Source organism: Silene latifolia, chromosome Y (genome assembly GCF_048544455.1).
Source record: "Silene latifolia isolate original U9 population chromosome Y, ASM4854445v1, whole genome shotgun sequence".
Taxonomy (NCBI): Eukaryota; Viridiplantae; Streptophyta; class Magnoliopsida; order Caryophyllales; family Caryophyllaceae; genus Silene; species Silene latifolia.
The window spans coordinates 223,145,935-223,218,023 of record NC_133538.1 but is presented as its reverse complement, the minus strand read 5'-3'; positions in this window follow the sequence as shown (position 1 = coordinate 223,218,023).

The window sequence follows — 72,089 nt, the reverse complement described above, 5'->3', positions numbered from 1 at the left end:
TCAATTTGGTAATTCCGTCAAATTACCAAGTTTTATGTTTCCTAATTCTTTTCGGGTTCGCTTTTCGACACAAAGTCAACATTTTCGCCAAACGAGCACACTTACCCAATTTATTTTATTTTGTTTTTTACGGGAATCATTTCACTCCTCGTTTTCAATACATTTCACACTTAGACACTTTTTAAATTTTCTTTTTTTGGGGGTAGCCCTCCCTATTGTCCGGTCATTTTGCTCATTTCTGGGCATTTTTTGTCATTTTACACAGCTATATATTTCTTTTAATTTTCTTTTTTTGGGGGTAGCCCTCCCTAATGTCCGGTCATTTTTACTCATTTCTGCGTAATGTCGCGCATTTTTTGTGTCACTTTTGGACATCTTTCTCATTTTGACATTTTCGCTCATTTGTGGGCACCTTTTTTTTCCTTTCTTCATTTTTGCACCAATTTAGGCCACCTATATGCTATATGTTTTACGTGTCAATTCTATGTAAATTTCGGCAGCATGACGACACAAACCGTCATCTACCAAACCTGTTCTTTTAAGAGAACCTGCAGGAACAGAAAACAACCAGCAGCAAAGGCACTCAGGACATTATATACACAACCAAAAGAAGGTATATACATCAAACCGGGGGCTCTCGCCCAAAACAGAGTCCGAAAGTCCAAATTAAAGTCTGAAATATACAAAATGTATACAAGACAACAACAAAAGAAGGGCAGCTACTCCTGGTCGCCACTCAACTTATCCACGGTCGCTTTAAGGTAAGCGATCTCAGCGTCTCTGGCCTCGAGCTCCCTCAACAAACCAGCCATCACCTTCTGGGACTCCGCCAGCACCCACTCCAGGTCACGCTCTCCCTGCATACAAATGAAGAAATGCCTCATTTCAATCATTTCAAAAACGCAAGAAATTGCAGCAAATTCAAAAATGAAATAAAGGGAATTAGAGGTTCATACCTGTCGTCCTCGGCCACCTACGAGTACCTCGATGGCTGTAGCCCGCAGTCATTTGGCCACCCTCCATAACGCCACGTACCGAGATGGTGCCACCTGCATTCAAATTTAAAGAAGGTTCAAAAAGATAGAAAATGCATTCCTATGCAATAAAACAAAAAGACAGCCAAAGATGGAGGCTTACCCTCCTCACTATGTGCTGCCACTCCTCCAAACCAGCATCGGTCACCTCCTCGCCAAAGTCGTGGAGCTCTGAGATCGTCGTCATGCCCACTGCATCAGTGTACTCGAGCACCTCTGGGTAAGATGGGGGCTCGACGCCTGCCACCTCGATCTCCTACAAGAATCAAATGGCTCTTTATTTGACGATCGTTCGTCATTTGTCAAATCTGGTTCAAAAACAAGGAAAAGGTAAAGTACTTACCACGATCGGCCAGTACGCCAATCTCCGGTGAACGAACTCGGAGTACTCCTCGCCAGGAAGAAGGAAGGCGTTGCCACTAGTGTCTGCCAAGTCGGCCTCACTATGAACCTCAGAAGGCTCCCTAAACATCGTCCGTGGAGGATCGATGGGAACGTGAAGGTGTCACGAGAGCACTGCCGAGTCAAGCGCTCGCCCAGGTACCACACAAGTCCCATGGACGTCCTCAGCAACAGTCGACTTGAGCTCCTAGACTAAGGACCTTGGCCACGAAAGCTGGAGCGTCAGGGTAGTCCTCCCAAGGTCTAGGCACCCACTAAAATAAGGAGACAAAAGGTCATTCCTATGATCGACTCTAAGCGATAGGATGGGGGATCATTCCTATGATCACTTCTAAATGAAAGATAGAAAAAGAAAAGTAATCAAGTAAGGATCAAAGGTACTTACGTCCTCCAACTTCAAAGCATTCACGCCCCTCCGGAAAACGTCGAAAGAAGAGCGTTGGCTCTTCCTACGGCACACCACCCAGTCTCTCAAGACGGGGTACGCCCTCGGCTCAGGCTCCGTCCTCTTGGGCGCGAATCTGGGAAAGTAGGAGTACACCCACGCCTGCAGACAAAATAATCATTTATTTTTCTATAATAATAATCTTTCATAATTTGAATGAAATAAAAAATGAAGAAATAATGATCTTTCAATAAATGCAAAATAAAGGTTCATACCTCCAACAAGAGTCCAGGACCGACAGTAGCAGGAGAAGTCCCCTTCTCCATCAGCTCTGGACGTACTATGGCTCTCAAGTAACGAGTGAGGACCGCAAAGCCAGGAGTAACCCAGTCCCGCCGACCCAGGCTACTCAAGTCAGAAAGGAAGGGAAGGAGCTTCGTCGACAGCCTCTCCCCCTGGTCTCCGAGGTAATCGAAGACAAGAACAACCACAGCCATAGACGAGCCCTCTGCTCCGCAGTGCAAGGAAGAGGAGGCACCATCCTCCCATCCATCCTCACCCTCGCCGGTGTCCTACTCGCGAAGTAGTCCCTGACGTAAGAACTCGGCACCAACCCGGGAACACTAGCAGCACCTACCGCCAGGTTCCAGCCGATCAACCTCCTCGCCTCGTCCAAGTCTACTCTCATGGCCGTCAACGGCCACACCAAAGTCTCATCTCCACACGGCAGACCCGAGATTATGTCGTAGTCCTCCAAAGTGACCCCGACCTCTCCAAAAGGCATATGGAAAGTCGAGGTCGTGTCCCAGTACCGATCAAGGAAGGCTCAAATCAGGCAAAGGTTAGCTCGAATCTTCCTTTCCTTAATCGCCCTCCAAGCTCCGACCAAGGCCTCGATGGCTCCCACCTCGATGATGGCCTTCTCCTCCTTCGTCAGTCTTTCGAAAGCCTCCATCATCGTCATGTAGATGGAAAAGGACCTCATGTTCCCGGCATCCTGTATCAATTAAAAACAAAAGCTATCTTTAGCATATAACAAATGAGAAATGAAACGGCAAACAAATAGGAAAGGTAACGGGAAATGACAAGTTCGAAACTTACCAAACTCCTCGCCGTCCTGTAAGACAGGTGGCTCTCTGCCGCCCAAATGATATGTCTACCATCCCATTTCTCGGCCCACTCGGGTGCACCCACCAGCTGGCGACCACCTCGCCCCACGTTGGCCCTCCTCGGGACCTCCTCGGCCTCCTCCTCAAGCATCTCCTCCCGTCTCTCGTCACCAACGAGAGCAATAGAAGGATCGAAGTCCACATCCATGGGGGCCCTCCTCGACGTAGAAGGCACGTCACCTGCAAAATCAAGGTAGACAAGGTCGTGTCAAGCCATGACAAGCCTATTCAAGCACGTTTCAAGCATGTTTAAGCCTTAAAAGGGGGATTTTCGGCCATCTTTGGCCTTTTCTTCCAAAACCCGACCACACATGTGAAGGGTTGGGGTAATTCAAGTCTAAGTTCAAGCCTAGTTGCGGGTTTGAGTCGAAATTTCGGCAGCATTTCGCTATAATAGCAATTATGCCCTTAAAAGTGTCCTGAAAGAGTTGTCACAAATCAAAAATTTGACATGATATAAAGTTTACCCATTATACAAGGGTTCCAAAACACCAAGTTTCATCAAAAATAGACAATTCTAAGGTCATTTTCCAAGCAATTTTCGAAACAGTTGAGAAACCGTCTCATTTTTCGCCAAATGCTCAATACTTGACGAAAATGCGAAAAGAATACATGGTTATGTTCCTAATATTGCCAATTACCCATTTCTAATGCCAATTTTATCAAACAAATCCATTAGAGGCAAAACCCCCAATTTTTCGACATTAAAGGGGGAGGAAACCCTAATTTTCGGGCCTAATTCAATCAAAAACGCAAATTCAAAGCAAGGATAAGATACATACCTCGATTAGTCAGGATTTATGGCATGAATTGATCAAGTTTTATAACGGATTTTGGTTGGAATTTGACAGAATTTGAGAAGGTTTTGTGTTTTGAAATTATGAAATAAACACACGGTTTATCGTGTTTTTACTCAGACAGGGACAAGCCCAGGAAACGACGCAGCACTTGCTGTGCCCTTTCCAAATAACGCAGCTCTTGCTGCGCCTATTCTCCAGCACGTTTCCAGCTCAAAATTCAAAAATTCGTTATAAGTTTTTTATTTATAGACCCAAATTTTGTGCGCCTCTTCTCCAACATCTTATATCATATACTTGGTTCTCTTGGGCGCTCTTTTTGTCCAGACCTGCATTTTGACAGACTCCGAAACCGTCACATGTTTTTATCTTTCCAGCAAGGATCCTTTGGATACAGTTCATGGGCTCGTCCTATTATTACCAGGATTTTGCTCGCAACAACTTAGCGAATTTTACCAGTGTTTTAAAACACGCCCTTGTCGATACATTTATGTCCCGAGCGAGAGTTCATTATAGCCGATATACTATACTTCTCGAGAAGCAGAGTTTGTTTGGAAACAGACATAAGCAGATTCCCCCAGAAGTGTTTCAACATAGACAGAGTCTTCCGTATATCCAGTGCAGCATTATTTTGCAGTATTGTTCGAGTCTTCTAGTGTAGCAGTCTTTTGCAGTGTTGCTCAAATTGTTATGTCAAGTGTAGCGATATTCTGCGGTATCGCTCGAGTCTTCATCTTCCCCAGTGCAGCACTAATTTGCAGTATTACTCGCTCAAGATTGCTTTCATGATGATCAAGATGTTTCTGGTCATCGATATATGTATTTCTCCAGCGATATTTTGCAGTGTTCCTGTCGACAATCAAGACTTTATATGTTCCCCAACGAGAGTTTGCTCAAAAACAGAGACATGCAGGTTCTAAGGTATGATTTCTTCTTATGGATGGCGAGCTTACTTACGTAGTCTAATGGACTTTAAACGACCCTCCCCGATAGTCGACAGACTCTAAAATGTTCCCGACGACAGGTCCTTGGTTCAATCCCTTTGAGCCGCCTCGCGTCGCATAGTCGTCAGGTTGTAATCTTTGATCGACCTCATGGCTATACTTTAACTTTCGCCTTGTCCAAGCCTCAGTCAAAGTGGGGGCTCTGTAGATACCTTATTTCTACACCTCCCGCCAACCACCAGTGATGATTGGGCCACATGTTTGGTACGCGGAACGATTTATGATAGTTCGTAAGTTTATCGTCAAGTGATAGCTCAAATACTTGTGTTTACCCTCTGGTTGTCATCTATGCGCCTATACGGTCGTTTTGATAGTAATTAGAGTTCATTTGGAGTCTGGGTCAGAAATCGCTTCATTTTCTAAGAAACCGTTTAAAATGCCAAGTCGGAACGCTCTAGAATATTCCTGATATTTATTCGATAAATTAAATTTTATATCTTTTGGTAAAATATATCCCGTATATCATATTTTCAGGAATAAGAAAGTATAGATCTACCGCAATTCCATAATAGAAACGCGAAAATCTTTCTTCCGCAGGTGGAAACCTCTGGGGAAATGATGCAGCAGGTTCTCCGTCTCTTGGAAGGATCGCGGCAGCTGCTGCGCCTCTTCTCCAGCCTGTTTTCGCTGTTACAGAATTTTTCCGTTATTTCTTTCCAAAGTTTGAGTCATTCCAAAGCTCTTCACATTGTTTAGTATAAATAAAGACCTCCGGTCTTCATATTTTTCACGCGAGTGTCCGCCTTTCTCTTCTCCCTTTGCATTCTAGACCGTTCACTAAGCTTTCGATGCCTACATGCTTGATTAATCGAGCACGTAAGCTCAGATCTTTCTGAGTTCCAGTCACGTTGCACGACTGACCAATTTGACCACTACACATCAATCAATCAATTAATCTAAAATCCTCCAACGAGGGCACTTTCTACATACATTCGAGTCAAGTAATCACTAACGTTAACTTAGTTAATCTCGTTTCCTCAAACATGTAAGTCTGAGGGTGTTAAATCCCATCTTTTTATTGTATTTTTATTTTTGTATTAATTAATGTAAGATTCACGTCAAATATACATTTAAAACCGACTTTAAAGACCTTTATTACTAACTGTTTTTACGAAACAGCAGTTACCAGACGTCGAGAATAAACGCAGCAGCAGCTGCGCCTCTTCGAAGGGTCGCTGCACCTGCTGCGCCTCTTCCAGAGGCTGCCGCTACTCCTACTCTTCTTCTTCTTTCTCGGGTTTCTGTTGGTTTGGTCTTTTTTTGTCTTATTTTCCTTATTTTCTTCCATTCCTTTGTATATAAACCATGTTTTGATCACTCCTTTCAATTTCAACGTTCTATTTTCGACTTAAATCCCTTATAAATCGATATTTGCGGTTTTTCGTCACTAAATTAAACTCGGATCTTAGAGACTCGATTTGTCCATATCAAGTCTCTGGAATTCGTTCTTTGTATATATTTCCATTGTTTATTTTCAGTATATCAATTTCTTTTAAAGCTTGTTCCTTTTGTGTTTCCGATATCGTAAATAAATTTAATTCGTTTTTTTACTCGTTTTAATTCTTTTAATTCATGTTTATCGCTTTCATGAAGATGTCAGTATGTAATTAATATGTTAAATCACTTTCACTCGAGTTTAATATCGATAATCAATCGTAAAACATACCAAAGAACATTAACTACCCGCGGTTCTGACTTCACAGCCAGAACTGAACTCAAGAACAGACGCAGGAATAGCTGCGCCTCTTCTAAGGGACGCAGCAGGTGTTGCACCTGTTCTGAGATGATCTTTGTCCCTGAACTTTCCATTCTCGCTTTGACGTAGCTTTAATTAGGTATTAATTAACTACTAATTGTAATATCATCTCTAATCTAACCTATTTTGTCGCTTTAATTTCCAAATTTTATTTTATTTTCTTCAAATTTCCGTTTCGAGTGTATTTTTGACATAAATCAGTTAAATCATTGTAATTCTTTGTAATTTTAATTATTGTTATTTATTTATCGCTATTTATTTATCGTTTATTGTATGATTTATTTACTTGTTCCTAATATGTAATTAAATCAAATTCCCACGTCGATATAATTGAGTGCTAATTACGTGTTCATCGACATAGTTTAATTCACATGCTAGGATTAATCTATTGTATGTTGCATTGCATGCATATAATCGACGACATATCAACTATGAACGATTTCCCTAATCATTAGTAGAGGCCGCTATCGAGGCGGGCGGGATTAGGTGTTTGATTAAAGAGCTTCCTAATACGTACCCTCACCCCTTACTCCAGATCTCTGTGAACATCCGTGTTCATTGGCATCCACGAGAGTCATTCTAGACATAGAATGCTAAGGGTAACGAGTTCTTAGTGTTCATGTCACTACTTTGTCTCTTGCCATAGCAGGAGGTATTCGAACGGTTCCAATTTCCCATAAAAATTGGTAGCGATTCCACAAATGCAACTCTTACCCCAAACGCCTCTACGCGGAAGCGCTTGAAATAAACGTGCATTTGTAGAGTCGCCACCAATTTTTATGGGAAATTGGAACCGTTCCAATACCTCGTGCCATGTCAAGACACAAAGTAGTGACATGAACACTAAGCACTCGTTACCCTTAGCATTCTATGTCTAGAATGACTCTCGTGGATGCCAATGAACACGGATGTTCACAGAGATCTGGAGTAAGGGGCGAGGGTACGTATTAGGAAGTCCTTATACTAAACACCTAATCCCGCCCGCCTCGATAGCGGCCTCTACTAATGATTAGGGAAATCGTTCATAGTTAATATGTCGTCGATTATATACATGCAATGCGACAAACAATAGATTAATCCTAACATGTGAGATTAAACTATGTCGTTTAACACGTAATTTAGTAATTAATTATGTCGAAGTTGGAATTTATATTAATTACATGTGAAAAAGCTAGATAAAAGAACAAAATATAATTTATAACTGAATGTACATCATATAAATGCCAAGACGGGATTTAGGAAAGAATTAAAAGAGAATAAAATTTAAAAGAAAAGGAAATAAATAGAAAAAGGAAATAAATAAGAAAAGGAAGTTTGAAGAAATAAGGAAATAAAAGAAAAGGAAAATTGGAAAATAAGGAAAATAAGGAAAATGAGGAAAACTGGAAAATAAGGAAATTAATTAAAACTGACAAAAATAAATTAAAAGATTTGAAATATAGCTAAATAGGTGATAATACGAATAATAGTCGATTAATATATGCACTACGTCAAAACGGGAATGAGTTCAGGGGCAGAAGCCAGCCTAGAACAGGCGTAGCAATGGGTGTGTCCTCTGGAAGAGGCGCATCACCCACTGCGTTTGTTCCGGGATGGGTTCTGACTGTGAAAGTCAGATTCTGTTGATTGTTACGGTTGAGTGATTATAAAAAAATTGATTTTACTGATGGAAGGTGTCGTCGTGACTCCCAATCAAACACATTTATATTCTCAACAAACAACTAGTTAGTGGTTAAGTCGAGGTCGATCCACGGGACGGTGTGCTTTGTGTTCTAAGTCTATCTATCTCAATTTATGCTAGTGTCACAATTGATTTGGGTTTGTAGATGCGTTCTAAACTAATGCAAGAAACAAAGTAAAACAAGCAATAAATGTGTAGACAAATAATAAAGGATACTAGGATGTCATGGGATCATAAAGGATTCATGGGAGTTGATCGTACAAACATGTTCTCAATTATATAGCAAGAACTTATTGTTGTGATGGGATCGAGTTGGTTTATAAGCTTACAATCCCTAAGAAGGTTTAGGTCCCGGAGCCGAATCAATTAGATTGTACAACACCTACAAGTCAGCTTAGTCCTTCCTATTCAATTCTATGCATGGTATAATGAGACTCAGGTTGGTGTATAAGCTTACAAGTCTCATTGAAAAGGTAGGTGATGGGTAAAAAATTCAAGGATTCATAGGCTCGCATTTCATCAAACATAATGTTTGGGCTAAAAATAGCATAATAGAAAAGGCCCATTTGATAAGATAAAGATTACAAAAGAAGTGGTAAGGAGAAAGGGAGTCCGCGGTCAGGAAAAGGGGAGATGTGCTTGAGAAGGATCAAGAGCCCATCATAGAAGGTGCCCGCGTTAAGGAAAGGAGTGTTAGGGAGAAGTTAGGGAGAAGTCAGGGAGAAGTTAGGGAGATTGGGGAGAATTGGTAAAAGAGTTCGGGTTAGGAAAGAAGTCCTTATGGAAATAATATTCCCTTTCCATATTCGAGGTAGGACATGTCTAGGGTTCTTACCCTATAAATAGCCAAGGAAGCAAATCAAAGAGGACATCCAAGACAACTCATTCAACACATCCGTATTCATTCATACAAACAATAATCAAGATCATATCTCAGCAAATAATATACGCTCATTCTGGATCTTGCAGGCCTGACGCCTAGGGCCAGCAGGATTAGCTACGCATCACAATTGTAATCATCCTCTAATTCATATAGTGCAATACTTGGCAGGGTACCGCCCCTCCCGTGGTTGTTCCCACATTGGGTTTTCCGCGTCACCAAAATCTTACGTGTCAATTTACATTACGTACCTTATTTTTTTCCGTTTACTTATTGACATACAAATCATCATAGAATCGACCAACGAATATAGACTACATTGACCCTAATTAATCGATTTGGGTAAAAATACCTAAACAGTTTGGCGCCCACCGTGGTCGGGGGGCATTGTGGTCGTCAATCGTTGATATTCTAGATATACAATGGAAAAGCAAGTATCTGAAGCCATGCCAGGGAGCAGGCAGCCATCGCTACCACCATCGTCTACCCAAAGTCCAACATCGACAGTGGCCACGCAGGCTCCCGGACACACCCCAAGAATCATGCCGACAACAAAAGCCTCTCTACCTCCCGGGACCCACTGTTGTCTCGGCCCCTGACCGGATCGGACAAAGGAACATCAAGCTCGGGCGTCACTCCGCCGCCAGGTCCCACGCAAATCCGCTCGCCGGCGTGGAAAATCTTCGAAAGCTATGGAAAACATGAGAGAAGACCAAAGGAGAGCGGATGCCGAGGTAAGAAGGAGAGACAGAGAGCTCGGGCACAAATTGATCTCCTAAAGCGGCAATCCAAAGACTCCGGCGAACAGGGACGGTGAAGGAAGATTTCCTTTGGTAGATCGACACAAGAAGCGACGAAACGTGGCGGATACCAAATGAAATAATTACAAGATTGGATTTGGCTACGACACCGTCGGATGGAAGGATAACCCCACGAGGGTTAGGATACCTTACACCGAGATAGCCGGAAGCCGACCAGTGCGTAGGGATACAAACAGGGTGGCCTCCCGTCGGCGATCTGCGGAATCGATCGACACACATAGCGGGATCCGAGTCATACCGGCAAGTGAACCGCGCGGCGAGGGACAATCGTTGCCACAACCCCCGGCAAAACTTAACTCGAGAATCATTAAGAGCCGGATCGGGAGGAATTATGCGAGACGGTGACAAAGCGGACCCAGTTCGACCAATATAACTAATCGGCGGGACTTGGAACTAAAGGAGATCTTTGAGCGGGGGTTCCGGGGCTACCACCCCCACTCGAGAAAGTCGTTCTAGAACGTTATGCCGACTCACCATTCGTGGACACCATATCCATCACAGCCATGCCAAAGGGATTCACAAACCCAAATATGCCTCTCTTCGACGGCACGGTGAGACGCCTTTGATCATATCGGCCAAGTATAAACGAGAAAATGATGACGGTAATAGCCATAGGACAAGTTAAGGAAGCTGCATGTGCAAAGGATTCGGGTCCACCCTAACGGGGCCGAAGCACTTCGATGGTTTGTAAGCACGCCCAACAATGTCGATATCTATATTTCTTTGAACGGTAAACGCATTTACTCAACGATTCGCAAGCGAAAAGCCACGAAGCATGTAGGAGACACATGCGAGAATCGTCCGGGGGCGGGGAGAGAGCATTGGAGAATACAATACCGATTTAACAATAAGAAGGTAGCGATGCGAGAATGTGATATCTCAACAAACAGAGAAGCCTTGAAGAGGCCTCCATCACGACTCTGACCTATACAAGCAGCTGACTATGCATCCTTGCCATAGTTTCGAAGCAGTGCAGGAGAAAGCAGCTGCCGCGATCAGACTGGAGGAAGATATCCTAGCCAGAGCCAGCTTACAGAGCGCACCAAGTATTTCTAGTACTTCAGCCGTGGAGAAATCAGGAAGAAAGCAAACCACCAACAAGAAGGACGAGAGATACAGACCATATGGGAGGGGAGTCAACATAATCGAGGAAAACCAGCTACTCCCCACCCTGGCAGATTATGGATTCACTACAGGTATCTGAGGAATCTTGAAGGCGCTCAGAGAGATGGGAGATGGAGTCAGGTGGCCCAACCCACCAGTAGGAGAGCAAGCTTGGAGAAAGGATAGCAAGAAGAAGTGTGAATTCCATCTTGATATTGGACACAACACTGAGGATTGCTACACATTGAGAAGAGAGATCAAGCGCCTGTACGAACAAGGAAAGCTGAGCCACCTGTTACCACGTGGGGGCAAGCAGCAGGATAAGGTAGGTTCCGCCAAGCCGGCAGACCCACCCACATGCACTAAAATTATAAACGTGATAACAGGCGGCTCAGACTTAAGCGGCCTGACATACTCAGCAGCCAAGAGACATGCCACCGAGACCAAAGGAGACAGGCCAGCCAACTCTTGTAGAATTTCTCACAGCGACCTGCCAGCAGTAAGCTTTGATGAAGGAGATACATACGATGAACGAGAACACCATGATGCACTTATTATCACCTTGTCAATGGCCAATTGCACAGTAAGAAAGGTCTTGGTAGATACAGGAAGCTCGGTCAACTTAATCATGCTGAAAACCATAGAGAACATGGGATTCAGCGAGAAGGATTTACAAAAGAAGATTATCCCGCTAGTAGGCTTCAGCGGAGAAACAGCCAGCTCGCTAGGTCAGATAATCATCCCCACCTATGTTGGTGGAGTCAACAAGCAAGTCAGGTACCTGGTTATAGATGGCCCCTGTACTTACAACGTCATCCTAGGAAGACCATGACTGCACCAGATGAAAGCAGTCCCTTCAACATATCACCAGTGCATAAAGTTCCCCACCCCATGGGGAGTAGAAACGATAAGAGGAGATCAGGAGGAAGCTAGAGGCTGCTACAAGAAGGCACTCAAGTGCACTGTCCGCCCTCCCGTATAGCAATTACGACGACCTATCCGGGACGAATACATCGAGCCCCCGGCGAGAAGAGCCGGATCGGTTAACTGGACAAGCTGCACCCAGAGAGAACCGTGCTCATTGGAGCAGGATGTACAGGAAGCTTACGACAACAGTTAGTCAAGTTCTTACAAGATAACATGGAGTGCCTTGCATGGTCACACGATGATATGATAGGCATAGATCCATCCATCATAACACACAAGCTTAGCATGGACCCAAAGTGTAAACCCATCCAGCAGAGAAGGAGAAAGTTTGCAGCAGAGAAAAATAAGGTAATCAACCAGGAAGTAGACAGCCTGCTGGCAGCAAAGAAGATAAGAGAAGTGAAATACCCAGAATGGTTGTCTAATGTAGTGGTGGTGCCTGAAAAGAATGGGAAGTGGAGAGTATATGTGGACTTCACTGATCTCAACAAAGCATGTCCTAAAGATCCATTCCCGCTGCCTCATATTGATGCAATGGTAGATGCAACAGCTGGACACGAGATGCTAACATTTCTGGATGCATGGAGTGGATACAATAAGATCAAGATGGATCCTGCAGACCAAAGCTGTCCGAAAGAGGAATATATTGCTACAACGTCATGCCGTTCGGCCTAAAGAACGCAGGCTCTACATATCAAAGGTTGGTTAACCGCATGTTCAAAGAGCAAATAGGAAGAACCATGGAGGTGTACATTGATGACATGGTGGTGAAATCAGAAAAAGCCAAAGATCATATGCGGCATCTGGCATAAACATTCAGCACCCTCAGGGAATACAAGATGAAATTAAACCCATCTAAATGAACCTTCAGGGTATCTTCTGGCAAATTCTTGGGCTATATTGTAACTCGAGAGAGGAATAGAAGCCGGCATCGAGCGGATCAAAGTCATCTTACGGTTGGAATCACCCGAGAAACCTAAGGATGTTCAAAGATTAGCTGGAAAGGTAGCAGCCCTGAACAGGTTCATTTCAAGATCTTCGACAAATGCGGGCTATTTTACGACGTGCTAAGGAAAAGCCGAAAGTTTGAGTGGACCGGCCGAACACGAGCAAGCCTTCGAGAGACTGAAGCACTATCTCAGCAGACCCGCCACCTTGTCAAAACCAAAGCCAGGTGAACCATTATTCCTATACCTAGCTGTCACGAAGTAGCGATGAGTCTTTCTCTGGTCGTCGAGAGCAAGAAAAGGAGCGAGAAGCCGGTGTACTACGTAAGCAAGTCTCTGCTGCCGGCAGAGACCAGGTACACATCTCTTGAAAAGTTAGTACTAGCATTGGTAGTAGCATCTCGCAAACTGCGTCCCTATTTTGAGCCACACAACATACATGTTGTGACAAACTACCCGCTAAAAGCTATCATGAGGAGGCCTGAGCTATCAGGAAGAATGTCTAAATGGTCCAGTACACCTCGGTGGATACGACATCCAATACGACCCTAGAACAAAGAATCAAATCGCAGCACTTTGGCCGACTTCGTGTCGGACTTCGGTCCGGCCATCCAGAATCGCGATATCGAGATCCTCACTTTAGAAGGAAGCAAGCGACACGAAGTCGCGGATGCACATATCGACGGAGCCTCCAACCAAAGGGGGGCAGGTGTAGGATTAATTTTGCGATCACCACAGGGAGATCTAATAGTGCAAGCTGTAAGATGTGAATTCAAGGCAACCAACAATGAAACAAAATACGAGGCCTTGATATTGGGAATGAAGCTAGCACTAGAGTCAGGGGTCAGACACCTGCTCATATCCAGTGACTCCCTGTTAATAGTCAACCACGTGAATGATGAGTTTATAGCCAGAGATTCGAAGATGATAGCATACCTAAAAGTAGCAAAGCAATTAAAACAAAAATTCGAATCTTTCGAGCTTAAACAGGTCCCCAGAGATCAGAACGTGGAAGCAGACGCCCTAGCAACCCTGGGGGCAACATTCAAGCCAACGGAGCTATCCTGCATTCCAATAGCACATATGCTGGAACCCTCTATCCAGAAGGAAGACGGAATAGACAGGGGTGAACTGGAGGATCCACAAAGCGAAAAGGAAATCCAAGCGATTCTGAGAGGAAGGTGAGAGCTCTCGGTCAAACGGCGGGCGCGACCGGGTAGCCGATCCAAAGACGACGACGCGCACACCTTACCTAGGCTGGCTGCGCCATAACAAGCTACCAGATGATAAGAAGGAAGTAAGAGCTTTTAGAATAAAGGCCTCCGATTCATACTTATTGATGATATATTATTCGAAAATCGCTAAGAGCCCCTACCTACGGTGCCTGGACAAGGAAGAAGCGCAGATTGTGTTACATGCTCTCCACGATGGCGAATGTGGAAACCATGCGGGGGCGAGTCGCAAATAAAGCACTCAGACACGGATATTATTGGCCTTCAATGAAAGAAGATGCAGCAGAGTATGCACGAAAATATGATGCCTGCCAGCGCTCAGCGCCCATGATCCACCAGCCAGCGGAGCCTCTGCACCTTATCATCTCTCCTTGGCCATTCATGGCATGGGGCATGGACATAGTAGGCCCCCCACCACGGGCCACAGGAAATGCAACCTGGATGCTAGCAATGACAGTTACTTCTCCAAGTGGATAGAGCGCGAAGCATTCACGGAGGTAAAAGACAAACAAGTCATTTCATTCATAAAACGAAACATCGTTTGCAGATTTGGTATCCCATCATAAATCATATGTGACAATGGCTCACAATTCATCTCCAACGATACCGAGGGATACTGTGCCGGGTGGAATATCACCTTAAAAAAGTCAGCACCTAGGACTCCAAAGTCCAATGGACAAGCTGAATCCAGCCATAAAATTATTATGGACAATCTGAGAAGGATGTTACAGGAGTTAGGAGGAAAGTGGGCAGATGAGTTGCCACTAGTGTTATGGTCTGACAGAACGACGCCAAAGGTAGCAACAGGTCAAACACCCTTCAGCCTGGTGTTTGGCGCAGAAGCGGTCATTCCATCAGAAGTTCTAATTCCCACTCACAAGTATGAAAATATGACGAGGGAACTTAATAATGCAGAGATGACCAGAAGCCTGGACACAATTGACGAGCTGCGAGCAAGCGCAAAAATCCGTCTGGCTGCCTACAAACAGTCAGTGGCCAGGAGTTACAACAAGAATGTGAAAGTCGGGCTCCTGGAGGTAGGAGACCTGTTCTCCGAGAGGTGTTTCAAAACACCAAAAATCGAAAAGGTGCAAATTCGCCTACAAATGGGAAGGACCATACCGGGTAGAAGGAGTTGTTGGCCATGGCGCATCTGATCGATGACTATGGACGGTCAAATCATACAACTCACATGGAACATACTTCACCCGAAGAGATATTACTTTTAATAATAAGTAGACTCCGACTTTTCGAATAATGTACTATGAGAAGCCAAATCATTTTTAAAGATAAAATAAAAATCCGGTAGTAGGCATACTGCCGGTTTCACTCTTATTTCTGGTATCTTTAAGTTATTTTTGAAACTTTAAACTACTATTGGATGGTGTGGTCCGGCGGCGTCACGGGACCACAATTGTTCAGTACCCCATGAGATGGCGACAGGTACTTCACATCATTTTAATAGATTTTCTTATTTTTAGGCTTCTCTAAGCACATCATTTTGAATTCTCGGTATCTATGGTACTTTGAAAGGATGTCTAGCAGATCACAACGCCAACACGGGGTGACAAGGCACACGGCACTCCAACATGCCCAACCTATTTTCTCCACAAGGAGCACTCTCACCAAAGGCGGGGTGTGGAACATACAAAAGGGAGCTGGCCGACAAAATGAATACGCTTATCCGGCTACCCCCGATACCACCCCCGGACGTAGCTCGCACTAATCGCACTTAATCGGGCCCCAAGATGCATGCAAAAACGAACATGGAACGTAGGGATATCTGCGCTACCAGAATCCTGCAGCGTCTCCATCTGGTCCTAGAATGACGATAAACTTGCCTCAATGACGCCCCTATTGGCATTAAACGAGATGAACACACCTTGCGTCATGAACAAGGTTAAGTAGTCCAAAAATCAAGCATACGCCTAAATCGACCATTCGGGTGACACGGCTAACTAGCTTGTGCAGGTCGGTCTTTTTTCAGGGGGTCTAAATCAGCCTCCTAGGTTGACATGGCCACTCCTCCTTACATTGCGGCATACACCTAAATCAGCCATCAGGCTGACACGACAGCTAGCTGAGTCATAACGTTATCCTTTTCAAGGTGACAGGACTCGCCTAAATCAGTCAAACAGACTGACAAGGCATAAACTTCCTAAAAACAGGGAAGATAAACAACAAACACACGATATGTAAGCTAAAACCTTGCCAAACTATGACAAGGGGCATTTCAAAATATGGCCAAAATGCGGTCCCAAGTTTAAACCGCCACCCTGGCGGAGCAAACACAAGAACAAGTTTAAAACTTACAAAGTCTGCCACCTCTGGGCCAGACTACCAAAAAAGTTTATCAAAACATAAAAATTTAATTATCGGTCACATTAATGACCTCCACCTCTGGCATCCCCTCTGCCTGCTGACCTCTCATTTCAGATACCGCTTCAGCCTGAGCATCCTCAGCCGCCATAGCTCCCTGAGCTCCGCCAGCAAAGATCCCGGGACATTCCAAAGATCACCCCAAAGAACTGCTCGGCCAACGCGGAGAATTTACCTCACCAACCTCGGGCATCGATACTCGGATCGGGTTGAGCGGGGTAGAGCATCTCCAGCTGCTTCTCCTCTTCCTCTATGGTCTGCTGGGTGGGAGCCTCCTCAAGGGCAGCACGCATCCCACTGATCTTTCCCCGCCAGGTAGCATATGCAACAACATTGGTGGCCAGGGAAATCAGCTCACTAATCTTCTCATCAGAGCGCTTGAGGGAGTCAGAAAAAGTGCTGCACACGGCCTGGGTTCGAGCCAGCTGATCAGCCCCCTCCTTCAACTTTTTCTTGGTGACAACAAGCTCAGCCTTCAGCTCCACCACACTCTCCTTCAGATCAACCCGCTGCTGTGCCAGATTCGCGACAGTCTCCTTCAGCTCCTGATTCTTGTCACTGGTAGCACGGCTGGTCGTCTGCACTATGTTGATCATCTTCCTATTGTAGAGTGCAGACTGGAGGGTCTGGGAAAGAGCAAATCAAGAGTCAGCAAGGAAATCGGGAGGCAAAATCCGAGTAAACAGACAAACAGGCGGGTAGAAAGTGAAGAATATTTACCATGAAGGCATTGTGCACGTCGTTTTCAGCCATCTCCTCTGGGGTAAACTCCGAAAATGTTTCCTCAACAGGAGGAAAGAGCAGCTGATCGATCTTCGGCAAGTAGGGCACCTTGTCCACGTTCCCAAAGCCTTCTGGGAAATGAGCAATGATGCCCCCACTAGACGAAGCACGAGGACTGGCAGGGGGAGTAGGCGGATGGCGAGAACGGATTAACCTCCAGGGGCACGCGTGCAGCCGAACTGGAAACTGGGGGAGGAGTCTGAGAAGAGGCAGCCGGAGCACTCCTCTTAGAGGCAGAGGCCACATCAGGGCTGGCAGAGGGTCTCTTTCTTTTAGCACTTTGGAGGATGAGTTCCAGTTGATCGACTTTTGAACCTTCAAGCACGCATAGCCTCAGGCGACAGAATGCTTAAAACGTCCGCAAAAACGGCATGCAAACGAAAGTGGTTACAGAAACGTTACCAGAAGACATACTGTGGGCTGATTGAGGAGGATTGGAGGAATAAGCAGGTGAAAAACCAGGAAGCAGGTCTGGGATCTTTCTCTCAGACTCAGAAGTGCTGAACAGCTTGCTCCAAGCAGGGATCTTGGCGCCGATACGGGTGAGGTCATAGGGGCCTGCACGAAGGTGATGAAGTAAGCTAGTAAGCAGCGAGATAAAACAAATCAGGTAACAGGAAAGCTACTTACTCGAAGTCAGAACCTATTTCTCGAAAATATAATCGGCAGGAGGCTGGATGGAGTCCTTCCTCACGTAGAAGAAGTCCTCAAACCATTTCTCATCGCGAGATTTTGATACGTGTTTGAAGGGAGCCTCTCCACGGCCCCGGAAGGAGAATTGACCCCTGCCCAGGGACCTGATGTTGTACATATGGGCCAGATTGCCCAAGGTGACAGATTTGCCAGTACTCTGACCAGTGGCCAGAGAATAGAGAAGAACTCTCCAAATGGCGGCAGAGATTTGTGCCATGGCGAAATTGTTGGTGAAGATAAAATCTTGAATGAGTTTAGGGAAAGGGAAACGGAGGCCATATCTAAACGGATATAAGTAGAAGCAAACCCACCCTAGATGGAGGGCGTCAGCTTTCTGTCCTGGTTCAGGGATGGCGATATCCACCCCATCACCAAGCCCAACCAGGTTCTTGATCGTCGGAATGTCGGCCGGAGTTAGGACGGGGTCACAATCATGTGGGTGTTTGAAAAGTCCCCGAGAAGGGAAAGTAGGGTCAAGATTACGGTCGGAGGGTGTAGGGGTTGACGAAGGCTGCCGAGTTTTACCCATGATGGAGAGAGAAAATGAAGATTAAAAGGAGAGAAGAAGGTGGATTACCTGGTGATGGAGACAGGGAGGGGAAACAGTGAAGCCGGTGGAGAATAAAGGGGAAGGAAGATGGAGGGTTTAAGAGAGATGAGTTTTTGGAATAATTTGATGTGGTTAATGAGAGTGAAGAGGGACGTTGGAGTTATAAAGAGGAGAGAGGGAGTTGGGTGCGGAGAAAGAGGAGTAGGGCGGCTGGAAATGATGCATGGGAAGAAGAGAAAAGACGGCGTAGGGTTTAGCATTTGGTTACGTAAATTCCTTGCTCGATACTTGAAAGCGTACTTCGCAAGAAATTTGGGGCAAACTGTTTGGGCTAAAAATAGCATAATAGAAAAGGCCCATTTGATAAGATAAAGATTACAAAAGAAGTGGTAAGGAGAAAGGGAGTCCGCGGTCAGGAAAAGGGGAGATGTGCTTGAGAAGGATCAAGAGCCCGTCATAGAAGGTGCCCGCGTTAAGGAAAGGAGTGTTAGGGAGAAGTTAGGGAGAAGTCAGGGAGAAGTTAGGGAGATTGGGGAGAATTGGTAAAAGAGTTCAGGTTAGGAAAGAAGTCCTTATGGAAATAATATTCCCTTTCCATATTCGAGGTAGGACATATCTAGGGTTCTAACTCTATAAATAGCCAAGGAAGCAAATCAAAGAGGACATCCAAGACAACTCATTCAACACATCCGTATTCATTCATACAAACAATAATCAAGATCATATCTCGGCAAATAATATACGCTCATTCTGGATCTTGCAGGCCTGACGCCTAGGGCCAGCAGGATTAGCTACGCATCACAATTGTAATCATCCTCCAATTCATATAGTGCAATACTTGGCAGGGTACCGCCCCTCCCGCGGTTGTTCCCACATTGGGTTTTCCGCGTCACCAAAATCTTACGTGTCAATTTACATTACGTACTTTATTTTTTTCCGTTTACTTATTGACATACAAATCATCATAGAATCGACCAACGAATATAGACTACATTGACCCTAATTAATCGATTTGGGTAAAAATACCTAAACACATAACATGTGCATGAGTTGAAATCACAACAAGTAAGCAATTTAATTATGAAACATATTAGTTTAAGCATGGATCATTCCCCATGTTTGTTTCCCTTAATTACCCATTAATCCTAGCTAAAGGACTACTCACTCATTATCATGGGAAACATGTCATTAATGGTGTCAATCATCACAACAAGTATAAACATAATAAGAAGATGAGGAAATCAAAAATAAAGAGTAAAGAGTAAAGAGATTATACCAAACTTGAGATGATCCAAATAATAAAGCAAAGAATAAAAGAAGAGAACTTGATTGATTGATGAAGAGTTGTCAATTCTCCAATAATAACCCAATAATCTTCAATTACCCAATAATAATAAACTTGAACAATAATTAAGGAAAGATTAATGTGGAATGATTGCGATTAATCTATTCTAATCTACTTCTAATCTAATCTAAGATGGTTTTCTATTATGGGCACCTCTTGTTGTCCTCTTGAATATTACAAATGGAGTATATATAGTAGTACATTATTAGGTTAAGTAAGGATAGATTAGTAAATAACAATGCTAAGTTTTAAAGTGGAGAAATGCAAGTCTTGCGAGGAGATGAGCATATCACGTCGCTAGTGCTACTGCAATCCGCTCGGACCAGGAGAGGAGACGCTCGGATCAGGAGAGGAGAATCCGCTCTTCTCTTGCACGGGACGCTGGGATCATGCTATGCCAGTCCGCTCGTCTTGTGCCTAAGCCGCTCGGATTATTGCACAGTGTGATCCTTTTGTTTCACGGTCTTTAATCTTTGCATACTCCTTATTCTTGCTTTGTCGGTCGTCGTTCTTGCCTCCTCTTCATACTAGCCCATCTAAGGTTGTCAACATCCTTCCAAACGAGCACGGGAGACGGGAATTCCGCCTCATTGTCCTCTTTCCTACAAGTCATACAAAATGCACTAGGAAAGCAAAGTAGAAAAGATTTGACAGATATAATGGCCACGAAATATTATAATAGTATGCGAAATAGGCTCAATTAGGGGACTAAATGTGCGCAATTAAGAGTCACATCAAACATACCCAAACCGAACTTTTACTCGTTGATGTGACTCATACTTAAGCATATTTAGTCCCCGAATTAGCCTCGTTCCTATGCTTTTTAGTGCATAATTGGGTCATTTACTATCTTTAGTTTCCCGTTTTACATATTCTTTGAGGTTTTGTTCCCTTGGTAGGAAAGGAGTACAAACCTTGCATTTTCATGGCAAAATGGAGCTAAATTGATCAAATTCAATGACCAAGCATCAAAGGGAAGACGATACTAGAAGGCCTATGTGGATAGTAATGTAGATTGGGCAATGATGAAAGGATCCTTGCATCCCCAATAAGATCCCCGAGGATTGTTGAGGAAAGAAGAAAAGAAAAGTGCTAACTCAGGATCCGACCGTCTCCCTACCCACCAATCCGAGCGTCCCGATGCCAAGACGCTTGTCTTGAGGCCAACAAATCCGAGCGTCTCTCCCCTGATCCGCTCGGATTCCCTTGCAGAACCCACCGTGCATATTGCCTAGACGCTCGGGATGAGCAGATCTCCTGGAGACTACCAAAACGGAGATGAGCATCTCCTTGGAGAGGAGCACTTCCTCAACTTTTCTTAAGGGTCTTAATAGTCATTAAGCCCTTAGTAACCCTAATCCTTGTACCTAATCTCTAGTATAAATACCCCATTGTACTATCTAGATTAGCATGTCATCTTAATAGGATCTTAATCTCATCTTAATCAAGTCTCAATACTCTCTTAATCTTGTAATCAATTCCTAATTTAGCATTAATACAAATCTCATTTCTTAATCTTTCCTTAATTTCTCTATTGTTCATCATTTATTTTGGGTAATTAGAAGATTATTTGGGTTTAATTGGAGGATTGTCAACCTTCCATCAATCATCAAGTACTTCTATTATTCTTTGCTTTATTATTTGGAATCATCTTTATAGGTATAATTCTCTCTTAATTCCTTTTTAATTATTGTTAATCATCTTCATTTGTTCATCATGTTTTGCCTTGCTAGTACGATTGACAACCTTGTTAGCATGTTAAACTTGATAATGAGTGAGTAGTTTCCTTAACTAGGGTTAATGGGGAATTAGGGGAAACCAACATGGGGATTAATTCATGCTTAATTTAATATGTTTTCATAATTAATTTTCTTGCTTGTTGCGATTCCAACTTATGCACATGTTATGTTTGATGAAATGCGAGCCTATGAATCCTTGCATTTTTTACCCATCACTTACCTTTTCACTGACACTTGTAAGACATAAACCAACTCGAGTCTCATTAGACCATGCATATAATTGGATAGGGAGGATTAAGTCGACTTGTTGGTGTTGTACAATCTAATCGATTCGGCTCCGGGACCCAAACCTTCTTACGGATTGTAAGACATAAACCAACTCGATCCCATCACAACAATAAGTGCTTGCATCTAGTAGAGAACATGTTTGTATGATCAAATCCCATGAATCCCCTATGAACCCATGACACCGTAGTGATTTTAATCAATTGTTTACAACTCATTTTAATCATCGTCCTTGTTTTCATTGCTTTGCTTTTTATATTGTTAATTAGTTTAGTTGGTCTCCTACCTCAACCCAAATTGTGATACCCTTAGACACAACCCATTGCAATCGAAAATCCTACATCAATACCCTTTCGTTGGGATCCGACCTTTGCTTACCTCTTTACTAAGAGTAGAGTAGTTTGTGAAGTTATAAATATTGTTTTGGTCTAGGTAACTTTTGACGACAAGTAACAAAACCAAATCCGACCACTCGTCTCGAGTAAAGAGGTGACTAAAACTAGACCTTTATTTAAGCTATCCTAATAATATAACCGATGTGAGACAATTAGCGGGTCTCACTCCGCCCCTTCAACTCACAACAAGAAAACCATGAGGTAGGATGTCTTCTTGCAAGGCAAGGTGGGGCTTGCCAAAACGGCGATACATCCAAACATTAAGCACACAAAACAAGTAATGGATGCATCTACAAATATGAATAGCCACTTTCCTCATCTAAGTGGCGGAAATTATCTACAAGGGAAGCAATCTAAGGGTACACACTCCATCATAGATATGGTTTCTTCAAACTACTAACCCTAGAAGGATACCAATAAATCACCTCCAAGTTGTGTCAAGCTAGGGTACGTTTGTCCTCAATTGTTAAATGCTTTTGTTAAGAGTAGGCTCCTTATGGTGTTAGAAACACTGTAGGATCGCGGAATTCCCCTTCTTGCCTAGACAAGAAGAAGGGTCGTCCCCTCTCTACCATACACAAAAGTGGATTCGATGGATAAAGGGATCATTTGTATTTGAGTTTCATATGGGAGTTTGCTTTTGCTGTTGTTTCCCCTCAATTTCTTGTGGCGTTTGACATTTGAGAACACTTTCTTTTTGCCATTTCTTTTAATGTTTGGCGTTTCAATACTTGACAACTTTTAGCTTTTTGCATTTCTTTTGAACATTTTCAAAGCTACCCCATTTGTAGTGAGGGTGCTTATGTTTGAAGCATAGGAGTTTTTATTTTTGTTACCCCTCCTTTTTTTTTTTTTTGGTGAAAATGTGAATCTCATTAAAATCAAATAAAGCACACCATACACTTACCATAAGTTCAACATGAAAAAACTAGCTACTAATCTAGTACATTTTGTAGCCAAGCCTTACATTTAACACTCCCCTTAGCAAATTCACCTTTGTTCACTCGTATTTTAATCAATTGTTGCACTCCTTTCACAACTTGTCGAGGTTGAGTAATGTAGTTCTCCAATCTGCATTTGTTCCTACAATTCCATATACTATATATGAGCCCAGAAATGGCAGCCATTACCACCTGTTTCTTCATCAAAGAACGACACCTCCATCGAATAATCCAATCCATAACATTGCCTTGCCATTGAACTTGTAACCAATTCTGCAAGTGTAGCACACACTGCATACTGAACACGCATTCAAAGAACAAATGACTGTGGGTTTCCAACTGCACACCACACAAATAGCACACACCAAAGCGATGACAAGACACCAAACTTGTGCAATCTATCTTGCGTTAAAAACCGTTGTTGAACATAAATCCATGTACTAAAATTATGCTTAGGCAAGCATACTCTATTCCAAACCATAGGCACCCAATCCTTCTTGGAACAAGGACCAAGTAACCACTGATACCCCTTCTGAATAGTGTAGCTCCCATCCCATCCTCCATTCAAAAAACCAGGTTTAAGAATGTCCTTCACCTTGCAAATCTGTCTCCATACCCGGCTAGAATTCTGAGTTGGGTTATACATCCACCAGTCCTTATGCTTTATATAGATGTGATGCACCCATTGAACCCATAGACTCTCCTTCTTGCTATGGATCCACCACGCATACTTGCCTATCAACGCAGCATTCCACAGATGGCAATTAATGATACCTAACCCACCTTGCTCCTTAGGTAAACAGCAAGTCTCCCAAGCAACAGGGGGAGAGTGCTTATACTCAGCATGTCCTGCCCAAAGATAGTTCCTGAAAATGCATTCTACCTTGTGGATAACACCTTTTGGTAACAAAAAAATCCTAGCCCAATATGCATGCATCTGGGTGAGAACTGCCTTCACCAATACCAACCTCCCTGCATAGCTAAGATGTTTAGCTCCCCAACCTCTAATTCGTGCTACAATTTTGTCCACAAACCTGTTACAATCAGCTACACTCAGTCTTTTGGATGAGATTGGGACACCCAAATATCTAAATGGGAACTGCCCCATCTTAAAACCAGCAAGCCTGACCAGATGTGCAGCTAGATTATCATCAATACCATTCAAATACATGTCTGACTTGGCCCTGTTCATGCACAGACCAGATGCTTCAGAGAATGTCAGGAAAGCTCTCAATATGATAGTAATGGAAGCTGTATCAGCTCTGCAAAACAAAGAAAAGATCATCTGCAAAAGCTAGATGACTGAGCTTCATTCCCCTACAAAGGGAGTGATATCTGAAATCAGGTTTCTCAGTGACAACCCTGAGAATCCTGGAGAAATACTCTAAACACAGCGTGAACAGCAAAGGAGACATAGGGTCCCCTTGCCTCAAACCCCGTTTCCCCTGGAAATATCCAAAGTGTGACCCATTCAAAGAAATGGTGAAGGACGTTGTAGTAACACACACCATAATCCATTGTATCATCTGTTCAGGGAACTCAAGAGCAACCAGCATATCCTTAATAAAGGCCCATTCAATAGAATCATAGGCCTTTTTGAGATCAATTTTAAGCAATGCCCTAGGTGTACAAGATTTCCTCCCATAAAGCCTTACCAAATCCTGACATATAAGGATATTGTCAACAATTTCCCTATCCTTAATGAAGGCACTCTGATTCATACTAACAATATCCATCAACACTCCAGTTAACCTTGTACAAATGATTTTTGAGATGCACTTGTAAATGACATTGCAGCAAGCAATAGGTCGAAAATCATGGACTGAGTTGGGGCAATCCACCTTGGGAATGAGTGTAAGCACAGTAGCATTCACTTGCTGCAACAATCTGTCGCCATCTGAAGAATTCTTTAACAGATCAATCATATCAACTCCAATGATATCATACGCATCTCTGAAAAAACCAAATGAGAATAGCCATCGGGGCCGGGAGCCTTCTCCACAGGAATAGAGAAGAGTGCTGCCCTAATTTCATCATCAGTTACCTGCTTAACCATCCCTCTAGCATGCTCATCAGTCACAACACTGCCCTTCTTAACAACAGCAGGACACACTGTGACAACTGCAGTAGAGCTACCTAGCAAGTCCTGATAGTACTCAACAAATGCTTGCTCAATGGTAGCAATCTCAGTACACATCACCCCATGCATATCATTAATCTTTAGGACTTTATTCTGGGCACGTCTGGCTTTAATGGTACTATGAAAGTACCTGGTGTTATCATCTGCTAGGTTAACCCACTGAACTTTAGCTTTTTGGGCAAGGAACAGAATCCTGGCATCATCAAGCTTTTTGTAGGAATCAGCAGCCACCCTCTCCTCTGCTTGAAGCTGCACATTCCTGGGATCATTGTGCAACTGTTTCTGAATGCTTTCCAACAACAACTTAGCAACCATGGCAGAACTCTCAATATCCCCATAACTCCCATTATTCAGTTTCTTTAAGGGATGCTTCAGATACTTAAGTTTTTTGACCAACTGAAACATGTAACACCCTTTGACAGGTTGTTTCCAAGTCTCCATGACAATGTTCTTAAACTCAGCATGCTTCCCCCACATATTAAAATACTTAAAAGGACCTTTCCTTCTCTCAATATCCTCCCCTAGCTCAATCAAGCAAGGGCTATGATCATAAAGCCCCTCAGGGAGGAAAGTAACATTCCCACTGGGGCCATTCAAGATCCACTCATCATTTGCTAGGACCCTATCAATCCTACTATAGACTCTAGCATCACCCTCCTGTTTATTATTCCATGTGAAATAGGCACCTGTAGAAACCAGGTCATACAACCCACACACATCCACACAGTTCTGAAACCCTTTAATCTCAGCATCAGTCACCTGAGACCCAATCCTTTCATTAACATACAAGACATTGTTAAAATCCCCCATCACAAGCCAAGGTCCATGAACATTAGCTTTCATAGCAATCAAAGAGTCCCAAAGGGCCACTCTATCAGAGTCAGCATTACACCCATAAACCAAAGAGCAAGTCCAATCAAACCTACTCACTAAGTTAGTCACCTGAGCATGAATGACTTGCAGATCCTTCCTAATGCAAGAAACCATAATCTGTGAAGAATCCCACAGCAACCAAATTCTCCCACTATCTTTTACCTCACTATTATCAATAACTTTCCAGGGATTACTAAAACGAGCTTGAATTCTATCATTATTCTTTATTTTAACCCTGGTTTCAACCAAACCAAACAGGCTTACTTTATTAATATGCAAGAATCTTCTAATATCACCTTGCTTATTCCATTTATTAAGGCCTCTAACATTCCAAAACCCTATATTAACCATTTTGAATTATTGTTGGTCTCCCCTTCCCCATACTATTTAACAAACTTTGTCTCAAAGACTGCTGAATTACTTCAAGAACAGTAGGACCTCCCTGACTGCTACCCCTTCCAAGTCTAGACATGCGCTGAACCAGACTAGCTGGTGTAGCCATCTCTTGACCTCTGAATGGGATGGGGGTAACCATCACAGGAGGAGTACACTGTGGCAGAACCATTGTTTCCTGCACAGGCTTCACACATTGCACAGGAGCAACCTGCACAGGAACATCAGCTGGCTTCACAGGTACCTGAGCCTTAGGCCTCCAAACTTTCTGAGCAGGTTTCTTACGAACCTCAGCAGCACGCTTCCTACACATAGCAGCATCATGTCCTATTCCTGAACATTGAGAACAAACCAGGGGTTTCCATTCATAGGACACCTCCTGTGACTGCACTATATCCTTATCATCAATGAATTCAATCTTATCAGGTAAACTTTGCCCCAATTTCACTTCCACCATGAACCTAGCATATTCCAAATACTCCTTCTTCTCAGTAGCACGATCAGGTCTAATAGGTGTACCTATCATGCTAACAATCTTAGGGAGAGCTTTTCCCCAGAATTTAAGATCCAAATTATACAATCGCACCCAAATACGCACCAAATCAGGTTTATCCTTCACACACTTCACATCAGGTTGCCAATCTTTAATAATAAATGACTTATTATCAAAGAATAGCTGTTCAGACTGAAGCACTGCATCCTTATCCTCTTGTTTACTAAATCGAACAATACAAATACCATTTACTAGATACGCAACCTTATCAATTGAGTAATCCTTCCAAATTCGTCGAACATAGCCATCCATAACATGATTAGGAGGGTTAGCTCCCAAAACAAAGCAGAAAACAGACGAAGACCAGAACTCAAGCTCATCTTGGACATCCTCTGTTTCAATTTTGACGCGAGGTTGTTCCAATGGCGTTCCTGCTTTCGCACCAACTGTTTTCCACTCCGTTTCATTCGTAACAGTGATTTACGGTATTACACTCACTTCCTTATTTAAATTGAAAGATCGTAACTCCGCTGTCTTAGAACTCTCAGCTGCTGTAACTTGAGCAGCAATCTCTCGTAATTCTGTAATATGTATCGTATTACTACTATTTTTGTGTTTATTAGTTGATGAACTAGTATTTTTGTGTTTTTGTGGAGTATTAGTATTATTTACAGTCCTTCGATTTCTCGCCATTGCTGAAAAAATTGAAGAAAAGTAAGCTTTCTCTCTCTACTCGCTTTCTCTCTCTATAACCGTTTTGAGTACAATTATCATTACCTTTCACCCCTCCTTTCTTTTTGATGCATTTTGCAAACTTTTTTACTTTCATTTCAATTCTTGAACTCAATATTTGAACATTTTTTGTGCCCATTCCCTTTTTGTTGACAAAATGTGGTAGAATATGGAAGATGGTTGCATGGTTTCAAGGGTCACCTTGGAATAAACGGTAGTCATGGAGTTATCACACCGCAAGGTACTCTTGACTAGGCCTTAATCCATGGGTCAAAGGATACTAGCATGACACATCCTAGGGTGTTTTACAAGTATTCTAACAAGCAAAGTCTTAAGAACAAAAAGTATCTACAAGGGCCCTATATACACTTGTCAAGCATCCCAAATAGATGTTTTCACAAAAAGTTTCCTAATTGCAACTATATGCCATGATGCAACTAACATTTATACAACTTAATTAATGCATATGCTTCTACCAACTAATATGCCATATAAACTAAATGCACCTGCTAACAACACATAGATACACAAATCGCAACAACAAAATATACCACATCCTCCTTGACATGTAAGCCCATCCTCCTCATAAATAATGAAAAGAATGTTGGAGTAAGTGTCCAAGACAATAATGCGATCAAAATTGTCGATCATGATGATCACATATTTAAATCTCATATTTAAGGATACATGAGGGAAAGTAATATTTTACAGTCAACTGGTCCACACATATCGGTAATGATTGGCTGACTAGAGTTTGACATTACTGTCGTGCGACGGTGGTGATCAGTTGATACCCTTAGGTCATACCTATAGGGTAATACTCTTAATTGATCATTTAATTAATCGTATGCCGATACGAGTTAATTAAATTCCTTAAAATTGATGGATGATTTTGTGAGTATAATTAACGTGACTCATTGTAATTCGATTAAATGAGATACGGTCTAAGTAATCGAATTGTTTTATTACTTAGATTGAATTATTGTTACGAAACAATTGAAACAGAATGAATAATTTATTATAAATACAAGTTGTTGTAAATTTATAATTTGATAAACCATTTTGGTACAAGTAATTAAGAATTACTAGTTAATTTTGTATGTGACATATTTTATTAATATGTTGATTTTTAATATGTTAAAAATACATTGCATTTTGACATGTCATGTAACATGTAACATGTGACAAAATTGACAAATGACAAAATAAAATGGACTAACCATTTTATACATATGTACCGAAATTATGGAGGGGATTATGGTTGATATTGTGTTTTATTTTAAATAAAACATAATGATTAAACCTAATATATAGCCTTGCATATCTAGCCTATTCTTGAGAAGAACAAGACCATGCGTTGGCCTAAAAATCCCCCCTACCACCCGGTTTTTAAGAGAGAAAACAAGAGGGTTTTCTCTTAAATTTTTACACTACATACATTGATATTCTTGTAGTGTAGTATCATTCAACCACTCTCTAAAAATTGTGAAACATTTTAGAGAAAGAAAACTCATAAAAATACTCTCCTCTTAGCCGAAATAAGAGAGAACAAAATCACCATTTTTGTGTCAACTTTAAGCTTGTTTTAGTTAGTACTAGTCATATATTAATTAAAATCATTAAGGGTATTCCTTGGGTATAATTCCTTAGGAGAGATTCTATACTTGAATCTTATTCTTCCATTTTGGAAAGCTTAAGATCTAGTAAAAAGGTGAACTTACTAGTGCCCATTTATCTAAAATCATCAATGTAAGAATTGATTTTTCTTCTTATACTTTGTAATAGTTTTGCATGCATAAGATCCATTTTAACTTTATGACTAAATTAAATCATCATACTATGAATATATAAACATATGAAATTAATGAATCCCAACAAGTGGTATCAGAGTTCATGGTTGTTGCATGCAAAATCGGGTTTGTTTTTCCGAGTTAATTAGTTAACAAATAAAACTTGTTATTTAGGATTTATGAAGATAAATCAAGAAATAATTTTGCATATTAAAATTTTCTGGTCCTAAATGAATTTTAGGACATATGGGACGATTTATGGATTTTATTGTTCATTTTATATATTATTGGCATTAAAATGTGATTTTTATGAGGAAAATGTTATTTTTGGACGAAAAATAGTTATACTTCGAATTTTTCAGTGATTTTTGGATATGTTAACACATATATTATCTACTGGTTTCATGTTAAATTTCATGAAAAACTAAGTTATGTTTCATGAAATATGGATTTTATGAGTTTAAATTGAATTTTAAGGGTTTATTAGGTTAATATGAGTTATATTTCGAATCTGGTCATAAAAATTTTATATGTTGTCACATGCAAGTTTACTCAGCGTGTGTAAAAATATTAGACGAATTGAACTTCCTATGCATGATTTATGAATTTTTGAGTAAAAATTCGATAAATAGTGACATAAATTAGCCTATAATGCTAAAACATATTTCATGACTAAAGAAAAACGTCATATATTGAATTTTATCCCACTTTTCAGATCTAAAAGTGAAAAGTTGGTTAAAATTATTTTTCTCATATTTTAATGGTCATATTTGATAAAACCGATAAGCCGCAATGATGTTTTTCTCGGAAACTTTTCGAAATATTTAACCTAAGTTTTGAACAATATGAGTGTCATGGTATTTTTCCAGAATGTTCATGACTTTAAATTTCAAAATTTAAAATTATTTGGAATTTTTATAATTTAATTTGTAGTTTATAGTATAATATTGTATTTTTGGTCCATAATGAACAACATTAAGAAATCATGTTGAGTTATTGTCAAAATATTAGTGAAGACTAAGTTTTGAGTCCTAAGATGGTTAGGGTAATTAACTTGAACATAAATATGAATTTATGAGACATTTTGTAATTTTAACAAGTTTATAATCACGCAAATCCATAAAAACCGATAAAATATACGATATTGGCTTTTAAAAGGCGATTTAGCATAAAATTAAGCATGTTCATACATATCATAATGCTGAATTTTATTTATGACTGTCATATTTTTCATTTTATATAATTTTTGAATTATATAATTTTACTTAGTATGGCCTTAGTTTTTAATTGATATTACCCGAAATGCATGGGAATATCGATTCGGTTGTAATTATTGTGATCACGTATCACTGTTTTGTAATTTAATAGATTTATTTTTATTAATGTATAATAGGAAATTATGTAATTTTTATTTATTACTTTGTAATTTCCCGAAGTTTCCATGAAGACAGTGTTACCTCGAGATGCGTGCCAAGACTGAAGTTTAAGGGACCAAAGGAGTTGGTTTCCGAATTTGTAATAGTTTATTAGATTTACTATTTTAGGAAGGCCATACTAGGACTTTATATTTATGATTTGCATTTTATTTATATGTTTGCATGCATTGCTAAATCGCCATAACTAAACATGCATTTTATTTAATCGAGTCATCGACCGTGTCAAATATAATTATCGTAGTTCACCGCTTTAGTTCACTTAAAACGTGATAGATAATAAATTGACATGACCTCTCACTAAATTAATAATTGAGAAATAGCCTTACCAAATAGTAGAACCCATGAAGTACCAATTTCATAAGGGAGTTGAGCCGGCTTAACCGTAATACAAACCTTGTTACGTTGGCGAAGTGGGGTAGTAAAATGTTATTACATCAAAATTTTGATTGAGCTCAACGGAAGTATTCGTGACCGTAGTCGCATGTGTTCCGGGCTAAAGATAAATATTAGAGTAATTTTATCGACCGAGAGTTCTAAAAGTAGAATCGATTAAAGAGTTAATCCACCGAATTATATTGTTAAGGGATGAATCGGCTCATCGTGCCCGAGTTAATAAGAATTTGTATCTAGGGATCATTTATAATAGTTGGGTAGAGGTCACTATATAAATGTTTAAAATTTGTTTAAAAATGTTTGCAAATTTTATTAAAATGACAAATGTTAATATTTCCTTTACCTCCAAATTTGTAGTTGATATATATCACAATGGATCCATCACAAGCAACCACACCAATTACCATTGAGTCATGTCACAAATTATTTGACGAAATTTTCTCCAACCACCAACTCGATACTACTAGAGAGCTTCATTTTGGGATCGGTTCTGATGGAAACCTCAATTTCATCACTTCCTCCTTACCTCCTACTATAACTAGGCCTTGTGTGAATGCGTCTCGGGTAGACCATGTCACTAAGTCTATGAAATCCCTATCTTTGGAAGAAAGGGATGCCGAAGTAAGTGGGAGTTCTAGCAAGCAAGTTCTTGCTACAAAAGGGAAATGGTTCAAGAGGAAGGAAAAGAAAGGGAGAAAATTCAACGATGGTAACAAAAGGACTAGTGGGACTAGTATAGGAGCCAAAGTTGATGATGAATGCCATTATTGTCATGGCATGGGACATTGGATGAGAAATTGCCCCATATATTTGGGAAATATTAGGGATGGACTTGTCATTCCACTTGGTAAAATTCCTTCTGAGATTTATGTTATTGATGTAAATTTCACTTCCACCACAACATGGGTACTAGATACTGGATGTGGTTCTCACCTTTGTAATCATTTACAAGGGCTAAGAAACGTGGAAAGGCTGAGCAAAGGCGATGTTGATCTCCGACTTGGGAATGGAGCTAGGGTAGCGGCCGCGTCCAAGGGTACTTATGTACTTGTTCTACCGAATGGATTTGAATTGTATTTACATAATTGTTTTTATGTGCCTACTCTATCTAAGAACATCATTTCAGTTGCTATGTTAGACATAGAAGGTTTTAATTTTGCCATTAAAAACAATTGTTGTACTATTTCTAGAAATGACTTGGTCATAGGCCGAGGTTCATCTATTAATGGCATTTATGTTCTAGAGACATCAAATCCAAGTAAAGACATCTATAATATACAATCAAATAAACTCAAATCAAGTGATCCAAATGAATCGTACATTTGGCATAGTCGATTGGGTCATATCAATGAGAATCACATTAAAAGATTAGTTTCCACTAATGTTATTAAACCATTCGATTTTCAATCATATGGTGTATGCAAATCTTGTCTCCTAGGAAAAATGACTCGTAATCCTTTTAGTGGTAAAGGGACTCGAGCTAGTGAACTATTGGGACTTATACACACCGATGTATGTGGACCAATGACCATCACCGCTAGGGGAAACTATGACTACTTCATAACCTTCACCGATGATTTAAGTAGATATGCGTATATCTACTTAATGAAGTATAAGAATGAAGCATTTGAGAAATTTAAAGAATTTCAAAATGAAGTAGAAAACCAATTGAACAAAAGGATAAAAGCACTACGATCGGATCGTGGTGGAGAGTATCTTAGTAATGAATTTGATTCACACTTGAAAGGTTGTGGCATTGTGTCACAACTCACTCCACCCGGTACGCCACAACTCAATGGTATTTCCGAACGGAGAAATCGAACCCTACTAGATATGGTTCGATCCATGATGAGTCAAACCGAGTTACCCGACTCGTTTTGGGGATTTTCAATCCAAACCGCAATCAAATCTTTGAATAATAGTCCAACAAAGGCAACCGAAAAGACTCCATATGAGATGTAGACAGGAAGGGTTCCTAATATATCCTATATGAAGATTTGGGGATGTAATTCTTACGTCAAGGCAAAGACCGACAACAAGCTTGCCCCACGATCCGAAAAATGCATCTTTGTAGGTTACCCCATTACCTCCAGAGGATATTACTTCTATAAACCTCAAGAAAACAAAGTGTTTGTGTCTAATCAGGTTGTCTTCTTAGAAAGAGAGTTTATTTCTAAGAGACAGAGTGGGAGAAATTTTGAACTTGATGAAGTTCAAGAGCCACAAACCGAAGCAGAGACGCAAGAAGACGTTCCTTCGTCGTCTAACTCTGTTGTTATTCCTCAACCGAGGAGGTCGAGTCGAGTTTCTCGCCATCCTGATAGATATGTTGCATTTATCGAAGAGGATGGGAACCTCAATGTGCTACTTTTAGAAAGTGACGAACCCGCCACCTACAAAGCTGCAATCTCTAGTCCCAATTTAACTTTATGGCTTGAGGCCATGAAATCCGAAATAAGTTCTATGCATGAAAATCAAGTCTGGAACTTGGTGAACTTGCCTGAAGGGGCAAGACCTCTTCAGTGCAAATGGATCTTCAAAATAAAGAATGGCATAGAAGGACATGATGATGTCTACAAGGCTAGGCTAGTGGCAAAAGGTTTTACTCAAGTTCATGGTCTTCACTATGACGAAACCTTAGCCTCCGTGGCTATGCTAAGATCAATTCAGATACTCTTAGCGATCGCCGCATTTCATGATTATTAAATTTGGCAAATGGATGTCAAGACCGCTTTTCTAAATGGGCATTTAGAAGAAGAGGTGTACATGATATGACCATTATTTGAGCACATTTAGTCCCCGAATTAGCCTCATTCCTATGCTTTTTAGTGCATATTTAGGTCATTTACTATCTTTAGTCCTTTGTATTGCATATTCTTTGAGGTTTTGTTTCCTTGGTAGGAGAGGAGTGCAAACCTTGCATTTTCATGGCAAAATAGAGCTAAATTGATCGAATCTAATGACCAAGCATCAAAGAGAATACAAGACTAGAAGGACTTTGTACATATTATAGTATATGGGCAATGATGAAGAAATCCTTGCATCCCCGACTAAATCCCGGAGGATTATTTGAAGAAGAGAGGAAAAAAGAAGAAAAGAAGGCTGGAACACAATCCGCCCGTCCAACTAGGCAAGACGCCCGTCTAAGACTGGAAGAATCCGAGCGTCTTTGCCATCAAGAGGCCCATCCAACCACGCCCCAATCCGCTCGTCCAGCCATGAATCCGCCCGTCCAGCCACCACATATTCCATCTATACCGACACCTTGGACGCTCGGATTCTCGTACAGGCCCACACGACATTTTCTTCCCTCCATGAAAGATGCGCATATTTATGAAAGACCGGTAAAAAGGAGACTCGCATCTTTTATGAGAGGAGCGATTCCTCAAGGACTTAATCGTCATTTAAGCCCTTAGTAAAACCTAATTTGTGTACCTAATCCCCACTATAAATACCCCATTAGTCTAATTAGATAATCATGTTCTTCTTATCAATCCTTAGTGTAGTTTATATCATTCTAATCGCTTCTTAATCTTGTAATCAACCTCTAATCAAGTATTAATACAAATCTCATTTCCTTAATTTCTCTTTTGTTCATCTTTTATTTTGGGTAATTGAAGATTATTTGGGTTATTATTGGGAGATTAACAACCTCCCAATCATTCATCAAGTACTTCTATTATTCTTTGCTTTATTTTAGAATCATTAGTAGGTATAATTATCTTAATCCCTTTTTAATTATTGTTAATCATCTTCATTTATTCATCATGTTTTGCTTTGTTAATGTGATTGACAATCTTGTTAACATGTTAAACTTGATAATGAGTGAGTAGTTTTCTTAACTAGGGTTAATGGGTAATTAGGGGAAACCAACATGGGAGATAATTCATGCTTAATTTAATATGTTTTCATAGTTTATTTGTTTGCTTGTTGTGATCTCAACTTATGCACATGTTATGTTTGATGAAATGCGAGCCTATGAATCCTTGCATTTTTTTTACCCATCACTTACCTTTTCAATAAGACTTGTAAGACATAAACCAACTCGAGTCTCATTAGACCATGCATATAGTTGAGTAGGGAGGATTAAGTCGACTTGTAGGTGTTGTACAATCTAATCGATTCGGCTCCGGGACCTAAACCTTCCTAGGATTGTAAGATATAAACTAACTTGATCCATCACAACAATAATTGCTTGCTTATAATTTGAGAATATGTTTGTATGATCAATTCCCATGAATCCCCTATGACCCCATGACACCCTAGTGATTTTTTATCAATTGTTTACATCTCATTTTAATCATCTTGCTTGTTTACTTTTATTGCTATTTAGTTTAGTGATCTTCTCATCTCAACCCCAACTCGTGACACCCCTAGACACCGCTACTTGCAATCGAAAATCCTACATCAATACCCGTCCCTTGGGATCCGGCCTTTACTTGCCTCTTTACTAATAGTAGAGTTGTTTGTGAAGTTATAAATATTGTTTTGGTCTAGGTGCTCTTAACGACAAGTAACCGAAAGTTAAAGCTCCAAGTGAGTCCCGACCAAAAATAGCGCCGTTGCCGGGGACGGTGTTAACTTGATTTGATTTTCTTAGATTATTATTAGTTGTGTCTTTCTTTGCCTTGGGGAAGTAAAACTCCTCAAGGTTTGTTCTAATTATTTTTAAGTTGTTCGATATTTTGCAAGATGAATATTATAGATTATTTTGTTGAGGACCACTTAAGTATACCTTTCTTCAAAGATCCCATGCAAGCATTGGAAGCCTTGGAAGCAAGTGAGGCCAAAAATATGCATTGGGAATTAGAGGTAGATCTTTTTTAGGCCGCTCTAGCTAACAAGGAACTTACTCATGATCAATCTGAATTAGTACATAACATCCTTGTGGAATCATATCAACCTATAGAACATGAGCAATCAATCCTAGAAGACATCTTACAAGCGGAAGAGCAAGAAATGACGAGATTGATGAGCTTGAAGAGCAAGTTGAATATGCCATGAGAATGGAGTGTTTAATGGAAATGGAGCAAGTTCTCAATGAACCTTCAAAGGAGGAAAGTGAGGTACAAATTCCAACTTTAAAACCCCTTCTCCCAAATTTGAAATATGCTTACCTTGATGAATCTAAGACCAAACCCGTGATTGTTAATGACAAACTTGATGAAAACCAATTGGAAAAATTGCTTGATGTGTTGAAACAACATGAAAAGGCTATAGGTTATAGTCTAGATGACCTTAAGGGGATAAGTCCCAACTTTTGTATGCATAGAATTCATCTAGAGGAGGACCCATAGACCAACCATTCAATCCCAAAGGAGATTAAACCCCCACATGCAAGAAGTTGTCAAAGGAGAGGTTATGAAATTACTTGATGCGGGAATCATATATCCCATATCGGACTCGTTGTGGGTTAGCCCCATTCAAGTGGTACCTAAGAAAGGAGGTACCACGGTGGTGACGAATGAAAAGAATGAGCTAATACCCACAAGGAAGATCACCGGTTGGCGTATGTGCATTGACTATCGAAAATTGAATTCCGCAACAAGAAAGGATCATTTCCCCCTACCATTCATTCACCAAATGATTGAGAGGTTAGCCTCCAACAAGTTCTTTTGCTACCTTGACGGGTATTCGGGATTCTTTCAAATCCATATACACCCGGATGACCAACACAAGACCACCTTCACATGCCCTTATGGTACTTTTGCATATAGGAGGATGCCTTTTGGCTTGTGTAATGCCCCCGCCACTTTTCAAAGATGCATGATGAGTGTCTTCTCCGATTACCTAGAGACCATAATGGAAGTTTTTATGGATGATTTTAGCGTTTATGGAAAAGACTTTGACTCATGTTTGCATAATCTCTCCCTTGTATTGCAAAAGTGTGAAGATGTTAGTCTTGTTTTAAATTGCGAAAAGTGTCACTTCATGGTCAATGAAGGAATTGTTTTGGGTCATTTAATCTCAGAAAAGGGCATCGAGGTTGATAAAGCTAAGGTTGAGGTGATAGAGAAACTCCCACCTCCCGTGAATGTTAGAGGGATGAGAAGTTTTCTCAGTCACGCGGGTTTCTATCGCCGTTACATAAAAGATTTCTCAAAAATAGCGAAACCCCTCACTCAACTCTTACTTAAAGATGCCCAATTCCATTTCACTGATGAGTGTGTTGAAGCCTTTAATAGAATCAAAGAAGCACTAATCTCGGCACCGATCATTCAACCTCCAAATTGGGAACTACCATTCGAGATTATGTGTGATGCTAGTAACTATGCCGTTGGAGCGGTTCTTGGCCAACGGGGAGGGAGAGCTCAACATGCTATCTACTATATAAGCAAGACTCTTGATCCCTCCCAAGTAAACTATGATACCACCGAGAAAGAGCTTCTTGCCATTGTCTATGCTTTGGACAAATTATGTTCCTACTTACTTGGATCCAAGGTGATTGTCTTTTCGAATCAGTGTGCTCTTCGACATCTCTTAATAAAAAAAGAGGCAAAACCGAGGTTGTTGAGATGGATTTTGTTTCTTCAAGAATTCGACTTGGAAATAAGAGAAAAGAAAGGGGCCGAAAATGTAGTAGCAGATCACTTGTCAAGGATCCGGTTTCACGATGAACAAGGAGAAACGCCGATCAATGACTCATTTCCTGACGATATCTTGATGGCCATTCAAACACAACTTGAAAGGCATATCACCCCATGGTTTGCCAATTATGCCAACTATATTGTTGGAAGATTACTCCCTCCAAACTTAAACTACAACCAAAGGAAGAGGTTCTTATTCGAAGTAAAGAGGTACTTTTGGGATGACCCAAATCTTTACAAAGAGTGTAGTGATGGGCTCTACCGGAGGTGCATCCCTCAATGGAAAGTTCAAGGAATCTTGGAAGGATGCCACTCATCACCTTACGGTGGGCACCATGGAGCAAGGAGAACCAATGCAAAAATTCTTCAATCGGGCTTCTATTGGCCTACGATGTTCCAAGATACAAGGGAATTTATCCTTCATTGTGATGCTTGTCAAAGGACGGGGAATATCTCTTGGAGGAATGAAATTCCATAAAGGGGCATACTAGAGGTAGAAATCTTCGGCATTTGGGGGATCGATTACCAAGGGCCGTTTGTGACGTCCAATGGGAACAAATATATCCTTGTAGCCGTAGACTACGTCTCAAAGTGGATGGAGGCAATCGCCACCCCAAACAATGATGCAAAGACGGTCACCAAGCTCTTCAAGAAAATAATCTTCCCAAGGTTCAGAGTCCCTACAGCAATCATAAGTGATGGAGGAACGCATTTTCATGAAAAGAAGCTCGCATCCCTTTTGACCAAATATGGTGTTCAACATAGAACCGGTTTGGGATACCACCCTCAAACAAGCGGTCAAGTTGAAGTTTCAAATAGAGAGATTAAGCAAAGTCTTGAGAAAGTTGTCAACAAGACCCGAAAGGATTGGCGTACAAAGCTTGATGACGCTCTTTGGGCTTATAGGACGGCCCATAAGGCTCCCATAGGAGCCTCTCCTTACAAGCTTGTTTATGGAAAAGCATGCCACTTGCCAATCGAATTAGAGTACAAAGCTTTTTGGGCAATCAGAGCTCTTAAACTTGATCTCAAATTAAGTGGTCAAAGGAGGATGATACAAATTCAAGAGTTGGAAGAATTCCGACTACAATCTTATGAGAATGCCAAGATCTACAAGGAAAGGACAATGTTGCTTCATGACAAGAGGATCAAGCAAAAAGCCTTGCACAAAGGAGATAAAGTCCTTCTATTCAATTCCCGATATCGACTCTTCCCCGGGAAGTTGAACTCTAGATGGATGGGTCCCTATGTGATCACCGAGGTTGGAAAGTATGGAGACTTTGAAATCAAAGCGGAAGATGGAAGCAAATTCAAGGTCAATGGCCAAAGATTGAAGCCATATTATGAAGGAGCAAATGGGCATGAAGGAGAAGGGAGTGATAAATCTTGGGGTGGGGATACGGTGAAGCTCAATAGCAAGGAAGATGAGTTCATGGACCTTAATGCAAGTAATGCATCCAAAGAAGTTTGGGATAGTGACCTAGAGGGGGATGATGGCGATCTCTAGAGATCTCTTCATAGCTAGATGGAGCGGGCATGAGGCACCCATCAAAAGCTTAAGTGAAGTTTCCTTATCCTCTCTCTTTATTTTCAATTTTCATGAAAAGAATTTGATGTTTTGATAACTTCTACCATATTTGTTTTCATTTTGAGGAGTCTTAGCAACATGGAAGACTAACATCTTGGCTTCATTAAGGTGTTCTTTTTATTGTTCTCACATGTAAAATCCAAAATGACAATTCGTAGTTTCATGCATTGCATTCCATGTGCATAAACTACCCCGAAATATAAGACGTTAGAAATAATATCTATTTTGGTTTGGGGAAGTCCATGCATACGCATCGGGAGGTAATCTAAATTACGCTCTCTGCCATAACAAAAACCCATGCATCATGTAGTGTAGCTTAGCATAGTTTGCATTTAGTTTAGAAATCATGCATCGTGCTTGCACAATTTCCTATCGTATTGGCCATTGAGGACAATGCCCATACTAGTGTGGGGATGGGAAATTCTAACTTGACTTTTATTCAAAAATCCAAAAAAATCAACAATTTCGAAAAAACCAAAAAAATTTGAAAAATTGAAAAAATCAAAAACATGTTCATTTCCTTTGTAGTGTAATCTTATATATATTGTTTATATTGTATTTGTTCATCCTTTTTCACATTGATTGACTACGCCACATCCGAGACATAAGGATATTGAAAACCGCATGGTATGATCTTTCCAATCTCCTTTTTCCTCTTTATGTTAATGACTATGTGGCTTTATTTTGATTGATGCGGTATAAACAATGTGAATCTAGGATTGCATTTAGATTATTTGGCATACTAGTTGGTAGAATCATATGCATTAGGATGTATAAATGTTAGTTGCATCATGGCATGTAGTTGCATGTTAGAAATATTTTGTGAAACCGTCTACTTGGGAAGCTTGACAAGTGTATATAGGCCCTAGTAGATGCTTTTTTTTCTTAAGACTTTGCTTGTTAGAATACTTGTAAAACACCCTAGGATGTGTCATGCTAGTATCCTTTGACCCATGGATTAAGGCATAGTCAAGAGTACCTTGTGGTGTGATAACTCCTTGGCTACCGTTTACTCCAAGGTGACCCTTGAAACCATGCAACCATCATTCATCCATGTTCTACCACATTTTGTCATCAAAGGGAATGAGCACAAAAAGAAATTATTCAAAATTTGAGTTCAAGAAATGAAAAGAAAAGAAAAGAAAAAGTTTGCAAAATCCATCAAAAGAAAAGAGGAGTAACAAAAAAAAACTCCTATGCTTCAAATATAAGGCACCCTCGTTACTAATTGGAGTGACTTTGAAAATGTTCAAAAGAAAAATTCAAAGAAAAGTTGAAAAGTTGTCAAGTATTGAAATGCCAAAAATCAAAAGAAATGGCAAAAATAAAGTGTTCTCAAATGTTATATGCCACAAGAAATTGGGGGGAAAAAACAACAACAAAAGCAAACTCCCAAATAAAACTCAAATTCTATCGATCCCTTTATCCATCGTATCCAATTTTGTGCATGGTAGAGAGGGGACGACCCTTCTTCTTGTCTAGGCAAGAAGGGGAATTCCGCGATCCTCCAGTGTTTCTAATACCATAGGGAGTCTATTCTTGACAAAAGTATTTAACGATTGAGGACAAAGGTACCCTAGCTTGACACAACTTGGAGGTGATTTATTGGTATCCTTCTAGGCTTAGTAGGTTGAAGAAATTGCATCTATGAAGGACTGTGTACCCTCGAATTACTTCCCCTTTAGATAATTTCCGCCACTTAGATGAGGAAAGTGGCTATTCTTTTGTAGATGCATCCATTACTTGATTTTGTGTGCTTTAATGATTGGATGTGTCGCCATTTTGGCAAGACCTACCTTGCCTTGCAAGAAGGCATCCTACCTCATGGTTGTCTTGTTGTGAGTTGAAGGGGCGGAGTGAGACCCGCTAATTGTCTCATATCGGCTATGCTATTAGGTTAGTTTAAATAACGGTCCTAATTTTGTCACCTCTTTACTCGGGACGAGCAAAGGTTCAGTTTGGGGATATATGATATGACCATTATTTGAGCACATTTAGTCCCCGAATTAGCCTCATTCCTATGCTTTTTAGTGCATATTTGGGTCATTTACTATCTTTAATCCTTTGTTTTTCATATTCTTTGAGGATTTGTTTCCTTGGTAGGAGAGGAGTGCAAACCTTGCATTTTCATGGCAAAATAGACCTAAATTGATCGAATCTAATGACCAAGCATCAAACAGAAGACAAGACTAGAAGGACTTTGTACATATTATAGTAGATGGGCAATGATGAACAAATCCTTGCATCCTCGACTAAATCCCGGAGGATTATTGGAAGAAGAGAGGAAGAAAAGAAGAAAAGAAGGCTGGAACATAATCCCCCGTCCAACTAGGCAAGACGCCCGTCCAAGACTGGAGGAATCCGAGCGTCTTTGCCATCAAGACGCCCGTCCAACCACGCCCCAATCCGCTCGTCCAGCCATGAATCTGCCCGTCCAGCCACCACAGATTCCGCCCGTCCCGACACCTTGGACGCTCGGATTCTCTTACAGGCCCACACGACCTTTTCTTCCCTCCATGAAAGATGCGCATATTTATGAATGACCGGCAAAAAGGAGACTCGCATCTTTTCTGAGACGAGCGATTCCTCAAGGACTTAATCGTCATTTAAGCCCTTAGTAAACCCTAATTTGTGTACCTAATCCCCACTATAAATACCTCATTAGTCTAATTAGATAATCATGTTCTTGTTATCAATCTTTAGTGTAGTTTATATCATTCTAATCGCTTCTTAATCTTGTAATCAACTTCTAATCAAGTATTAATACAAATCTCATTTCCTTAATTTCTCTTTTGTTCATCTTTTATTTTGGGTAATTGAAGATTATTTGGGTTATTATTGGGAGATTGACAACCTCCCAATCATTCATCAAGTACTTCTATTATTCTTTGCTTTATTTTGGAATCATTAGTAGGTATAATTCTCTTAATCCCTTTTTATTATTGTTAATCATCTTCATTTATTCATCATGTTTTGCTTTGTTAATGTGATTGATAACCTTGTTAACATGTTAAACTTGATAATGAGTGAGTAGTTTCCTTAACTAGGGTTAATGGGTAATTAGGGGAAACCAACATGGGAGATGATTCATGCTTAATTTAATATGTTTTCATAGTTTATTTGCTTGCTTGTTGTGATCTCAACTTATGCACATGTTATGTTTGATGAAATGCGAGCCTATGAATCCTTGCATTTGTTTTTACCCATCACTTACCTTTTCAATGAGACTTGTAAGACATAAACCAACTCGAGTCTCATTAGACCATGCATATTGTTGAGTAGGAAGGATTAAGTCGACTTGTAGGTGTTGTACAATCTAATCAATTCGGCTCCGGACCCAAACCTTCCTAGGATTGTAAGATATAAACCAACTCGATCCATCACAACAATAATTGCTTGCTTATAATTTGAGAATATGTTTGTATGATCAATTCTCATGAATCCCCTATGACCCCATGACACCCTAGTGCTTTTTATCAATTGTTTACATATCATTTTAATCATCTTGCTTGTTTACTTTTATTGCTATTTAGTCTAGTGATCTTCTCATCTCAACCCCAAATCGTGACACCCCTAGACACCGCTACTTGCAATCGAAAATCCTACATCAATACCCGTCCCTTGGGATCCGACCTTTACTTGCCTCTTTACTAATAGTAGAGTTGTTTGTGAAGTTATAAATATTGTTTTGGTCTAGGTGCTCTTAACGACAAGTAACCGAAAATTAAAACTCCAAGTGAGTCCCGACCAGTACATTATACAACCCGAAGGCTTTGTGGATCCTAAAAATCCTAACAAAGTATGCAAGCTTAAGAGATCCATTTATGGTCTTAAGCAAGCATCGAGAAGTTGGAAACATCGATTTAATCATGTTATAAAAGAAAATGATTTTACTTGAAGCATTGAGGAACCATGTTTATACATGAAGTTCAGTGGGAGCAATGTTGTGTTCCTAATATTGTATGTGGATGACATACTACTCATTGGAAATGACATTCCAATGATGTCTTCCGTTAAGGAGTGGTTGGGTAACCACTTCCAAATGAAGGATTTAGGAGAAGCACAACGCATATTAGGTATCCGGATCTATAGAGATAGACCCAAAAGGATATTGGCATTAAGTCAAGAATCTTATGTTGATAAGATTCTTCGTCGCTTCAGCATGGACCAATCCAAAAGAGGCTTGGTTCCTATGGTTAGTGGGACTATATTGAGCAAGTCTCAATCACCCACCGAACCCTAAGATGTTGAACACATGAAGTTGATCCCTTATGCTTCCGCCATTGGATCAAACATGTATCCCGTGATATGCACTCGTCCAGATGTCTCATATGCTTTGAGCGTGACGAGTAGATATCAAGGAAATCCTAGTGAGAGTCACTGGATTGCCGTTAAAAACATCCTTAAATACTTGCGAAGGACTAAGGATTCTGTCTTAATGTTTGGAGGTGACTCCGAGCTCTGTGTTAAGGGTTACACGGACTCCAGTTTTTAAACAGACAGAGATGACATGAAATCACAAGCTGGTTTTATTTTCATGCTCAATGGTGGTGCCGTTAGCTGGAGAAGCTTCAAGGAAGCTGTGACTGTGGATTCTACAACGGAGGCTGAGTACATAGTAGCATCAAAATCTGCCAAGGAAGCTGTATGGATCAAGCAATTCTTGGAAGGGCTAAAAGTAGTACCTATCGCCAATGATCCCATTACTCTCTATTGTGACAACAATGGGACTATCTTCCAAGCTAAAGAGCCCAAGTCTAGTAATAAATCTAGACATGTACTTAGAAAATTCCATGTAATTAGAGATTTCATTGAAAGAAAGGAAATTGCGATTGTTAAGGTTAGGATGGATGATAACATTGCTGATCCGCTCACAAAGCCTTTATCGCAGGCTAAGCATGATGGACATGTTACATCCATGGGACTTAAACGCATGCCAGTTTTATGTTAGACTTTGATATGAAATAAAAGAGTTGTTTTATTTGTTCACATGCATAATCACATTTGTCTTTTAATTTTTCTATTACTTTGTCATATTCAAATGGGTTGTGGAGACAAGATTGAACCTCATTAAAGTGAACTAAATTGACATAGTAATCGCCCATAGTCACTTGTATGAGGTGACGTCTTGAAGTGACTAGAGTGTGATGCGATTGATGGCAAGTTCAAGTGCCATAGAGTCATATGAGATGACTAGTCAATCACATAGGCAGACTGTTAGGAACACTTTATCGGGCCTAATGACCTCTTATAGAGTTCTGGCAAATTTATATAGCCTGGTCGTGGCAAGAGCTACTATAGTATTCTAATGAGTCGATTCTTTTGACTAAAGACTATTCGCCCAAGGTGGCACAATTTCATAGTAACTTTGATTTATGTTCCTACGACCTTCGTAAATAGGGTTAAAGGGCTTATTTTGGGTTATGATGAGTTGTGGCTAGTCGAAGGGAATAGTGCGATAGGAATTGTCCACCCCTTTGTCAGGGTTAAAACAATATCTCGGGGCCACTCGAGGAGTAATGAACTGGAAATGCGTGGCCACGCTCGGAAGGTATCTATGGTAGATAATTCCGGTCAATCAGTTATTATCCAGATCGAAGAAACCACTCTCGATATGATCACTTGCAAGTACGACCCGAAAGACACCTTGCATTGAGTGGGAGATAGTAATAGGACAAGAGAATTGGTGACGCACACTTATTAAGGACAAGTGGGAGATTGTTGGAGTAAGTGTCCCCGACAATAATGCGATCACAATTGTCGATCATGATGATCACATATTTAAATCTCATATTTAAGGATACATGAGGGAAAGTAATATTTTACAGTCAACTGGTCCACACATATCAGTAATGATTGGCTGACTAGAGTTTGACATTACTGTCGTGCGACGGTGGTGATCAGTTGATACCCTGAGGTCATACCTATAGGGTAATACTCTTAATTGATCATTTAATTAATCGTATGCCGATACGAGTTAATTAAATTGCTTAAAATTGACGAACGATTTTGTGAATATAATTAACGTGACTCATTGTAATTCGATTAAATGAGATACGGTCTAAGTAATCGAATTGTTTTATTACTTAGATTGAATTATTGTTACGAAACAATTGAAACAGAATGAATAATTTATTGTAAATACAAGTTGTTGTAAATTTATAATTTGATAAACCATTTTGGTACAAGTAATTAAGAATTACTAGTTAATTTTGTATGTGACATATTTTATTAATATGTTGATTTTTAATATGTTAAAAATACATTGCATTGTGACATGTCATGTAACATGTAACATGTGACAAAATTGACAAATGACAAAATAAAATGGACTAACCATTTTATACATATGTACCGAAATTATGGAGGGGATTATGGTTGATATTGTGTTTTATTTTAAATAAAACATAATGATTAAACCTAATATATAGCCTTGCATATCTAGCCTATTCTTGAGAAGAACAAGACCATGCGTTGGCCTAAAAATCCCCCCTACCACCCGGTTTTTAAGAGAGAAAACAAGAGGGTTTTCTCTTAAATTTTTACACTACATACATTGATATTCTTGTAGTGTAGTATCATTCAACCACTCTCTAAAAATTGTGAAACATTTTAGAGAAATAAAACTCATAAAAATCCTCTCCTCTTAGCCGAAATAAGATAGAACAAATCACCATTTTTGTGTCAACTTTAAACTTGTTTTAATTAGTACTAGTCATATATTAATTAAAATCATTAAGGGTATTCCTTGGGTATAATTCCTTAGGAGAGATTCTAAACTTGAATCTTATTCTTCCATTTTGAAAAGCTCAAGATCTAGTAAGAAGGTGAACTTACTAGTGCCCATTTATCCAAAATCATCAATGTAAGAATTGATTTTTCTTCTTATACTTTGTAATAGTTTTGCATGCATAAGATCCATTTTAATTTTATGACTAAATTAAATCATCATACTATGAATATGTAAACATATGAGATTAATGAATCCCAACAAAGAAATGGAAGGGAAATAGGGATTAGAACGATCATACCAAGCGGTCTTCATATTCCCTTGCCAATGCCTCAAATGTAGTGTTGTATCTATGTGAGAAGAGAACAAAAACACAAGTATATACAATTCTACACTACTAAATTAAAGAACATGTTTTTGGTTTTTCAAATTTTCAAATTTTTATGGATTTTTGTTTTCATGAAATTAAAAGGACATATTTTTGGGATTTTTCGAAATTTTTCAATTTTATGTATTTTTGGAATATAAATTATCATCCCCCACTTTATTTTGGACATTGTCCTCAATGTACATGTAGGGGTACAAATGAAAAGGAAATACATGTTTTTGAATTTTTGATTTTATGGAAATGAAGTACAAATGCAATGATATGATATGAATGAATGCATGCTCTAACTAAATGCAATCCTATATGTCATATATAACAAATGAATGCAATCTAAACTATATTATATGATGCATGATTTATAGTAAACTATGGTCACCTATGATCAAACCTCCCCAAACCGAATTAAACACTATTTCTAGTGTAGAAAGAAACAGGTTTTGTTATTAGTGACTGTGCATGAATTCTAGTCTATATGCAACTAAATAATGTGCAATGCAATGTGGAATATAATACAAATGCAAGATAATTGAAAATGCAATACAACTATACATGAGAGAAAGGAAAAGAAGGAGTATCATACAATTGGAGGTGGTGTGGTAGACACCTCTTACCATCTCACTCGTCGTCATCATCATCATCGCGGTATCTATACCCGCTAGAACCTCCTTTGTCATACCCTCCTCCTTGGCCAAAGAATCCTCCACCTTGGCCGCCAAAGTTCCCGTCTTGGTTCCCTTGATTAGGGAACAAAAGGTGCGGTTGAGCCCAAGATGGGCGAGGGCCTCTAGGGTCGATATACCCTTGTTGAGCCATATTGTAGTATTGAGGATAAAGGGCCAAATAGTTGTCAACCCTCCCATCGTGCACTCCAATATCGACCTGTTGCATAAGCTTCATCAAGTCATTCATGTCCGGAGCATCGGGAACTTGGGCAGTGAACGGTACATGTTAAGTGGGGTAGTGTGGAATGGGTACATAGGATGGTGGTGCATTACTCCGTACCGGTATCCCACGAGGTTGTTCAGGTTGACGAGGTGCTTCTTCTCTTTATGGTGGGTTAGGGTGAATCTCAATATCGAGGAGGTAGCTCAGTGTAGGTGAGTACCGACTCAACCGTGGCTCGGTAGGTGGTACGTTCCACCCCATGAGGACAATTGAAGAGCATCCCTTTGTAAACCACTCTACACTTCCGGTTTAAGTGTAGGTGCACCACCAGTGGTGGTTGAAGATAGCATCTTCGTTAATCAAAGTGCTCCCTTCGACCTTTTCATAAGCCCCATGAAGGTTAAACCCGGGGCAAAGATCATTTGCCAACATTGTGATTAGGCCTCCCATCACAAAGGACTTAATGTTAGAGTTCCCTTGAGCATAATCAAAGAGCCTTGTAAGCATCTCAAGGGGCATGTTGAAATTCTAAACCCTGGTCCCTTGAACATTTAAGTAGAACTCTAAGAAGGTCAAGTCAAAAAGGGTGCACATATCTTGTTCTAGCCTCCCATTGATGGTTCCGGCTATAAAGCGCTCGGCGGTCCAAATCACCGGGTGTTGGATGGAAAAGGTATAGCATTGTTTTAAGGCAAAGAGTTCCCTACCCAAAATGGCTCTCCAAATGTGGTTAACATTGAAGTCGGATGGCTTATCGGCACTACAAGACCAAAAATGTTTGCAAATTGGTCCAAGGTTAACCTATGGTCATTATTAGAAAGTCGGAACTCCATAGAAACACTTCTCCGTGTATTAGTGACGATTCGGAGACTACACAAAAACTCGAGCGTAAGACTGAGGTAAGTATCCTCATGGGCATAGAATAGCTTTCCGAGACCCAAACCATCGAAGAACATTTCAGTTTGATACCTTGTACCGAGAACTTCTAAAACAGTGGTATCAACAAATTGAGTGAGCTCGTAACGCTTACCTAGCAAATGAACGAATTTTTGGCGGTGTTCATTGCAAGTGAAGATTACTTCGGGGAAATATTCGAGTTGTTCAACACCTTGTATCATCACATTGCGATGGCCCCTTGCCTCCCTTGGAGTGGATGAAGAAGTACCCTTGCGCTTCTTAGGTGCGGCCTCGGCGGATTTCTTGCCTTTGCCTCTTAGGTTCATCATTTTCGATTGAAAAGTTAGGGTTTTTGGGTTGATTTTTGTGATGGGGATTTTTGAGAGATGATGATGTGAGATTTTGAGTAGATAAGATAAGGAAAATGAGGGATGGTGGGGGTGTTTATAAAGGAAAACGGGTGGAAGTCGAGCGGATAAGGGCCGGGCTCGGGCGGATTCTACGAGGTTTCAGCAAAAATTTAAGCCGATTCGAGCGTCCCGTGCTGGAGACGAGCGTCTTAATAGAGCAATTCGAGCGTCTTGCTGAGAGGACGCGCGGATTCTTAGTCAGGGAGCCTGGTTGTTTTAATTACAGCTGAAGACGAGCGTCTTGTTAGAGAGACGAGCGGATTGGCTGGGACGAGCGGATTCATGTGAATCTGAGCAGATTCTCATCCAGTACAGATTTGTTTCCAAGGCTACGTTCAAGAAGAGCGTCCCAGGTGCAGTACGAGCGTGTTCTTTTTGAGACGAGCATCTCCCTCACAATACGAGCAGATTTCAGATCAGTGCTGAATTATGCTTATGGCAGGGCTTCGGACGAGCGTCTTCTTGTCGGGACGAGCGTCTCCTGCCGCTCTTCGTTAATTCCTTGTTTCTTTCATTCAAAATCTTTCCCTTGCACCCTTTTGTGATTCCTTCTTATCTTTTTCTGAAAATATGCTCAATAGATGGATAAGAAACCCTCTCTCACTACACTCATGTAAGGAAATGCAAGAAATACGAAATTATACACAATATTATACAATGCGAAGATTATGGGAAGGAATATATTACAATTGGTGGTTTGAGATAGGACTCCATCAAACTAGTGTCGGAATTCTTTGTCCATAGAGCTCAAGGCTCGTAGAAGAAGGTCAAAGGCTTGTGAACAAGCCCCAAATAAGCATAGATATGGGTTGCTCCAATTCAAAATAAAGCTTGGCCAAGGTAGTTCGTCATTTATTCTCTTTTTCACCTTGCTCTTGGCACTTGAATATTTGTAATGCTTCGAATAAGTAAGCCCATGATTCTTGTCAATATTAGGAATGAAGTTTGGCTCATTTTTGTCGGGAGACTTCCACTTACCATCCTTTCCTTTCATTTTGGTGAGGATGATAGCATTTTGATTACTCAATCCTTCCAAAATAGAAGGAGAATTTTCACAACATTGATGATCGGGTTCCTTAAAAGTTGGAATTGTGGATGCCAAATTTCCACAAGTTAGTTCATTTGCAAGTTTGTTCTTGAGCTTTTTCACCAAGTATCCTTTATATGATGATTTGACTTTTTGGAGAAGGTCCACCATATCATCTCCAACAATCATAGGTTCCATGGTGGGTGTGAAATGGTCTTCATAGGCAATAAGGAAGAGGCATTCATCTTCATGATAGGATATCTCAAATTTCTCAAGGATAGGTTCCTCAAGTAAAGTGATCTCACAAGTTTCCTCTTCCTTATTCCATAAGTTCTTGCAAAACACATAAGCTTCTTTCACGATCTCGTCATCATGGCTATCTTAATAAGAATCATAAATGGGGGCTTCATCTCTCTCCAATAATCCTTCCTCCACCATCTCAATATTCACATCAAAAGACACCCCCGCATACTCACAAAGGCTAAGAGTATTTGGCTTACTCAACCTCGTGTCTTCTTCATCGAACACAACACTTTCGTACTTACAAGAGCTCAAAGGGATTGGCTCTTCCCACTTCTCATCTTCCATATCAAAGATCACTCCTTCAAATTCGCATTCATGGACAATGTTGAAGGATTGGTGGGGAGTAGCCACTTGGGTTTCCTTCATTTGGGCAATTTGATTTGCCAACTCCTCACCATGGGTGACAATATTTTGAAGAACATTGTCTCTATTTTGGCTCTCCTCTAGCACTTGTTTGAAAAAGTTTTGTTGATCTCCCATCAATTGGAGGATCATACTTTGAATGTCAAAGTTAGGCTCATCTTTTTGTTGTGGGTGGGTGTGAAAGTGGTTGTATTATGGTATTTGGAATTCATTGTAAGGTGGGTCTCGAATGGGTGGTTGTTGTGGATATTGGATGTGGTTATTTTGGTAGGGAAATTTGGGGTAGTAGTTTCATTGTATGAGTAGTAAGGTAGGTTTGTGTTGACTTGCTTCTCAAACTCCTCATACCCATTGTCATACTCAAAAGATTCAACATATACTCCATATGTCAAGTCTTGAGCCATCATAGCTAAGACAAGGAAACAACTACAAGCATGGAAACTACAAAAAAATGGTAAGAACAATCCTGGAGGAACAAGTTCCTCAAGGTTAAAGCAAAATTGAAACAGACAAACAAGTAAGAACTTAATCACATAACACCGTCCCCAGCAACGACGCCATTTTGATGAAAGGTGTCGTCGTGTCTCCCAATCAAACACATTTATATTCTCAACAAACAACTAGTTAGTGGTTAAGTCAAGGTCGATCTACGGGACGGTGTGCTTTGGGTTCTAAGTCTATCTATCTCAATTTATGCTAGTGTCACAATTGATTTGGGTTTGTAGTTGCGTTCTAAACTAATACAAGCAACAAAGTTAAACAAGCAATAAAGGTGTAGACAAATAATAAAGGATACTAGGATGTCATGGGATCATAAAGGATTCATGGGAGTTGATCGTACAAACATGTTCTCAATTATATAGCAAGCACTTATTGTTGTGATGGGATCGAGTTGGTTTATAAGCTTGCATTCCCTAAGAAGGTTTAGGTCCCAGAGCCGAATCGATTAGATTGTACAACACCTACAAGTCGACTTAGTCCTTCCTATTCAATTCTATGCATGGTCTAATGAGACTCGAGTTGGTGTATAAGCTTACAAGTCTCATTGAATAGATAGGTGATGGGTAAAAAATGCAAGGATTCATAGACTCGCATTTCATCAAACATAACACGTGCATGAGTTGAAATCACAACAAGTAAGCAATTTAATTATGAGAACATATTAGTTTAAGCATGGATCATTCCCCATGTTTGTTTCCCTTAATTTCCCATTAATCCTAGCTAAAGGACTACTCACTCATTATCATGGGCAACATGTCATTAATGGTGTCAATCATCACAACAAGTATAAACATGATAAGAAGATGAGGAAATCAACAATAAAGAGTAAAGAGTAAAGATATTATACCAAACTTGAGATGATCCAAATAATAAAGCAAAGAATAGAAGAAGAGAACTTGATTGATTGATGAAGAGTTGTCAATTCTCCAATAATAACCTAATAATCTTCAATTACCCAATAATAATAAACTTGAACAATAATTAAGGAAAGATTAATGTGGAATGATTGAGATTAATCTATTCTAATCTACTCCTAATCTAATCTAAGAGGGTTTTCTATTATGGGAACCTCTTGTTGTCCTCTTGAATATTAAAAATGGAGTATATATAGTAGTACATTATTAGGTTAAGTAAGGATAGATTAGTAAATAACAATGCTAAGTTTTAAAGTGGAGAAATGCAAGTCTTGCGAGGAGATGAGCATATCACGTCGCTAGTGCTACTGTGATCCGCTCGGACCAGGAGAGGAGACGCTCACATCTGGAGAGGAGAATCTGCTCGTCTCTTGCATGGGACGCTCGGATCATGCTATGCAAGTCCGCTCGTCTTGTGCCTAAGCCGCTTGCATTATTGCACAGTGTGATCCTTTTGCTTCACGGTCTTTAATCTTTGCATACTCCTTATTCTTGCTTTGTCGGTCGTCGTTCTTGCCTCCTCTTCATACTAGCCCATCTAAGGTTGTCAACATCCTTCCAAATGAGCACGGGAGATGGGAATTCCGCCTCATTGTCCTCTTTCCTATAAGTCATACAAAATGCACTAGGAAAGCAAAGTAGAAAGGATTTGACGGATATAATGGCCATGAAATGTTATAATCGTATGCGAAATAAGCTCAATTAGAGGACTAAATGTGCGCAATTAAGAGTCACATCATTTACATGTTAATGAATACACCCGAATAATAAATATTAAGAATGAATTTTATGTACAAAGATTGTCTCGAACCAATTAATATCGATTACTAACGATTGTGAGACGGTTAGAAAACGATTTGAAGACTAAAGGATTAAGATAAAGCAAAACAGAAACTTTAATTTACAAACATTGAATTTTAAGAGACCAAATATGGATTATCAAGCCTCTAAAACCCAGTTTGATTATGAGACGGAATAAACTCCCTAATATTGAAGACTAGCGATTAAATCGATTCGGAAAAGAAAAGAGTCAAGAATATAATAAAATTTGAAAGGTGAACTAATTTGATGAAAACATGTGAAAAGATGTAGGTTAATTAAAAGAAGAAAGAAAAGATAAGCATTGAAAAGAAACGAAAGAGGAACAAACCCGAGAGGAAGAGAAAACAGAGCAGCTGAGAGCAGCCTCTGGAACAGGCGCAGCAAACGCTGCGACTATTCCAGAATGCGCATCAGACTTTGCGTTTTCTCCGCCTGTCTGATCTGGACAATTTCGATAAAAAAAGTTTAAAGGCTTGTATTTTATGAAATAGTTTTACGTTTTGGCATTATAATATGATGTAAACTCGTAAGAATAAATACAACAATAATATAAATAAGATTAAAGATGGGATTTTACACCCTCAAACTTACATGTTAGCGTCGCGAGATTTAACTAAATCGAGTTTTAGTGGTAACTCGACTCGATCTATACAAATACGAAAGTGCCCTTGAAAAAAGATTTAAAACAAATTGATTAATTAATTGTGTAGAGTTGGTCAAATTGGACGGTCATGCAACGTGACTGGTACTCAGAATTATCTGAGTTTTGGTCGATTGATCAAGCACGTAGGCCTCAAAGGCTTAGAGCAAGGTCTAGAATGCAAAGAGAGAAGAGAAGGGCGGACACTCGCGTGAAAATATGTGAGGCGAAGGCCTCTATTTATACTAATCACACGGAGGAATTATGGTAAGGGGAGAATTTGGAAAGGAATAGGAAAGAAAGATCCGGAAACAACCGACTTAGTTGAAACACGAAAACTTGGACGAAAAGAAAGCCCTGAGAAAAGGCGCAGCAGGTGCTCCGTCCCTTAGAAGAGGCGCAGTACTTACTGCGTCCTTTCTCGGGTAGGTTCCTGTGCGCGAGAAAACGCGTTTGACAGCCTGTCGTATTTTAGGCATAACTTTCTCTACAAGACTCGGATTAAGGTTATTTTGGTGGCATTGGAAAGCTAAAGGAAAGATCTAGAGCTTTCTGTGAAATAGGCCATACCCAAAGGAGTCGTTATCACCTCGTAAAACGAGCCTAAAGGTCGGGTTATCATTTTAGCTAAATGAAATGCACATTTTGCAATGTAAAATTTAAGTTTAGCCCAAAGAAGTGACATGGGACTAAAAATGAGATATACTCATAACATTTTATGACATCCTAACCTTAGGTAGACAAGCACATTGCTTTTTGACTCGGGATTTGACGGTTTTAGGAAATGAAGACGGTTTTTTACCGGGACTCCAAATGTACTCTAATTACTGCAAAAATGACCGTAAAGACACCTAGATGACAACCAAGGGGTAGAGACAAGTGTACGAGTTACCTTTTATTAACCGATTTATAAAACGTAATAAAATCGCGACATATGCTAAACATGCGGCCCAATCATCACTGGGTGTTTGGCGGGAGGTGCAGAAATGAGGTATCTACACTACCATGTCACGATATGGCTCCTTATATGATGAGGTTGATATAGGGATAGTCAAGTAAGGAATGAAGATAATATAAAATTTTTGAGGGACTAACACAGATTAAGTCTTAAAAGGTGGAATGGGGGATTCCTCCTTGTGAATATAAGACTCATTACCTACCCTATCCTCTCCTTCCCCAACTTTTTTTTTATCAAATTCCATGCTAATGAATTCACCAAGTGAAGGAAGGTCATCTTTCATATTATTAAAAACAATTATCTCCTCTTCTTCCACCCCACTCACTATGGTCTCATCACACGACACAAACACCCCTCTTTCTCATGCTTAAACTATCACATTTGAAAAATCATCAAAGATCGAAACATTACTCAAATCACTTTGCATCAATGATTTATCAACATGTGCCATCTCAATATTAGTGCAAGATGAGTCAACAAGCATAAAAACAGGAGAAGGGGGTGAAGAATGTATCACACCATATTCATCCTCCTCATCATCCCAAAAACCATCTTTATCACTGTCAACATCACACTCTTTATAAGAGTGATTCACTTCAGGTTCAAGGGTAAAGGGGTCATGAAACTTATCAACATGCTCAGCTTGCCATTTAATATAATAAGAATCAAGTTCTTCTTATGTCATACTCATATCAAAGTGATTAGTCACTTGTTCAACATGGTCCTCTAAATCTTGACTAACTAGGTTAGTCTCACATGGGAAGGGAGTAACATTAGCACAAGAAGAATTCACATCAGCCATATAAGCACGTATCATGTTTTCAGTAGACATAGGTGAGTTATCATGATAACCCAAAGCATCGTTAGCACAATAAGAATCTACACCAGACATAAAAGCACGTATCATATCCTCGGTAGATTTAGATGGATTACAATGAAGCGGGACAACATCATTTTGCATGATAACTGTATCTGTCGTAAGAGCATGAATCATATCTTCAGTAAACATAGATGAATTACGTTGGGAATTAAAAGTCTCAAAACCTTGGGGTTGAAATCGAGAAGGAGATAAATTGTGCAACTCCCATTGTTCGGTATCATAAGCTAAATATTGGAAAAGTTCCCACTTCTCTTCATAGCTTAACCCATTAATAAACTCTCCCCTGCTCAAAGATTCCACATGCATCATAGTTTCATTATTTAACCCATTATACATTACATGATAGAGTTCTCATGTTTGATACGGGCAACGACATCTAGATACATACTCACTCAATTTATTAAATTTCTTATAAAACAATTCATTCCTATATTGAGGAAAATTCAATCAAGTAGCCATCAAACAAGGAATAAAGACTCAATATAGACTCTTGACAAATATTTGAACTAACTAATACTCAATACACTAACACGCAAAAATTAAACAATTGCCTTCCCCGGCAACGACGCTAAATTTGATGGGCTGAAAGTCGTATGCCTATCAAATGTAAATTTATAATCGCTTACTTACTAAACTACTAAAACAATAATATAGTGAAAGTAAGGGTCAAACCCACAAGGAAGGACTAAGTCAAATTTAAGTGTCTGAACGTATAAAGTAAAGTAACCGATTTAGGGGGATTTGCTTATTGAAAGAATTAACTAAATAATTGACAAGAAAACTAAAGGTGTAATACTCCGTATTTAATAATTATATAATAATAACATTTTATTTTATTTAGCGAGTTGGGCTTGAGACGAAATAATAATAACGAAATAATGGAATAATAATAATAATAATAATAATAATAATAATAATAATAATAATAATAATAATAATAATAATAATAATAATAATAATAATAATAATAATAATAATAATAATAATAATAATAATAATAATAATAATAATAATAATAATAATAATAATAATAATAATAATAATAATAATAATAATAATAATAATAATAATAATAATAATAATAATAATAATAATAATAAGTATGGGGATTTGTGCGCGGTAGCGGGTTATGGTTTCCTACCTTTCTCTTTCTCTTCGCTGGGGGAGCTGGGTTCGGATGTTGTTGCCTTGCTTAAGCAGATCCAGAAATTCTCGGTATCTCAGGATGCGGGGGCTCGGATGGCCGCTTACATTTTTACTAGACTTAGCTTTGCTGTTGCTAAGGGTGTGGGAGCCCAGATTGTCTCTCGGCTCCCCACCAATTTCATGTAAACTTTTATTTTTCTTTTAATGAAAGCTGCGCGCATCCATTATAAAAAAAAAATAAAAAAAAAATAAAAAATAATAATAATAATAATAATAATAATAATAATAATAATAATAATAATAATAATAATAATAATAATAATAATAATAATAATAATAATAATAATAATAATAATAATAATAATAATAATAATAATAATAATAATACAACAACAACAACAACAACAACAACAACATCAGAGCCTTAATCCCAAAATGATTTGGGGTCGGCTGACATGAATCATCCTTTCGAACCGTCCATGGGTGAACGCATGCCTCAAAATGCGAATAAAAAAGGGAGAATGAAAAACAAAAAGGGAGAACTAAAATGTAATGGAAAGTCAAGGTAAACTTAGGGGTTTTAAAATCGAATTCCGGATTTCTTTTATAAAAACTTAAAATTTAAATCGAGAGAAAAGATTAAAACGATTTTAAAAACCGAAATATAATTAAGGATCCGGAATGCCTTAAAAGTAAACCAAGTAAAATCTATAAAAACTTGGTTGGTAAAAAAGTGTAATAAAGGAGAAAAGAATAAATAATTTAATTTCTTCAAATTAAATAAAAAATACTAAATATGTCAAAAAAAAAACCATCAAATACTAAAAATCCACATGTATCCTTTCCCTCCATTGTGCCCTCTCCATCACCATACTCTCCTTAAGCCCGAGAAATCTCATATCGTACTCTATCACTCTCAACCATGTCTGTCTCGGTCTTCCTCTACCTCTAGGGACCTGTTCTGTTCTCCGAATCTCCAGCCTCCTAAGTGGTGCGTCCATAGGTAATGCGTAATGCGATACATGTATACATATACATATACTACCTTATAATCTACCCTACCCTTAGCCACCCACCTTAGCTTAACACAATCTCCCCCCACAACACTCATCTTTATCTCATCTCATTTTCCACCACAAAACTCTAGAGAGAAATAAGAGAGAAAAGAGAGATTAGAAAAAAATGAAGATTTTTGCCCTCCGCCTCTGGATCGTAAGGTAATACCGTCATATATTAGCTTTTATATTAAAAATTAATTTATACCGTTGACCCGCCTTGACCTTGACCCACCTTAGGACCGTCGTTGACCACCCTTTGACCACCGTTGACCATCAGAAATCGAGTTTGACAGAGTCTTATAAGGTGTTTAGTGTGCTGTTTTTATACTGTCTTAAGAAGGACTTTTATCCCTTAAAATGTGACCGACTTGGGCTGGCCTTGGGTGGATATGGTCGTGGGTTGATGGGAGGGTCACGTGGTAGTCATGGGTGGTGGAATGGGTGGCGTTTGGGTGGTAGAAAAGGGGGTTGAAAAGGGGCATACGGGTTTTGTGTACTTGTTGTGTTTGTTGTTGTTGTTGAAGTTGGCTCATGTGGTGGCTGCCCGTGGTTGTGGGATGGTAGTAGGGTCCACCGTGGTCAGGGGGAGGCCATGGTGGTGGTGGTGGTGGCAGTAAGGTGGTGTAAAACGGGTTCAAAAGTAAGGGTTTATGAGGTTGTACTCGTGGTTGTTGGCTGCTGCTATTTGTAGTTGTTGCTATCGGTCTATGGTCGTTCTTGGGGGTCGTGTATGGCGGTGGTCATGAGTGGTGACCACCGTGACTAGGTGGGGTAGTGTTGGTTCGAATGGTGGTGGTTAGGGTTGGGTTTAGGTAAGGAAAACGGGTGTGTATGTCGAGTTCTTGGACAACCACTATTTGTTGTTGTGACTGCTGTTTTGGGGAGGTTTCGGGGCTGCTGTAGCTGCTGCCATAGTGGCCAAGGCTGTGGTTAAGGTGGTCCACGGTGGAGAGGGGTGGCGGTGCATATGGGGGTTGTTTCGTGAGTGTTAACACATGCCTTAACTCGTGTATTTGGATGGTGTTGGGTAGTTTTGCAACGGGTTAAAATTATTAAATAATGAGTATGAGTCGGGATTCAAAGCATGTAATTAGCGGGAATCAAGTCGGGATTTGAATTTAATTATAATTAGTTATTTAATTATATTAGTAATTAGATTAATTAGCAATTCGTATTTATTTAATTAGATTAGTTAGTAATTATATTTAACTATCGTAATTAGGTGCCAATTTTATGGAGGAGCGCATTTGTATCCGTTTGCTTGCTTATTTGACGGGATTGCAAAAAGGTAGGTTTATCCTACTCAGTTTCGATAATGTGTCTATTTGTTAAAAGAGTTGTCTGTCATTAATTGCATTTAATGAGTCGGTAATTGGCATGGTATACGGTATCTTGCATTTATTGTATTTGTCATGTATATTGGAGGATATTGCGGTGTTGGTTGGTTACTTGTTATGTGGAGACGGGAGGCGGTTGGGAGACCGTCTTCCGCATGAGTCGCCTAATGGGGTTTCCCAACGCAATAGGAATGTGCACATTAATAACTTGATTCTTGCAGGGACCCGTGTGGGTGAGGCACGACGTCTGGCAGGGGACCCGAGTCGCACTTGGGCCCGGTACCACCGACGTGTTCGGAGTACCTTGTGTGAGTATGGTGTCGTGGACGTGTTACTGGCCCCAGTGGTTGTGGGTACGTCTGGGTGTGTCCCGGTACCGGCGTGATGGTTGGATAATTGTGTGTCATTCATATCATGGTCATGTTGTAACACCCCTAATTTTCATAATATAATTCTTTAATTTTATTTTCCCATATTTCATATTTTATTTTCCGGGAAAATATCCGTCTCTTGTCTTTTGGGCTCGTTGGGCTCGAAAACGGTGAAGACCCGCTCCTTCCTTGGGTCTCACGTGTTTCTTGGTATAGATGGGTGAGTTTTGGGCCTAAACCTAGAATAAACCCATGAGTTTCTCTATAAATATGAGGGGAAACCAAACCCTTGCTTTTCTTTTCTCATAATTCTCAAAACCCTAAACCTAATTTCTCTCCTCCTTCTTCCTCCCTTGTGCCGCGCGCCCCTCGCCTAGGGTTTCGTGCCGTTCTTCCTTTCTTCCTCCTTCCTTCATCATCTTTCGTGCGTAGATCGATCCTACTTCTTGGATTTATCTATCCTCTTCGTAAGTTTTATGTTTTTCGCGTAGTTTTTGTAGTCTATAGTTTATATATTAGTATATTTATTAGATTCTTTATCTTTGGTACGTGGGTGATTCAATAAAGGGGTGGAGACTGCACCTGGAGAAGACGTTTATATCGTTGAAGACGATCTCTAGGGTTTATTTGCTTAATAAGGTAACTAGGTGTTTTCTTTTAATTGTGTTTATGCCAATTGATGTAATTAATATGATTTAATGATTGTCTTGTATGATTGGTACGTGTTAGATTGTTTATTATCATGTTAATTATGTTTTCGCATGTTTGTATATGTTTTAATGTATTAATTATATATATCGTATGTTGGTTATGTGTTTATTATGGGTGTCATGAGCGCAATTAGGGTTTACGAATAAACCCTAGTGGCGGCATGATAGGCGGCCAAGGGTGCTCTCCAAAGTTATAGCTAAGGCTAGTATAACCTTGATGATGATTCAAGTGTTATAGCTGAAGTTAGTACAACTTTGGGATGTTACTCTAGTTATGGCTGAAATAGGTATAACCTTGGAAATATGATTCAAGGTTATAGCTGAACCTACTATAACATTGAAGTACGAGTTAAGATTATAGCTGGAACTAATATATCCTGAGATTATGGCTCAAGGTTATGGTTGGAACTAGTGTAACTTTGAGTTTCGTGCCAAGGTTATGGTTGAGGTAAGTATAACTTCAAGTTATACATACTGAAGTTATAGCCGAGGTTACTATAACCTCACATCCAGAGTTTATGTTGTGGTTATGATTACTATAACGTTGAAGGTTAATGTTAAAGTTATAGCTGAAGTTACTATAACATTGGTTGTTTATACTTGTCCCATATGTTGTGTGGTGTTCAGTTATGTTGTATGTTAGTATATATGCATGAGTCGTTGGTTACTCTATTCATATGATAAGTAGGACAGTCAGTTATAGTGTTCCATGAGTTGTGTCATGATGTTGTTCATGCATTATCGTTACAGTCAGTTATACTGTGCATTTGTTGGTTAGCTGGTGTATAGATGACGATAGTATCAGTTATATACTATCGGAATGAACCAAGGCTACCCTTCGGGGATTTGTTATGGTCTATGGTCGGGGGGGTAGCAGAGGCAGTTCGTTATACGCTTTGTTCCCTGAGTGTCGTTCGGTGTAGCAGAGGCAGTTCGTTAATCGCTCTGTGTTTCACCGAGAGGTCTGGCCAGGTCTTAGGCATATAGGCAGTGGTTATACGTTATACATAGTGTGGATGAAGTTCGTTAATCGGTCCACTGTGGGTACAGTTCGTTAATCGGCCCATACCATTGAATGGAGGCAGTTCGTTAATCGCTCCATTAGTTAGAGGCAGTTCGTTAATCGCTCTAACGGCGTTCATTCTATACATTGTGCTTGGTGGTCTGGTTTGGTCACATGTTTTGTGGTTATGTTTGCTCTATGGTGCATACGTAGTCATGATATGGTTTACGTTGTCACGTGTCGTCACATGTTTCCTTTGGAGTTGTCATCATATCATAAGATTGTCTTGGTAGGTTATCGTGTAATGGCATATTATTGTCGGATTTTCATGAGTGTAGATGGTCTCACATGTTTACTAGTTTTGCATTTCAGTTGTTAATGATTTTTAGTTATATTCAATTGTTGTAAACATGACTGGGAGAGCATCTAGTTACTCCCGACTGAATTGTCGACCCCCTTCTCAGGTTGTTCGGATGTTTGCTGTTCGGATGATGCTTGCCTGGGGAATGTGCGAAGCGAGCCTAATAATAAATTAGGAGTTTGTTTTTATGTTTCATGAACCTTTGAATAATGTATTAGTTTGGTTTTGGTTTAGTAGCGAACCGGATTGCTCAGGTGTTTCACCTTGACCCTTTTTTCAGTATCGTACTCTGATATTCTCTTTATATAAGTTTTTCCTTTGTTTTATAATCCGGGTTTTTACAGTTGGTATCAGAGCGAACACGCTCCCAACTCTCGCTTAGTTGATGACTAAAATAAATGACCTAGTTAATGAGTGAGAGTAAATGAGGTAGAAACCAATAGGATTGGTTGGTTTTCTTATGTTTGTAAAGTGTATGAGTAGTTGTTTGGAGTGGTACTTAGGTTCTACCTCTTATAACGAGATTTCGTTCTTGCAGATGGTGTGCAACGGAAATGGTGAGTCTGATGTAGATCGCATCAGGAGACTTGAGGCCGCTTTGGCATCTATGGCCGAAGGTTTCACCAATCACCTCAACAACAACAATAACAACAACAACAACAACCATCCGCAACCGACAGTGTTTGATCGCTTTGCTCGTCACCGTCCTCCTACTTATGATGGTGCGAATGATCCTACTGCTTTGGAGGCATGGATTCGAGAGATCGAGAAGTTGTTCCTCGCTACTGGATATCCTGAGGATCAGATGGTGGATATCGCCACCTATTATCTGAAGGACGAGGCCGACAACTGGTGGGCTCTTGCTAGAGCTGGTCTGGAAGTTCAACCAGGATATGGTTGGGCTGTCTTCTCTGAAGCGTTGAAGAAGAGGTTTTATCCCGAGGAGATGCGCTGGCAGAAGGAGCAGGAGTTCCTTCGTCTACAGCAAGGTTCCATGACCGTTGAGGAGTACACCAACAAGTTCGTGAAGCTGTCACGTTTCGTTACTTCTGTAGCTATGGACGAGGTTTCGAGGACTCATCGCTATGAGAAGAATCTAGCTCCTAAGGTCCGGACTGTTATGTCTGGCATTCCTTCAACTTCTTTCCAACAGGCTTATGATCGTGCTCTTAGCATCTACGATTCTGTCCTTGCTACCGAGGCTGAGGAGAGTGCGAAGAATAAGTTCATGAAGAGGCCTTATGTTGCTCCCAGTTCTTCCCAGAAGAAACAGAAGTATGAGGCTCGTCCGTATGCTCCGCGTGACCAAGGTCAAGCTAAGAGGGATTTGTCTTGCTACAAGTGTGGAAAGGCGTACCACCCGGTACGACTTGCATCATCGTGCTCCGCTCACATGTTATACTTGCAAGGCTCCGGGACACAAGTCGATCGATTGTCCCCAGAAACCAAAGACGGAAGCGCCGAAGGTTGATGCTCCGAAGACTAGTCGAGTGTTCGTTATGAGTCGTGCTGAAGCATATGCTAATCCAGATGTGGTTACGGGTACCTTTCTCGTTCATTCTTTATCTGCTTTTGTTCTTTTTTATACGGGTGCATCGATGTCTTTCGTATCCGAATCCTTTTCCGTCCGTGCTGGACTCTCTTCCTCATGATCCGTTCATACCTCTATATCCCTTCTTACGGGTGAGATTGTTTCTTGCTCCATTCTTTTCAAGGACGTACCTGTCAGTATAGCAGGGGTGATCCTTCCTACCGATCTCGTCCAATTCAAACTCGGAGAGTTTGATGTGATTGTAGGTATGGATTGGTTATCTCGCTATGACGCTAGGTTCCTGTGTCGTGATCAGAAGATCGTGCTCAAGAGTCCTACAGGCTCGAGGGTTTCTTATTAGGGTGTTAGGGTTACACCTACGGTCAAGTGGGTTTCTACTTTGAAGATGGTTAACATGGGTAGAAAGGGTCATCAGATCTATCTGTGCAGTGTTCATGGTGTTTCAGTTGAGCCTAAGTTAGAGGATATCCCTGTGGTTAGGGAGTTTCCCGATGTCTTTCCTGAGGATCTACCTGGTATTCCTCCTGAGCGAGATGTAGAGTTCTCGATTGAGTTGCTACCTGGAACTGGTCCCATTTCGAAAGCTCCTTATCGTATGGCACCAGCTGAGTTACAGGAACTCAAGAAGCAACTTGAGGAGATGATCGATAAGGGTTTTATCCGACCGAGTGCTTCGCCGTGAGGTGCTCCTGTTTTGTTCGTCAAGAAGAAAGATGGTAGTATGCGGTTGTGCATTGATTATCGTGAGCTGAACAAGGTTACTATCAAGAATAAGTATCCTTTGCCGAGAATCGAGGATTTGTTTGATCAGCTCTGTGGTGCTAGTGTGTTCTCGAAGATCGATCTGAGGTCAGGTTACCATCAGATTCCAGTTAGGAATGAAGATATTCCTAAGACTGCCTTTCGTTTGAGGTATGGCCACTATGAGTTCGTGGTGATGCCGTTTGGTTTGACGAACGCACCTGCCGTTTTCATGGATCAGATGAACCGCACTTTCAGCGAGTATTTGGATAAGTGTGTCGTGGTGTTCATAGACGACATACTAATTTACTCGAGAGATGAGGCTGAACACGAGAATCACCTTCGTGTTATCTTGGAGACTCTGCGTAAGCAGAAGTGGTATGCTAAGTTCTCAAAGTGCGAGTTTTGGTTAAGGGAAGTTACCTTCTTGGGTCATGTGATATCTGGCGATGGAGTTATGGTTGATCCGTCGAAGATCCGAGCCGTGGTTGATTGGGAAAGTCCAAAGAATGTGAACGAGGTTCGGAGTTTCCTTGGTTTAGCTGGGTACTATCGTCGGTTTGTTCATGACTTCTCTAAGATCGCGAGACCGATGACTCAGTTAATGAAGAAGGAATCCAAGTACATTTGGACTGAGGCTTGTGAAGCTGTCTTCCAGGAGTTGAAGAAAAGGTTAACTACCGCTCCTGTGTTGACTCTACCAGAAGAGGGCGTTGAGTTCGATATTTTCTGCGATGCGTCAAAGTTTGGGTTGGGTTGTGTCTTGATGCAGAAGGGTAAAGTTGTGGCTTATGCTTCCCGTCAGCTGAAAGTTCACGAGATGAACTATCCGACTCATGATCTTGAGTTAGCAGCAGTGGTGTTTGCACTTAAGCTGTGGCGACACTACTTGTATGGAGTCTCTTGCAACTTTTATACGGATCATAAGAGCTTGAAGTATATCTTCACTCAGAGAGATCTTAACAATAGGCAGAGACGTTGGTTAGAGCTGCTCAATGACTACAAGATTGAGCTGCAGTATCATGAGGGTAAGGCAAACATGGTTTCCGACGCTTTGAGTCACAAAGTGTGTCATGCCATGAGATCTGTGTTGGTGTTACCTGATGACTTGAGTCGAGAGTTCCAGAAGATGAGCCTTGAGGTAGTTCTTCCTGGTACTTTAGATTTGAGTGCGATGGTTGCTGAACTCGAGATCCTTCATGAGATCCGAGTTAAGCAAAGAGAGGATGAATACTTAGAAGGAGTTCGAGTCTCTATAAGCGAAGGACGTGCCAAATACTTCGACGTTGGACTTGATGATGGTCTACGATTCCATGGTCGTTGGTGTGTGCCTAGCTGTGAGGTCTTAAAATGTAAGATTCTCAAAGAGGCTCATAGTACTTCCTATTCGGTTCATCCTGGTGGTGATAAGATGTATAAGGATCTGAAGCTAAAGTTTTGGTGGCCGGGTATGAAGAAAGAGATCGCCGAGTTTGTGAGTCGTTGCTTGGTTTGTCAGAAGGTCAAGTTCGAACATCAGAGACCTGGTGGTCTACTGCAACCGTTGGAGATTCCCACCTGGAAATGGGATTCGATTTCGATGGACTTCGTTATGGGTTTACTGAGGTCGCCGAGAGGAATGAATGCGATTTGGGTCGTGGTTGATCGTTTGACTAAGGTCGCGCATTTCATTCCAATGAAGGAGACTTGGAGTCTCGAGGAACTAACTAATGCTTATCAACGAGAGATCATTCGTCTTCATGGGGTTCCTAAGGATATCATCTCCGACCGTGATCCGAGGTTTTGTTCTCAGTTTTGGAAAAAGCTTCAGTTGACTTTGGGTAGTGAGCTTATGATGAGTACGGCTTTTCATGCTGCAACTGATGGTCAGACTGAGCGTACGATTCAGACGCTTGAGGATATGTTGCGAGCTTGTGCTTTGGAGTTTCAAGAAGAGTTTACCGCTAGTGGAGTTCTCTTACAACAACAGTTACCAAGCTAGTATTCAGATGGCTCCGTTTGAGGCACTTTATGGAAGGAAGTGTCGTAGTCCATTGTGTTGGGACGATTCTAGTGAGGCTGTCGTTCTTGGCCAAGAGTTGGTTCAATAATCGATTGAGCAAGTGAGGTTAATCCGCGAGAAGCTTAAGGCAGCCCAGGATCGACAGAAGACGTATGCAGACTTGCGGCGTAGGCCGATTGAGTTTGAGGTTGGCGATAAGGTTTTTTTTAAGGTTTCGCCGATGAAAGGTGTCAAGAGGTTTGGGATTAAGGGCAAGCTTACTCCTAAGTCCATTCGACCGTATGAGGTGCTTGAGAGAGTTGGCGAGGTAGCCTATAGGTTGGCTTTACCTCCGAATTTGTCAAAGGTCCACGATGTGTTCCATGTGTCGCAGTTGCGTCGTTATCGCAGTGATCCTTCCCATGTTCTACAGGCTGATGTTATCGAGGTTGAGCCTAACCTGACTTATGAGGAACGACCCATTCGTATTTTGGAGCGTCAGGAGAACAGGTTAAGGAATAAGGTTGTACCTTTGGTTCGGGTTCTGTGGAGGAGTCAGAAGTTTGAGCAAGAGACTTGGAAAACCGAAGCGTCTATGCGAGAGAAGCATCCACATCTTTTCGAGTGAGGTAGTTCTCTTATCAAGTTTCGAGGACGAACCTTCTTTTTAGGGAGGTGGATTGTAACACCCCTAATTTCCATAATATAATTTTTTAATTTTATTTTCCTTTATTTCATATTTTATTTTCCGGGAAAATATCCGTCTCTTGTCTTTTGGGCTCGTTGGGCTCGAAAACGGTGAAGACCCGCTCCTTCCTTGGGTCTCACGTGTTTCTTGGTATAGATGGGTGAGTTTTGAGCCTAAACCTAGAATAAACCCATGAGCTTCTCTATAAATATGAGGGGAAACCAAACCCTTGCTTTTCTTTTCTCATAATTCTCAAAACCCTAAACCTAATTTCTCTCCTCCTTCTTCCTCCCTTGTGCCGCGCGCCCCTCGCCTATGGTTTCGTGCCGTTCTTCCTTTCTTCCTCCTTCCTTCATCATCTTTCGTGCTTAGATCAATCCTACTTCTTGGATTTATCTATCCTCTTCGTAATTTTTATGTTTTTCGCGTAGTTTTTATAGTCTATAGTTTATATATATATATATATATATATATATATATATATATATATATATATATATATATATATTAGTATATTTATTAGATTCTTTATCTTTGGTACGTGGGTGATTCAATAAAGGCGTGGAGACTCCACCTGGAGAAGACGTTTATATCGTTGAAGACGATCTCTAGGGTTTATTTGCTTAATAAAGTAACTAGGTATTTTCTTTTAATTGTGTTTATGCTAATTGATGTAATTAATATGATTTAATGATTGTCTTGTATGATTGGTACGTGTTAGATTGTTTATTATCATGTTAATTATGTTTTCGCATGTTTGTATATGTTTTAATGTATTAATTATATATATCGTATGTTGCTTATGTGTTTATTATGGGTGTCATGAGTGCAATTAGGGTTTACGAATAAACCCTAGTGGCGGCATGATAGGCGGCCAAGGGTGCTCTCCAAAGTTATAGCTAAGGCTAGTATAACCTTGATGATGATTCAAGTGTTATAGCTGAAGTTAGTACAACTTTGGGATGTTACTCTAGTTATGGCTGAAATAGGTATAACCTTGGAAATATGATTCAAGGTTATAGCTGAACCTACTATAACATTGAAGTACGAGTTAAGGTTATAGCTGGAACTAATATATTCTGAGATTATGGCTCAAGGTTATGGTTGGAACTAGTGTAACTTTGAGTTTCGTGCCAAGGTTATGGTTGAGGTAAGTATAACTTCAAGTTATACATACTGAAGTTATAGCCGAGGTTACTATAACCTCACATCCAGAGTTTATGTTGTGGTTATGATTACTATAACGTTGAAGGTTAATGTTAAAGTTATAGCTGAAGTTACTATAACATTGGTTGTTTATACTTGTCCCATATGTTGTGTGGTGTTCAGTTATGTTGTATGTCAGTATATATGCATGAGTCGTTGGTTACTCTATTCATATGATAAGTAGGACAGTCAGTTATACTGTTCCATGAGTTGTGTCATGATGTTGTTCATGCATTATCGTTACAGTCAGTTATACTGTGCATTTGTTGGTTGGCTGGTGTATAGATGACGATAGTATCAGTTATATACTATCGGAATGAACCAAGGCTACCCTTCGGGGATTTGTTATGGTCTATGGTCGGGGGGGGTAGCAGAGGCAGTTCGTTATACGCTCTATTCCTTGAGTGTCGTTCGGTGTAGCAGAGGCAGTTCGTTAATCGCTCTGTGTTTCACCGAGAGGTCTGGCCAGGTCTTAGGCATATAGGCAGTGGTTATACGCTATACATAGTGTGGATGCAGTTCGTTAATCGGTCCACTTTGTGGGTGCGATTCGTTAATCGCCCATACCATTGAATGGAGGCAGTTCGTTAATCGCTTCATTAGTTAGAGGCAGTTCGTTAATCGCTCTAACGGCGTTCATTCTATACATTGTGCTTGGTGGTCTGGTTTGGACACATGTTTTGTGGTTATGTTTGCTCTATGGTGCATATGTAGTCATGATATGGTTTACATTGTCACGTGTCGTCACATGTTTCCTTTGGAGTTGTCATCATATCATAAGATTGTCTTGGTATGTTATCGTGTAATGGCATGTTATTGTCGGATTTTCATAAGTGTAGATGGTCTCACATGTTTACTAGTTTTGCATTTCAGTTGTTAATGATTGTTAGTTATATTCAATTGTTGTAAACATGACTGGGAGAGCATCTAGTTACTCCCGACTGAATTGTCAACCCCCTTCTCAGGTTGTTCGGATGTTTGCTGTTCGGATGATGCTTGCTTGGAGAATGTGCGAAGCGAGCCTAATAATAAATTAGGAGTTTGTTTTTATGTTTCATGAACCTTTGAATAATGTATTAGTTTGGTTTAGTAGCGAACCGGATTGGTCAGGTGTTTCCGCCACCTTAACCCTTTTTTCAGTATCGTACTCCGATATTCTCTTTATATAAGTTTTTCCTTTGTTTTATAATCCGGGTTGTTACACATGTTGTTGACTCACGCAGTTGAGTCGTGTCACACTTTCTTTTATCGTTACTGGCGTTTGTGTGTCTGTATAATTGTCACCTATCTCTGAGGTGGCCTGTGTCGATCCATATGATATTCTTTGGTCATATGGGGATCAGGTTAAGTACAGGTTATTTGGATAGTACGCGGGAGACAGGACGAGCTTGATAATATCACGAGACGAGTCTAGTTGGCTAGGAGAGTATAGGTGTCACGAGTTGTATTTTATTTATTCATTTGTTTACATTTATGTAATTCATCAACGTTATATTTATAATAAATGTTCTTTGATTGAAGTTTTGAAATACTACCTCGGGAAACCGAGATGGTAACGCTCCAATTATCTTGGCCGGATAGTTGGGGTGTTACAAAAGGTGAATCAGATGATGAGAAAGATCTGGACACAAACTAATATCCACTACCGGTAGGCCATTCGATCATTGATTATAACCAGTCTATTAGTCTTCACCACTCTATTGTGGAATTTAATAATATTAAATTATGTTAAACCCAAATTTTCCTCCAATTTAGTAATAAAGGTCAAATCGGTTGCCCTAAACTACCCTTTCTACTACTAACCCAAATCACGCAATTTAGATTCAAGTAAATAGGCGCAATAAGTCAAACGGAGAAATTAATAGAGATAATTAATACTGACAACGCTGTCAATATTCAAACTATATATTTAATCCCTTTTATGACTAAATTACGACAAACTGAGTATGATATTTTAGTCACAATTGCTACCGCGATATGATTAATATAACAAACTGAACATCTAGTCGAATCTAACATATGAAATAGTATGAACCCTAATTAGTTATAAACCCTAATTAAGATAAATACCAAATCAATTAATTAATACAAGGAATTAAATAATACTCAAGATAAAAGAGAGAGATTAATAATCTCACACATTTATTACCGGAGCTTCAATAGTTCGTATCAAGAAGGGAGGAATTAGTTCCTCATAATAATAGATCTAGAATAATAATTAGGTTTTCTGAAAGAATTGCAAAAGTGTTTTCTAAAAACTAAAGACTAAGCTTAAGTAGCAATTAGGTAAAAATAACTAAATTAGTAAATAAAGTAATAATAATACTAATAATCATCGGAACAAATCGAGTGAAATAAAATAACGAGTCATAATAAGGTGAGCTACATCCAGGTTGAATGTAACTACAGACCTCGAATGTAGCTCGAATGCTTGACGAATGTATCGGAATAATATGACGTAGAGTCATTTGCAACTCGAACGTTGGGCGAATGTAGGGCGAATGTACTTCCTAAAATTTCCCTTATTTTAGTTCGACCTACGTCCGCCCCATTGGTTGTGTGTAGGTTGCGCGTAGCTTCTTCCTTTTTAGCTTGAGACACCAATCTGCAAATCCACTTAACCATGGCTTCCAAAAACTCGACTCAACCAACCATCTTCATGACTAATCAAGATCATTCCAAAACTCACAAGTTATAAAGCACAAATCCAATTTGCAAATTACTCTATAAAGCACATAAAAGATCGTCTCAAGACCTCCAATTTGCACAAATTCAACCCAATTAACACCTACTAATACGTCTTATCATTTGTTGTCCAAACCCTCAGCCAATATATGCAAGCCCCCAGAACACTTCACATTCAGATTCTCCACCATGTCCTAAGCTATTTACAAGGCACATATGGTCAAGGAATCATGATGACTTGCTACTCAAAATTTTCCTTACAAACCTTCTGTGATTTTAATTGGGCAGCATGCTCTACCACTAGAAGATATGTTACAGGTTGAATTATCTTGCTAGGAAACTTTCCTCTAAGCTGGAAAAGCAAAAAACAGAGTACAGTGTCTCGCTCATCCGCAGAAGCAGAATACAGGGCTATATCTCAGGCATCAACAAAGATAATGTGGCTGGCCAGCCTTCTTGAGGAATTAGGAGCATCTAATTCAAAGCTTGTTATATTATTCTTCAACAACAACAGTGCTCTTCACATTGCCAAAAACCATGTGTTCCATGAACGCACAAAATATATCGAGCTTGATTGTCATTTCACTAGAGATAAGGTCATGAAAAGTCATCTTCAACTTCAATACATTCCTACTGCCTCTCAACTGACAGATGTTTTCACAAAGATTCTACCTTATCAACAACATTGGCATCTCCTTCACAATATGGGCATGTTACCCAAGCCACATGCTCCATCTTGCGGGGAGGTGTTGGACAGAAGAAAACAAGGCCGGACAATACACCCATTGGCTCCTGATCCAATGGGGCACTAATATCTAGGTCGTTTATAATTAGGTCATTTTATTTCATGCTCTACCTACCTTCTAGGCACAATATAAATAGGTTCCTGTCACTTTTCAATAGTGTACAAAATTTCGTTCCTTTACAATTAATACAATTATCTTTATCTCAATTAACAGAAGCATATCATTCAATTACTCTTTTTATTATGATGTATCATGGATTTTATCACATGATGGATTCTAAATTCACTACAAGCCTTGGAATATCATTCCCTACTCTACCCAAGTTTTCAACTCCATTCCATAGAAGTATGAAAAATTATCAAACTATACCATTATGAAGTGGAATGAATTTATAATTCCATACCTCCTAAATATCAAACTTCAATTCATTTCATTCCATTCTACCCTTGTCAACCAAACAACCCTTAAATCTTGATTAATGGAACCAGATTTTCAAATGAAAAGAAACATCCGTAATCACTATTATGTTTTCATATTTCCTTGTCATTATCTTTCAAAACTTTCGTAACTCCCCCTACCAAGAACAAATCTACTCAAATGTCAAATCCAAAATGCGCACACAAACTTGTGAACAACCCTACCTTTTCCACTACAAGTTGCACAAAACCAACCCATTTAAAGTCTAAATAACATGATATCCATTAAAATAAGCAACCAACAAGTTGTAGAATGAATACCCTACACTACTATTACTACTAGTACTACAACTCTAAGACCATCTGCATTGGCCATCAATTTTTACAAAATGATGGAGAAAAGAGAAAAGTGATGGTGGGTTTTACATGCATCAATGCATGAGGGGAAAACAAAAACTGATTGTCATCACTATATTGAAGGAAGAAATGGTGGACAATTGTGGGGCCTTTTTCAAAAGTAATATTATTTTAATAAATTTTTCACAAGTCCCAAGTTGATTGTTTGCATTTGTTTCCTGATGCACAATTACAACGGCTATAATTATTTCCCTGTTTGCCAACGGCTAATTAATAACGGCTATTTTTTTTTTATTTGTCTATTTTGCTATAAATAAGTGTTAAATTTTCTTTTAATTT